Source organism: Lobosporangium transversale, assembly GCF_002105155.1.
Source record: "Lobosporangium transversale strain NRRL 3116 chromosome Unknown BCR41scaffold_16, whole genome shotgun sequence".
Classification (NCBI taxonomy): domain Eukaryota; kingdom Fungi; phylum Mortierellomycota; class Mortierellomycetes; order Mortierellales; family Mortierellaceae; genus Lobosporangium; species Lobosporangium transversale.
In genome coordinates this window covers 626,315-678,965 of record NW_019028994.1, presented here as the reverse complement: position 1 = coordinate 678,965, position 52,651 = coordinate 626,315, and the positions used below count along the sequence as shown (strand labels likewise).

At 41.8% G+C, this 52,651-nt stretch overlaps 12 protein-coding genes across 12 annotated transcripts; 8 read left to right on the top strand and 4 right to left on the bottom strand.

The window, feature by feature from the left end:
- Nucleotides 1-2,826: 2,826 nt before the first annotated feature.
- Nucleotides 2,827-6,562, top strand: BCR41DRAFT_395860 (hypothetical protein; the record flags this gene model as incomplete). Its single annotated transcript, XM_022028759.1, has 3 exons — nucleotides 2,827-3,194; nucleotides 3,869-4,851; nucleotides 5,016-6,562. 3 exons carry the CDS (start codon nucleotides 2,827-2,829, stop codon nucleotides 6,560-6,562), a joined length of 2,898 nt encoding a protein of 965 aa, XP_021881967.1.
- A 462-nt stretch (nucleotides 6,563-7,024) lies between these two features.
- On the top strand, nucleotides 7,025-11,630 carry BCR41DRAFT_322048 (hypothetical protein). The gene is made up of 11 exons (XM_022021458.1): nucleotides 7,025-7,174; nucleotides 7,405-7,507; nucleotides 7,628-7,776; nucleotides 7,951-8,073; nucleotides 8,201-8,413; nucleotides 8,574-9,002; nucleotides 9,123-9,785; nucleotides 9,900-10,313; nucleotides 10,432-10,619; nucleotides 10,726-11,240; nucleotides 11,407-11,630. Exons 1-11 carry the CDS (start codon nucleotides 7,106-7,108, stop codon nucleotides 11,616-11,618), a joined length of 3,078 nt encoding a protein of 1,025 aa, XP_021881966.1. The 5' UTR covers nucleotides 7,025-7,105; the 3' UTR covers nucleotides 11,619-11,630.
- A 6,071-nt stretch (nucleotides 11,631-17,701) lies between these two features.
- Nucleotides 17,702-19,081, top strand: BCR41DRAFT_50925 (hypothetical protein). The gene is made up of 3 exons (XM_022030885.1): nucleotides 17,702-18,256; nucleotides 18,349-18,691; nucleotides 18,968-19,081. Exons 1-2 carry the CDS (start codon nucleotides 17,891-17,893, stop codon nucleotides 18,652-18,654), a joined length of 672 nt encoding a protein of 223 aa, XP_021881965.1. The 5' UTR covers nucleotides 17,702-17,890; the 3' UTR covers nucleotides 18,655-18,691; nucleotides 18,968-19,081.
- On the top strand, nucleotides 18,391-19,600 carry BCR41DRAFT_50901 (hypothetical protein). The gene is made up of 3 exons (XM_022030884.1): nucleotides 18,391-18,876; nucleotides 18,968-19,413; nucleotides 19,529-19,600. The coding sequence occupies exons 1-3, from the start codon at nucleotides 18,794-18,796 to the stop codon at nucleotides 19,534-19,536; spliced, it is 537 nt and encodes a 178-aa protein (XP_021881964.1). The 5' UTR covers nucleotides 18,391-18,793; the 3' UTR covers nucleotides 19,537-19,600.
- A 5,555-nt stretch (nucleotides 19,601-25,155) lies between these two features.
- BCR41DRAFT_386188 (hypothetical protein) lies at nucleotides 25,156-28,195 on the top strand. The gene is made up of 5 exons (XM_022027768.1): nucleotides 25,156-25,657; nucleotides 25,832-26,024; nucleotides 26,174-26,559; nucleotides 26,701-26,752; nucleotides 26,889-28,195. Exons 1-5 carry the CDS (start codon nucleotides 25,355-25,357, stop codon nucleotides 28,178-28,180), a joined length of 2,226 nt encoding a protein of 741 aa, XP_021881963.1. The 5' UTR covers nucleotides 25,156-25,354; the 3' UTR covers nucleotides 28,181-28,195.
- A 309-nt stretch (nucleotides 28,196-28,504) lies between these two features.
- Nucleotides 28,505-30,849, bottom strand: BCR41DRAFT_335948 (pyruvate kinase). The gene is made up of 6 exons (XM_022022013.1): nucleotides 30,607-30,849; nucleotides 30,364-30,431; nucleotides 29,624-30,211; nucleotides 29,337-29,516; nucleotides 28,763-29,216; nucleotides 28,505-28,645 (listed from the first exon to the last, which is right to left on the bottom strand). Exons 1-6 carry the CDS (start codon nucleotides 30,716-30,718, stop codon nucleotides 28,509-28,511), a joined length of 1,539 nt encoding a protein of 512 aa, XP_021881962.1. The 5' UTR covers nucleotides 30,719-30,849; the 3' UTR covers nucleotides 28,505-28,508.
- Nucleotides 30,850-33,019: 2,170 nt separating this feature from the next.
- Nucleotides 33,020-36,151, bottom strand: BCR41DRAFT_377629 (adaptin N terminal region-domain-containing protein; the record flags this gene model as incomplete). Its single annotated transcript, XM_022027115.1, has 9 exons — nucleotides 33,020-33,049; nucleotides 33,094-33,495; nucleotides 33,598-33,866; nucleotides 34,068-34,562; nucleotides 34,677-34,911; nucleotides 35,057-35,196; nucleotides 35,302-35,539; nucleotides 35,676-35,837; nucleotides 35,981-36,151. 9 exons carry the CDS (start codon nucleotides 36,149-36,151, stop codon nucleotides 33,020-33,022), a joined length of 2,142 nt encoding a protein of 713 aa, XP_021881961.1.
- Nucleotides 36,152-36,866: 715 nt separating this feature from the next.
- BCR41DRAFT_352748 (hypothetical protein) lies at nucleotides 36,867-37,327 on the top strand. The gene has a single exon (XM_022024008.1). It carries the CDS (start codon nucleotides 36,871-36,873, stop codon nucleotides 37,318-37,320), a length of 450 nt encoding a protein of 149 aa, XP_021881960.1. The 5' UTR covers nucleotides 36,867-36,870; the 3' UTR covers nucleotides 37,321-37,327.
- Nucleotides 37,328-38,159: 832 nt separating this feature from the next.
- On the top strand, nucleotides 38,160-40,950 carry BCR41DRAFT_335942 (isocitrate dehydrogenase [NADP] cytoplasmic-like protein). Its single transcript, XM_022022012.1, has 7 exons — nucleotides 38,160-38,312; nucleotides 38,455-38,477; nucleotides 38,668-38,712; nucleotides 38,827-38,905; nucleotides 39,594-39,715; nucleotides 39,876-40,145; nucleotides 40,266-40,950. Exons 1-7 carry the CDS (start codon nucleotides 38,288-38,290, stop codon nucleotides 40,935-40,937), a joined length of 1,236 nt encoding a protein of 411 aa, XP_021881959.1. The 5' UTR covers nucleotides 38,160-38,287; the 3' UTR covers nucleotides 40,938-40,950.
- Nucleotides 40,951-41,320: 370 nt separating this feature from the next.
- Nucleotides 41,321-43,874, bottom strand: BCR41DRAFT_352745 (Cupredoxin). Its single transcript, XM_022024007.1, has 3 exons — nucleotides 43,264-43,874; nucleotides 42,536-42,883; nucleotides 41,321-42,379 (listed from the first exon to the last, which is right to left on the bottom strand). The coding sequence occupies exons 1-3, from the start codon at nucleotides 43,686-43,688 to the stop codon at nucleotides 41,386-41,388; spliced, it is 1,767 nt and encodes a 588-aa protein (XP_021881958.1). The 5' UTR covers nucleotides 43,689-43,874; the 3' UTR covers nucleotides 41,321-41,385.
- Nucleotides 43,875-45,390: 1,516 nt separating this feature from the next.
- On the top strand, nucleotides 45,391-46,874 carry BCR41DRAFT_305087 (ammonium transporter AmtB-like domain-containing protein; the record flags this gene model as incomplete). The annotated part of the gene is made up of 2 exons (XM_022020777.1): nucleotides 45,391-45,579; nucleotides 45,690-46,874. The coding sequence occupies 2 exons, from the start codon at nucleotides 45,391-45,393 to the stop codon at nucleotides 46,872-46,874; spliced, it is 1,374 nt and encodes a 457-aa protein (XP_021881957.1).
- Nucleotides 46,875-47,095: 221 nt separating this feature from the next.
- On the bottom strand, nucleotides 47,096-49,281 carry BCR41DRAFT_352741 (HAD hydrolase). The gene is made up of 9 exons (XM_022024006.1): nucleotides 49,078-49,281; nucleotides 48,943-48,992; nucleotides 48,746-48,836; nucleotides 48,419-48,643; nucleotides 48,206-48,314; nucleotides 47,964-48,049; nucleotides 47,733-47,807; nucleotides 47,450-47,582; nucleotides 47,096-47,321 (listed from the first exon to the last, which is right to left on the bottom strand). The coding sequence occupies exons 1-9, from the start codon at nucleotides 49,243-49,245 to the stop codon at nucleotides 47,122-47,124; spliced, it is 1,137 nt and encodes a 378-aa protein (XP_021881956.1). The 5' UTR covers nucleotides 49,246-49,281; the 3' UTR covers nucleotides 47,096-47,121.
- Between the last annotated feature and the right edge of the window lie 3,370 nt (nucleotides 49,282-52,651).

The window sequence follows — 52,651 nt, the reverse complement described above, 5'->3', positions numbered from 1 at the left end:
GCGTCTTTTATTCTTTTCTTTTTCTTTTTTTTCTTTTCCCTAACCTATGCTAACCTATGGACCTATGGGGTTCTAGATTGCTTTCGAGTGCATATCGGTATTTAAAGAAAGCAAATGACTGACAAGGCCGAACTGGACCACATTTTAATTTTTCATTTCATTTAATTACAAACAAAACATCATTCCATGAGCACGGGCCATTTCTGTGGCACGTGATGTCATACTTTTTTTTTTGTGAAAATTTGTTTCATCTTTCACTTCTTTCCCTTGTGATAGGAAGGGATAGGAGAGAAAGAAAAAGAGGGGAATGGTCATCTATTATCAGACTATAGGAAATAAACATCATTGCTGGCATAGCATAGCATAGCATGGCATGGCATGGTAGACTCACTAGCACCATGAGTAATCCTCCTGTTTAATTGACATTCCACTGACTGAGGGAAAGTAAAAGAAAAAGAAGAGTGGAGTGGAGGGAGCAATTGGGAAATATAACCTTCTTTTTCCTTTTTAATTCCTTTGAAAACGACATTGTGAATGCATGAAATGCAAAAAGCATAAAAAAGAAAGAAAGAGAGGTTAGAGTTTTGCTGTTGCTGTTTCCGATGCTTCATGATGCAGAATGCAGTTGGGTTGATGGGAACATGAATGTGAATCAGGTAGTGGGTAATTTCTTGCACTGATCAAATCAAATCAAATCAAATCATGTCTAATGTCAATGTGGTGTGTTCATGACGCTTTTTTTTTTGATTGTCTTTTTTCTCACTTTTCTTCCTCTTCAATTTCTGATACATGCTCAGACAATTACAACGCTCTCACTCTTTTACTCTGCAGTCTGTCTGCATTCTCTACTCTCTTTATTCTCTTCTCTCTCTTACTCTCTACTCTCATTCACTCTCTTTACTTGCTCTTTACTCTCACTCTCACTCTCTCACTCTCTCACTCTCACTGTCATTACCTGCTCAGGTTTCATCTTTTACCCGTTTTGCTCCTTTTACCCGTTTTGTTCGTTCTCTCTCTTTCTCTCTTTCTTTATCTTCTCTTTATCTCACACAATCAACACAATCAACTGGATTGTATCTGACGTTGACTGACGTTAGTTGACACACTAACACCCTATCTCTCTCTCTCTCTCTCTCTCTCCACCAGTCAACTTTAATAACTTTGTAACGACAACGACAACGACAACGACAACGACAACGACAACGACAACAACAACGACAACAACAACAAAGTTTGCATTCACATTTGTATTACGCTTCCATTCATTCTCTCATTCGGCTACACCTCTCTCTCTTTTGTTCATTACTTACATTTTACCGAGTGAAGTGAATATATAAGAAAAAGTAAGGATTTAAAAAAAAAAAAAAAAAAAAAAAAGCGGCGGCGTAGTGCATCAAGTGAATGTCGACTTTGCCGATTCATTCCAACTTGCAGTGATCTTTGAAAAAACACATTCTCACCTCTTTACAATTCCTTTTTCCTTTTCTCTCTCTCTCTCTCTCTCTCTTCACTCTGTCTTTTCTCTTTACTTACTCTTCACTTTCACTCCCGCTACAGCCCAGTCTAGTCATAGCCATGATCTGCTGCAGGTAATACAGCCCTCATGAACGCGCTTAATTTTTATACTTCCCCTTTCGATCTTTACACCCTCTGCAACGTTCTATTCCCGTTCACCCGTTTAACTGGATGATTGAAAAAGAAAAAAAAAAGGGAAAGGGAAAAGGGGAGGAAGAATGCACTCAATTGATTGTGAGCACATGTCTATCATTGAGCGGTCATGATGTTATGCACACTGAAATATTAGCTTTGGATGGAATAACATCGTTGTAATTACAGCACACAAATATGTATTTATTTTGTAACGCGCAGTTGTAAAAGGAAAAAAAAAAAAAAGAAATAATAATAATAACAATAATAATAATAACAACAATTATAACAATGATGTGGAGAGTGGTTGTAACGGAGTTTATGTACTTTAGACAGTCGTACGACTGTACCTTGTTTTTTGTTTTAATTGCTTCCAGACCAAGGCATGATTGTTGCAAGGAGACAGAGAACCTTATTGTGATTGGGGGTGAATGAAAGTATTTAAAAAAGATTGTAAAAAAAAAAGTGGTTCGAAGGCTATGCGCGGCAATGTAATTAATATAGATCAATCAAAGTGTATGCGTAGTGCGTAGTGCGTAGTGCATAGTGCGTAGTGTGAAGTGTAAAGTGTGAAGTGTTACAAGAGCGTGAAAAAAGAAGAAAATGGGCTCAAAAGCTATTTCCTCACACTAGCAACTTCCTTTTGTGGCTCTGTGCGGACTGTCTTTCTCTCTCTCTTTTTTTTGGTTTGTGGATGATCAGCCAGAGAGGATGAGCAAATGGTGCTAAATGCTAAATGAAGAAAAGGAAAACTATTAATGCAATTCATCGGATGAGAGGCAATGTGATGAAAAGAAAATTACATCCTTTTTTTCTTTTTTCTTTTCTTTTCTCTTTTCTAGTTTGTCTTCATCTTTTTCTCTTTTTCCTTTTCCTTTTCCTCTCTGGCTCACTCCTTTACTCCTTTATTCAACTCGACCTTGACTCCTCCATTGTCCCTGTCTTTGTCTTGTCTTTTTATCCTCCCTAACTTTTACCTCTCCTTCCTACACTCTCTATCCTTTTCATCCTTTCCCTCTCTCTCTTTCTTTCTCTCTCTCTCTCTCTCTCTCTCTCTCTCTTTTCATCTCTCTGTCTTTTCATCCTTTTACTCTTCTAATTCTTTTTACATTTTTTTTAACCTCTCAACGTCTTCAACATTCTTTCCCCTGACTGTACTCGAGCTATACTAATCAAATCATGACCACTTCCTCTTCTGCCTCTGTTCTTTCCATCACTCCTACTCCTCCTACACCTCGCTCTCGGTCTGCGTCCGTGTCTGCTTCCTCTATTCATGGCCTGTCCCTCAATGCTAACGGATCGGTCCCACCCGTTCCACCTGTGCCCCATCCGAATGCAACGCACTCATCCCTCATCCCCTCCAGATATGTCAAGCATGCTTCGTTAATCAATAACTGTTATCCCGCAAAGTCGGATGAGAAGGGTCCCAAATCAAGTGAGCTCTCCTACTTGGTCTTTTATACCACCTCCAAACCCGTCAAGCTGACTAAAGTCGGTAGCTTCATCGAGAACAAAGTCGTGCGCGACTATCGCAAGAAACGACTCAAGTAAGTGACAAAAAAAATGCGCCAACACTCTATTTTTTTTTATTTTTTTTATTTTAATCATTAATTTAACTTTATGAGCATCAAAAAAGAGGCGATCAAAGATTGTATTGTTCAGACGAATCATACAACATCTGGAGACGGGAAGCTATTTCAGAGGGGGAAAGAACCAAAACAGAATTAGCATTAAATGAGAGCACAACAAAAGTTGGAAGGAAAAAAAAAAAAAAAAAGACAAGAAGGAAATAGAATGATGAGAGTAAAAAAAAAAGTAGAGCTGGATTAGCATGGCATGGTCTGAAAAGGTTCTTTCCCTCTTGTGCATACAACATTCACCAGAGATGCTTGTTGATTTGTTGATTTGTTGGGTCGTACTAGAAAGATCCCTGTTACATTTGATCAGCATGGCTGAGCATCACAAACAGACATGTGCTGTGCTTGAGGAATGGGAACACAACAGCTCAGCATTTGGTTATCCACATGAAGCATCATGTGTGAATGCTGCGTTTTCCTCGACACTTTGACACTTTGACACTTTGCTTTTCAACTCTACAGTCCTTCTACTTTGTGCTGTCATTCGCATGCATTTTGTGTTTTAATTACCAAAATAACACCATATAATCCTCTTTGTCTGTTTTCTTTCATTCTCTTTCTCTCTCTTTCTCTTACCTACTCAGTGATGTCCATTGTTCACTCGAGATTATCAAAGCACTCTTGATCGCAAGCAAGGGTCATCTCAACATCTTCTCCAAAAATATTGTTGCCATCCTTGACACTCTCCTGGTCGACACATCGGACTTTGACATTGTCAGGCATTGCCAGATCGTCTTTTCAGCCTTTTGCGCCGCTCATGATGGCTCCACCCTGGGTGTAGACCAAGACTTCCGAACTCTTTATGAGCGTGTTGTGGCTCGGTTCTCCGATATTGCAACCCTACAGGGCGATGAGAACAACAAGTACCGATTGGTTGGCCTAAAGGCTCTGGAGAGTGTCGTTTCATCTGCTGCACTCCACGCATACGACCACAAGTCTCAGCTCAATCTCGTCCTTCCTTCCATCATCGACTGTCTGATCGACGCTAAGGATGGCATTCAAATCTCGTTGGAGGACTCTTCCTCCGCACCAGCCTCTCCACGCCCATCAACATCAACACGTGCACCGACCCATGTGGAGAAGGACGTTGCAGAGGATGAGGTTACAGCTCACGCACTGCAGTGTCTCCGTGCTCTTTTTAAAACACAAAACGGCGACAATGTCAGACAGGCATTGGAGCCCACCTTCTCTTATCTGGACGAATATGGAGTCTGGTGGCCTTCAAGCATCACTGTTGGAATCATCAAGGCCATCATGAACCCAATCATGCCACAGTTCCGTTATATGGTCGTCAACGAGGTTATTGCACGGATTGATAGTGTCGACTCGACCACCCCGGAGATGTCTCTGCGATTGCAGAAAAAAGTCACATTGATCTCTGCATTGGAGGCTATTCTGTATTCACCCTTGACCCTCGTTGGCATGCCCGTCCTCGAGGTTCTGAATTCACTTTTGACGGCCCTCTCGAAATCCCTTTCTGTTTCAACATCGTTGAGCAAAGAGGGTGAATCCAGCCAGTTGCTTGTTCTTGAGACACTCATTCAGGATGGTCTTACCAGGAGTGTGGGTACGAATTCGTCTCTTTTTGAGAAAGCATTTTTTTTTTTTTTTTTTTTTTTTACTCTTTTCGAATACATTATGTGTGTGTAACATGTCTTAAAATAATTTCCTCTTACATGAACATGATTGCTTACTTTATTAATTTTCTTTTTCTATTTTTATGCATTTTAGGTGGTCTTGCAACCCATATCTATTACAGCAACCAAATCCCTCACATCATTTCCCATATCGTCAGCAAATTGTCCCACAAGATCGGCATCGCTCCCCAGCCAGATACCATCGATGGTGTGCCAACTACAGAATACCGCAAGGCTCAGCTCAAATGCCTTACCTCTGTCATCAAGACAAGCAAAGAGCATGGCCGCCACGAGTCAGGTCTTCATGTTGCCGAGATTTCTTCCGAGCTTTTGACACCCTGCCTTGGTCTCTTGCTTGACGAGAATGTGGGCGTCCGAACTGCTTTCGCACAGGCGCTCATCACCTTCTTGGCGACCGAGGATGAGGGCCACAGCCAAGAGTCATTGCTAGCTACTCCGGCTCCGGCAGTCTCTAGCGATTTGTATTTCCGTGCTGCGACTCATCAGACTTTGCATGCTTACGCACGTCTCCCCACAGCCACCCCGACCGATATGGCTGCTATCTATGGAATCCTTAGAGCCTTGTTTGCACACTTTCAGGATGATGAGTTTATGCGAGTTGTGCCTGTTTTGTTCTCACTTCAGGACTGGAGCTTGCAGGAGGATGCCGAAGACGGATCTGGACATGAGCAGGATCCTACTATATTGGTAGCCCGTAAGCGTGCTATTGCAACCGTCATCGTCATTTACTTGCAAAAGGCTGTGAGCAGCTACGGAATGGCCGAGCCCTTGGAGTATCTGGAAAACATCCAAAAATCCCGGGAGGGCGAGTCTCAGTGGTACCCGATCTATTATGAGAACCAAGAGTCCCTGACGAGAACAATTGGTCACCAGTGGGAAGCACCATCGGAGCCTCTTTCCCCTGTGCTGACACATCCTCTCGCACGGGAGCACCTGATCACTTTGCTCACAACTGTCTCGGATCGATTCCGATCCGGAGCAGACAGATTCAGTTTCGCCTATAACCCTGAAACCCAATCCAACCTACTCTCTGCACAGTCGGCCAAAGAAGGCAACAACTCGATCCTCTTTTCATCTATGAACATCGCTGGAAATCAGAGTCTATTGGGACCCAAAGGTGAAGGCCGAATCCGAGTGTCACGCCTTTTGGAGGACTGGGCTTTACCAAAGATTGTAATGCCACCCTCTACACAAGCCAACGGATTGCTCTCAACAGATGAGTCTGCAGAAGGCTCAGTTCAATCAACACAGATCAGTCGACGCACAAGCTTCTTCAAGGACAATTTGAATGAAGAGGCCAATCAGTCGCACAAGACCATTGGAGTTGAGAATCTCAAGCAGGCATTGTCGGCTGCTCATCAGGCGGCAGACGGGGGTGACACCAACAGCTCGGTTGCCGGAAGTGAATCACATGGACCATCACCCGCATTACAACGCTTCTACATGCACTCTGGCCAGCGTTCGAAGCATCATCAGTCGAGCATCAACGGTGGCTCATCTTTATCGATTTCGTCCAACTTGGCAACATCGCGACCAGAACTTGCAGATCTATTGAATTCGATCCAGGTTACGGTACCTACAAAGGACAGCTCGCTCTCACTGGTGATCCCACCTTACTAGATCCATTGATATGTTTCTTTTTTTTTTTTTTTTTTAGCTTCCCCTCCACTCTTCAGTTAGTCGAATAGTACTCATAATTAACTAGTAATATCTAATTTACGCACAAAAGCTCTGTAATGTATTCAGAAAATCAAGAACTAAAAAAAAAAGAGGAAAAATAAAATACAATTGATGTAATTAAAAAAAGATTTAATAAGTCAAGGACGCCAATGAAAGGAAACAAAGAGAATGAAGAAATGAAAGAGAAAAAAGCATGCCTGGGCTGATCATGTTGAGAGCCGATGTAGAAAGCGTCACAATGATCATGCATTAAATAAAGTTCAGAGCCTGCATTCGACTTCATCTCGTTCACATTTGTTCATTTTACTCATTCATTACATCTTTGTTCACTCATTTCATTCTTTGCCCCCTCAATCTGTCCTTACCTTTTATTCTTTTTTTAAAAAAAAATAATAATCACATATTTTATTTTATTTTGCTTTTTTTTATTTTTATTTTTATTCCTGCTTTTATTTTTATTTTTATTTTTAAATTCTTATTTCCATGTCGCGGAAACTATTTGCCAATTTTTCAAAGTATAGGAACGCCGTTGGAAAGGCAGCTAAACATGAGGTATTTATTATTATTATTATTATTATTGTTATTATTATTTTTTTTTTTAAAAAAAAAAAAAAAAAAAAGATCCATTCTTCTACGCAACTTGCTCTTTACACTTATCCCGTATTATATTTTTTTTTGCAAAGGCAACAGTAGAGTCTCAATCCTCTCTGTCAACCATACTTACTTTTTTTTTTTTTTTTTTTTTTTTTTATTTATTTATTTAAAAAATATTACTTCTAAAGGATGCCTATACTGATCTCAAGCTGTCGACCAATGCCTCAACAGACTCGTGTCAATTAGTAAAGATCAGTCAGTCATGGATTGCATTCAAGCAGCAAAGCGGAGGTAATAAATTAAAAATATTTGTTATTTAATTAATCGTCATGGATTAACGTGCGAGATGCTTAAACGACCTTCTTTTTTTAATTTTAATTTTTTATTTTATTTTTTATTTTTTTTCCTTAGTCGGGTCCGTCGGTATCCTCCCTGTGGGACCCGCAGGACGTGTCGGACAAAATGTCTATTCGCTCAATGCCCATGGATCCAATGTCTCCGACTGGGAATTCAGTCCCTTTGATGCCAACTTGTTGATCACTGGAGCCGAGAATGGCGAGGTATGATTGATTTGATCGTTTGTCTTCAGCAGATAATGCAGACTTGTCCTTGGTGTCAGTAATGTATGATATTTATAGCAAGACAACTTCTTATAACCATCCTACTCTTCTCTCTCTTTTTTTTTTTTTTTTTTCTTTTTCTTTTTGTCTTTTGGTTTTTTCTCTATCCAACAGGTCAAAGTGTGGCAAATTTCATCCAATGATAAAGGTTTGGCTACCTCTCAACTCCTACTTACAATCGTGACAGGAACAGGCAAGGCCATCGAAACAATTGCTCATCACCCTACGGCTCAAGGTGTAAGTCAACTCATCTCACATTTTTAATTGAAGGATCGAAATGCTTGGGTTTATGTTAAAATGTATAGATATAGTTCGTACTAATAGTTTTCTGTATTTTCAAATCCAACAACCTATTTTTCTCTAGATCATTGCCACAGCCTCACAGAGTCTGGTCCAAATCTGGAATATCTCTGGCCATGAGCACGGATCAACACTCTCTACCCCGGCCTATGCCTTAACGCATCCCAACAAGGTCTATAGTCTTTCATGGAAAGCAGATGGAATACAATTGGCTACGACATGTAAAGATACACAAATTAGAGTCTTTAACCCCAGAGAAAACGAGTCTCCTATCCAGGTGAGGATAAGTAAACTACATGGTGCTCTGCTACCCCAAGCTCAGCTTAGTTGTATACTATAAAGGAAAATACTTCATTTCCTTCATGTACACTATTACACATAGCTGAAATAGAAGGAGGGCGCTTTGCTTTGCTTTGCTTTGCTTTGAACTATATTAGACCGGCCAAGGCCCTGTAGGAAGCCGTTCATCGCGTATTGTCTGGATCGGAGAGAAGGATCTGCTTTTTACAGTTGGGTTCAATAACATGAGGGAGAGAGAGATAGCTCTCTGGAAAGCGGATGATCTAAGCAAACCATTGGAACTTAAGCATAAGGATTCTTCAAATGGATTCATACTGCCACTGTATGATGAGGATACATCCATCATGTTCCTTCCTTCAAGGGGCGAGACCATGATTCATTGGGTCGAGATTGCAGACTCTGCTCCATATATGACAGAGGGCACTGGATTTACAGTCCCTGCGCCCGTTGCTGGCGCAGGCCTCGTGCCAAAACAAATCTTGAATGTCATGCAGACAGAAGTTGCTCGTATTTTGGTCGTCAATAACAACAGTCTCTGGCCTGTCAGTGTTAACGTTCCTCGAAGAGTATGTTTGGACATCCCTTGTCTTTTTCTTTTTTTTCTCCTTTTTTCCTAAAAGTCCAAAGGGCCAATGTCTGATAATATCCTTTTTATATATATTTATGTGCTCCATATTTTTCAATAGAGTTATCTAGATTTCCATGCGGATCTTTACCCAGAAACAAAATCCACCACACCGGGACTCGAGGCACCAGAGTGGCTGCAGGGCGAGAACAGAACCGTGCCAAGGGTATCGTTAGACCCAGGGATGGCAGGAAAACCAGCATGGGCGCAGCAAGCTGTCAAATCAATCAGCTCAAATCCAACTTCAGCTTCAGCCTCGACTTCAACTTCAACGCAAGCATCATCGGTACCCTCTCGTTCTCCAGCCCCGACGCCGCCTCAAGCTCTACCTACTTCCTCAAGTACATCTTCTCCAAAGCCGACTGTTTCAGCATCACCAACTACCCCGGAACAGTTGCCTGCGGTGGACAATAAGGCTTCTGAACCTACACCTTCCGAAACACCAGCTGTGAGCAAATCTTCATCAGAAGACGTTCCTCAACCCGCCACTTCAACAGCTAATGTCGTTGAATCACCACCAGCATCAGTACCCAAGAGCTCAACTTCACCATCCTCGTCTGCATCTAACACTACTCATGTTGGATCACCTGCTGCAGTTCGACTTGCTACCCATAAAACATCCAAATTCCGCTTCCTAACATTTAAGCCTTATCATATCAGCCAGCATTTCGAGAGTATTTCAGGGCTGAGTATCAGCGCCATTCCTGAATGCAACCTGATTGAGGTAAGAAGGGGAAAGGAGAAGATTTATCAGACTTTTTTTTTTTTTTAGACACAAATGTCATTTTTGGCGTAATAAACATAATCATGCTAAGCATCTACACTCTACTCGATTTAGGTCAACCCCAAGTTTATGGCACTTCCTCTCCAGGCTACAGGAGGACGCGTTGGGATTTTGAAGACTACAGAGCCAGGACGAGTGACCAAGGTCCCATCCCTTGTCTGCTCTTCAGACTTGCTAAGTTTCAAATTCGACCCGTTCAACCATAACTTGCTTGTGACTGCATCAGATGATGCCAAGATCAAGGGCTGGATCATTCCTGAGGAGGGTCTTGATCATGAGAACGATGTGACGAAGCCAGAGTGGGTTCTCGGGTCCCCAACGATGGATAAAATCTCGTTGATCCAATTCCATCCACAGGCAAAGGATGTACTCCTCTCAGCTTCCATGGATCGCAATGATCCTACTTTGAGATTATGGGATCTGAAAGCTCAAAAGGAGGTGGTGACTATCAAAGGTCATAAGGATGTGGTATGATTCCAAGATAACATCCTAATAAAAAAAAATGCCACTTTGCTGTTTTTTTTTTTTTTTTTTTTTTTTTTTTTTTTAAAGGACTGTACTAAAGTTTGACCTTTTCATTCATTAGATCTTTAGCTGTGCATTTAATCACCAAGGGACCAAGATTGTGTCGGTGTGCAGGGACAAGAAGATCCGTATATGGGATGCATTATCGGGACAATTGCTGCAAGAAGGTCCTGGTCATGATAGTCTTCGAGCCTGCAGAGTTCTTTGGCTTGGAGAGTCTGATTTAGTGGCGAGTGTTGGCTTTGGCAGGTATGGTCTTCTTTCTCTCTCTCTCTTTTTTTTTTTTTTTTTTTCTCTCTCTCTGTCCATTATCCAGCAATTGACATTCTCTAGCCACCAATCCATTCATGAATAGGGGTAGCCAACGTGAAATCCTGTTGTATGATTCTAATGACCTTGCAAGCGGACCAGTCGATAAGAAGGCGATGGACAACTCTCCAGGGGTCTTGGTCCCACATTATGATCCAGATACCTCTCTTCTTGGAATATCCGCTCGCGGCGATCGAGTCATGAAGCACTTTGAGATCCTTGTCGGTATTAAGAAGGAAGATGCCCCGAACAAGAGCTTGTTTGTAGAGGTAGCCAGTCTTGAACAGGGGACATTGCAACAAGATGTAGCTTACTTGCCCAAGAAGTATTGTGACGTCCGAGAGTTGGAACTTGCCAAGATGTATCGTCTGACCTATAATAGCGTGGAGGTCATCCGTGTGTCCGTTCCAAGGAATAAGAAGGAATACTTCCAGGATGACTTGTTCCCAGACACGGATGATGTTGAGAGTGCAAGCATGGAAGCGAAAGACTTCTTTGATGGCGCAGGCTCTGGTATTCAGCGAAAGAAGATATCTTTGTGCCCATCTGATATGGAAACATGTAAGCCGGAAAAAAAAAAAAAAAAAAAACCCCCTTTTTATTATTGTTGCTATTGCTATTGCTGCTGCTGCTGCTGCTGCTGCTGCTGCTGTTGAGGAATAGGAAGGACTGCAGTTTTGTTAATTTACCTATTTTGATTCTTCTTTTATCATAAAATACCATTTAGTATCACATCACATTGCGGCAACACCAGCAACTCCTCAGACAGGTGGAAATTCACTAGACAAGTTTTTGCAGGGTAAACAACAAGCTGCTGAGGATGATAGGAAGAAGAAGGCAATGGAGAGGATGTTTGAGACAGCCAAGGAATCAAAGGCGGATCGAGATACGTTGGTCCCTGATACGGGTATCGTGGCAGAGGAAGAATGGGATGATTGAATAAAAAATTTGCTTGAAAATAAAAATAAAATTAAGAAAAAAAATAAATAAATAAATAAAAAAAAATGAGGAGAGTTAGCTATAGTATCATACCTAGTGCACCTATCAAGCGTTGTTATTACATCGTTAAGGTATACCTCATTCATGCTTATCAGCTGACACCGGCTCTACCGAGATAATCTAATGAATCTTGTCTGTAAGTTGTTAATGCTTTTTTGAAAAACTATCGATTACATGAATGGATCCATCGTTGTTTTTTCTCTTCAAGTACAAGGAGGGCTTGATTGAGAGGCACCGTTACGTGATGAAGTAATACAGACATGAACTTCGCTTGACACTTTGTCTCCATATTGGCGCCCAATATGAAGCATTGATCGAGGATAAACTGGCCGCTTGCACCTTTTTCTTATTTATCTCTTCTCAATCTACTTTTTATTTTATTATTTTCTTATTCGTGTTGAAGAAAATCCAATGGATTCCATCGACACAAAGTTGCATTAAGCAGTGTTTAATATAGAGCAATAAGTTAAAAGTAACAGATATCTCGCCTCGTGTGCGGCTGACAGACACAAGTGTGGCGATCTAATGGCCTTCGTTGAACTCTAGTTTTGTAAGTGTAAGTACTCAACAAAATATGTCAAAGATAATAATGAAATGTTTACAATTTAGTTAAATGGAATGGAAGGTTATCTCCAATAGAAACAACACAACATTGGATGTAGTGTGAACAGTTTCCACAAGTAGAGAAAGCAAATTCCTCACCAAGATGAAAAAATAAATATAAAAAAAAAAAAATTATTGAATATTATGAAGTTGGGTTGAACACAAGCAAACACCTCCAAGACATCAAAAAAGCCCGTACGCATACTGCAAGTGCTTTCTTATTTTCTACGATGGCTAATTACTAAACACCCTTTTGATTTTATTCTTTATTCTAGAAATGCCACCCTGCTTATTTACTTCTTTAGCAGCGAGGTCTACACGAAATAACATGCGCAAATCTACATTCACTGCACATGCTGTATTTGAATCGGTAGTCACTGATCGATTGACTTGCTCCTGTCATTGTTGTCAGCAGCGTTCCTCCTCTCAAAGCTTCTGTCTCCAAAGATATCTCTACTGATGAGACCTGATGATCATCAACTTGGCTGGGGGCTGCTTTGGAATTGTGTCCCATTGGTGATGCTGCCAGAATCTGTTTGGATGCCTCATATATGACCAACGGATGGGATCGCTCTTTTATTGCTCCTTGTTGCATCAGAAGCTTCCTGTTGACTGCGCTCAATCCAACTACACCTTGAATATACATGTTGCTAGCATTGAGAAATGTTTGCTTGGTGCTCCATTTCAGCCGACACTGATATTGATCGCCTTCCTTCACAATCTGCCACATCCGAACAGAGGCATCCTCAGATCCGGTGACCAGAAAGTAGCCTTCTTCAGATGTATTCCATACAAGCGTAGCAACACGTCTAACTTCCGATGGGATTACTAACAAGCACTCGCCTGTCTCTGCATCCCACACTCGCACTGTCCTATCGTCACTGCTTGAGGCAATGTGCTTCCCATCAGCCGAATAGGCCATCTCTCTGATCCTCTTGGTATGCCCTTCAAGAGTATACAAAACAACTCCCGTTTCTATATCCACCACATCGATTTGTTCATTCTCACAGGCACAAGCCATCCGTTGGCTACATGGTGAAGATAGCCCTATACCTCTATAATATTCAGATGTTGTATAACAAAGCTCACCCATTTCTGCGTTCCGTACAAGCAGCTCACTAAGGAAATGGCTGGGTTTAACCACTATTTTTCGACCGTCAGGCGTGTATTTGATAGAATAGCCATCCCTTTTTCCATCCTTCACTTCATAATGAAGGCCACCTGAATGAGCTATCCAGACTCTAAGGGTTCCCCATTCATCATATGAAGCAAGATGGTGGCCATCAGGTGAGAACACTACACGCTCTACAGCTTCACTGTGGCCCTGTAGAGTGTGGATGAGCTCTCCTGTTTGTGTGTTCCATATAGTCACACCTCCATTGCGATGACCAAAGGCAATTCGATGGTCAATAGGTGAGAAATCAAGGGTATAAACCTCATTGTATTGTCTGTCCTGCAGCTCCAAGGTATGGGCAACTTGGCCTGTTCGAGCATCCCAAAGGTAGACACGTGAAGAATGATGACAAGAAGCAAGCAACCGACCATCAGGTGAATACTTGATATCTTCTATGTATCCATTGGGAATTTGTAAAACATGGATGGACTGTCCTGTCCTTGCATCCCATATGCGCACTGTTTCATCACGACTACAGGAAGCTATTTGCTGTCCATCCGGTGAGCTCCTGACGTCATAGATCGACGCTGAATGGCCATGCGAATCATGATTAGATTGCTGTGACTGAGTATCCCAGAGGCGTAGGTGTAAAACAATTCTAAGACATCAGCCGTGATCGCCTTCTCTTCCTGCTCCGAGAATACAATATGTTTCTTGTTGATGTGGACTATGCCAGACAGCAAACTATGCCAGTAACGATATGAATAAAAGAAAAGAAAAGAACGTGTTATTATCATGATTGAAAAATGCTCGTCAAGAAAATAATAAGAAAATTGCAGCGTGGAAAACATACGCGATCTCATCTACATGCGTGTGGTCTAAGAGTGTTTATTTATTTCCTCAAATAATAGTGATTTGCCACTGCAAACCATTTTTTCCATTGACCCTTCATAGCCACTTTCTCGTACCATTCCCACGCCTTCTTTCATCGCCTTTGCCACTCCTTCCTCCTTATCCTTAAACCGTTTATTGGACAAATTTGTCCAATAACCTTATTTTTTTTCTACTTTACTTGTTTTTCTCGCTTTTTCATTAAGCCACCTCCCCCCAACACCCGGGTAAAAGTGAAAGAGCGCAAAAAATTACATAGACCGGTGTACTCAGATCAACTCGCAAATTAAGTGAATTCCAAACTTCATTTACCAATGAATGCTCCATCACAAATGACATTGAGTGTGGCCCGTGCTTATGAGGAAATGGAGGACAATGTCTTCGACATTACTTTGTCTTTTCCACGCCGCTGCAGAATACAAAACGAAGATATTGAAGAAGAGGAAGAAGACTTGGAGGATACCCCGACGCTCCAAGAAAAGACCTTAATATTCTAAAGGTCGTTGATGATTACAATTACCACATGGGAGAGGTCGATATTGCAGATCAACTGAGGTCCTATTATAACACCCAACAACCCTCACGACGCAACTGGCTGCCCCTCTTTTTCTGGTTGTTGGACACCTCAATCGTCAACTCCTATATTATTAGCCTAAAAACAGGCTCCACTCGCACACACTGGGAGTTCCGACGCAAGCTTGTCTAGGGTATCATCAATTCTGTTCATGAGAACACCAAAACTCGAAGCTCAAGTGTCAAGAAGACACAGCGTCAAAGAGTAACTAAACACTTCAAGTTACCTGAGTGCCGCTTTGAGAGTGATGGTCATTGGCAGGAATTGAGAGATGAAGAGCGTGCAATATGTGTATGGTGCTCCTGGGTCGCACGCCAAGAAGCAAAAGATAGTGGAGCCCCATCGCACGGGACGAACAAAACCCAAACATGGTGTGAAAAGTGCAACGTCCCTCTTTGTTTTAACAGCAATCGAAACTGATTTAAAGCCTTTCACACTCAAAAATAAAGTTCAACTTAAAAATTTTTCATGTTTTTACATAGGTTTAGTAGTCCAAAATAATTGGACAAATTTGTCCTACAAACCTTACGGTTTAAGGGATACCCTATTCTCTTTGTTTTTAGTATCAACGCTTTCTTCTTTTCTTCCCTCATCATCTCTCTTTCTGTTTTCTACCTATTCAATGCTTCGCAATATGCCAGACAATCTCTTCACTCTGTTTTGCCTTGTTGATGGGGAGTCAATCTCCAACGCGTTTTCTGTCGAGATTGAGCCTTCGATGCCCTCAAGAATGCCCTCAAGGCCAAGAAGGCCAACCGATTCCAAGATGTTGATGCTGATGAGCTCACCGTTTGGGGCGTTTCTCACCCTGTAATAGCGGCCAACAAGCATATTCCCGTTCTCTTAAGCGCGATTGATGCCCCAACAGAGCTTGATCCCACCGACGACATTTCTGATGTCTTTGATGAGAAGCCGCCCAAGAAAACAATCCACATCATTGTCCAGCGCCCTCCTCCACAAGGTAATGAGACGCGTCTTTTTCTTCGCGTTTGTTGATTGATCTTCGCCTGCATGAGCTTATTCAGATTAACTTTATTTTCTGTCTCTCTCTCCCCCTTATTTTGCTTTTAGTGGCGCAGGCACCAGGACCTTCTCGCTCATTAACTCCTGTTCCTGGCTACTCATCGGATGTCTCCCGTCCCAGTACACCGCTGTCTGGAATGCATCCATTTCTGTCCATTTGTGTCTGTACTTTTTTTTTTTTTTTTAAAAAACGTCCTAACATTGCCCTCCTCTCATGCACCACAGGTGAACTCCATGCTGACATCAAAACAATCACGGACAAGTTCTTTGCACCAGGATCGGATGTAGTCAAGTTCCTCGATGCGTTTGTTAAGGGCGAAGGACAGCTTCCAACCACAAACGGAACTATTCAAGGGCTGCCTAGAGCATGGCGTCGCGGTCTTGGAAAAGCCTCTCCTGAACGTCCGAGCTTACTCTTCATGGACTTGCCTGATCCTTCCATACTGATTCGACATCAAGGAATCTTACGGCTGGATCCATTCTCGAGCTTGTCAAAGAGAATAACCGATACAATATTCCTATCTTTGGGGTCTCTGGTAAGCAACATGGTAAATGGAGCTATTAGATATCAGCATAGGTCTCTGAAGCATGACATTAATTGTTCCCAACAACCTCTATTCCGTAGGCTGTGGTAAGACTCGCGCTGTGATCGAGCTCCTTTCTCAGCATTGGGGGTTCTACTTCAATGCTGATGACGACTGGGGCAGCGGCGATATGATGACACTTTTCAACACTGTGCGCAATCGTCTGAAGGAAGTCGAGGCAAGCTCTGCTATGGTGGATCTTGAGCTTAATAACCTCTTTGCGCGGAAGACGACACTCTTATTATTTCTATCTCGCCTTCTCATCTTCAAATACTGTATTCGGGCTCCTGGCAGCAGTGAAACATTCAACAGTGCACGGTGGGCTCTGCTGCAAGTATGTCCACATGTTTTGTTCAAGGACATGTTTAATGAGCTTTACATCAAAGTTGTTCAACTTCGAAATCACAGCATTCTCGACCTCTCTGATTATGTCCGCAATGTATATGAGGACACAAAGGACCGACTTATTCAGCGCGGATGTCTACCGAAGATCAAGGATGGTACCAGGCTTCTCGTCATCAACGATGAGGCACAGTTCCTTGGTGATCAGTTCATTGGTTCTTTCCAGTCAATGTCCTCCGAGGTTTCTCCGCGTCCAGTTCTCTCCCCAATTCTGCACGCCTTCCGAGACATTGGCCATGAGCAGCTCACGCTTGTTACATGTGGGACTGGACTCAGCATTGCAACACTTTTCTGGGTTCAGAGCTCTGGTTCTGGACTGAAGGACAACTCCACCGCTTTTGATTACATGGAGTTTCCTGGATGGAAATGCAAGGAGTCGATCAAGTCGTACATTTCGCGGGCGGAAAAGTGTCTGCCAGACGAAAAATCAAGGCTGGCTTTATCTGAATACCTTCCTCAGGACGCGGTGGACATGTTGTTCGAAAAGTTTGCAGGCCGATTTCGTCCAGCCATAACAGCAATTGGTATGTTAACGTGAGATGGCCACGAAGAAAGAAGATTTGATAAGATGATCTCGAGTTGATGCACAAATGCTTACAACTTTTGGCTTTAATGTTTCTTCCTTTATAGAGAGAATTATTGAATGCAATGACCCTGGTTCATGGAAGATGACTATCCAGGATGCAGAGGGCAGACTGGTGTCATGGGCGAATCGACACATCAAAGGCAACATTTGTTACGAGATCTCGCGCCTTTCAGACAAGTACAACAGATACAAGGATAAGCTCGTGGAGTCTATCGACAGCATGCTTGGACTCCTAATGTACCAGCGTTGCATGTTTGGAAATCATGACCTTATCCTCAAAGAGGTAGACCCTTCTTTGGTCGAACATGCGTTTGGCCGGATCAAGATTATTCGAGGTCGGGCCGTTACCGTTATTGACGAGCCCTTCGTTTCCAAGGCTGTTGAGAATTATTTCGCAGCCATTGATCCCTACTTTGCAAGAGAGGTTCAAAACGTATGATCAAGGCGACACCTATTGAGCAAGGATGTGTGTTTGAGCGGTTTATGATGAAGGTTTTCAGTGAGACGTTCAACAGAGGACCTCTAGCAGAGTGGCCGCATAGCCCCAAAATTTCTAAGATGTGTCCGGCTCTTGTCGGCAACGTGGAGATTGTTGGCTGGAAAGAGCCTGGACTCGAGCAAGGTACGACACATGCGATGATGTCGATGGGGGAGTTTATGGACGCTCATGTCAACAACAATTCAAAACGCAACAGCGTGCCTGTTGCGCCATTTTTCTTCCCCAAGCCGAAGCCATCGGGACCAGACCTCGTTTTTTTCATCCGTGTTGACAATGAAAGAATTTTTCCAGTCTTTGTCCAGGTGAGTACTTCAAGGCAAAATCTTTTGGTATTTGAACAAATCTCTTTCGCACATTCTTCTTATCTCAACCGTCTTCATCTTTATTGTTTTAGATGAAGCTGCATCAGGGGTCGTCGAATTTCTCAGAGGCTGATTGGAACGATGCACTCAGTACGGTCTCGGCTCCCAAGATTGAATGTCACGCTGAGAACTTTCGCGAGTACTGCCCTGAAAATGTCTACATCAACATGATCATTGCTTATCCTACAAAGTGGACAGACAAACTGCCAGCATCCTCAGAGCTTCCAAAGGATGCTAGCGGTGTGCAACAAGTGGTGATCAATATTAGCGATGACAACTTTGGTAACGTCTTCCCCAAGGAGCATGTAGAGTTTATTGATCGACTCAAGAATGCATGAAAACGTTCGGCTGATGACAGCGACAGCAATGGTGAAGGTGAGTGCTCCAAGAAGCTGAGGAGTTAAAGACTCTCTTTCTGTAGTGGACTTGAATAAAGGTGTTTGTACTAGGCTTCAATAGGGAAAGCTGTTTCTATTCATGCAAAGAAAGCGAATGGTTAAATTCCTTTCCGTCATCTTTTTGTCTCTACACTTCTCTCCTCGAGGCGAAAGGTTTGCAAAGCAAGTAATACAATAAAATATATTAATGAAGCATGCCTTCCAATATTCTTTCTACTTGTGCTATAACAACGGTCTGATTGATTTTTCTTAGCTGCTTGTTCGCTTTATCTGCGAGGCCCCTCAATTCTCGGTCGACTTTGACACTCACTGGCCGGGTTTCCTTCTCTTCCATGACGTCGACAAGGCGCTGCAAATTATTGCGAATGCCACGATCGCTTTCTGTATCATCGCTATCGTCACCCTTATCTCGCCTAACCATCGCAAGACGCTCTTCAACCTCAGATCTCAAGAGCTCTCCACAATTATTGAACAATTTCTTGAAGACAAATGCTGCAACTTTAAGCCCTGACCATCCATGCGTCGACGCCTTGAATGTCCAAAGGTCCGCCAAGGTCACTGGTTTGGCGTTAAACATAAGAAAGCGCGGGTGGACTGCTGCATGTTTGCCATATGTGATAATGTCGTCAAAGTTGGTCCGTGTCTGGCGTACAACGTTGTTGCGCATGTCCTTTCCAGCACCCTTCTTGAACCACAAGCGTGAGTTGCAATGAGAACGAAAGAAGGAATTGTGTGGGCCTACAATTACCTTTCCAGTCGTAAGCACCACTGCTAACGTCGAGAGAGCGTTCCAAAGCACGCTCCCTATCATCAGTTGATTAGTGTCACCAAACTTCTGATTGACGATCTTGAATGGCTTAGTATCCGGAAATGCGACGTCTGTGCACCATATAGACACATATAGCGTATACGATGATTTAGAATACTACTCACGTGGCATAGACGATATCTTATACGTGTAGTCCTAATACATCGATTAGTCGCTTCTTGCCTCGCTCGAGCCACTGCTCAACAAACTGATCGTACAGTGTGACACGTTTGATCTTGGTGTTGGTGCTTCCTTGATCTGGAACTACTATTCGTGGGAGTACTTCTAGTGACATCGATAGCATGAATGGGTTCTTTACGAGGTCTTGTAGACTAGGGACCTGGCTGAATGCACGCCGGTAGTCACCCACATGCCACAGTGGATCCATGGCATCGACATATTGCTTGATATAGTCATCGATCTGAGCCTCAGAGAATGGCATGATCACAGCCTCTTCAAACAATCCAGCATCTGCTTGATGATTGCGGTCCATAGGTTGGAACCGATCTCGATAGTCCAATCCAAGGTACTCGCTGCGGCAGCTGATCACCATCTGAGCCATCCACTCTCCAGACTTATTCAGTTGGTTGGAGACATACAGATTGGTGGTCTGCATGCCCTCATCATATCCATCACAAATCAAAACAAATGACCGACTCTTCTTCAGCTCTTTGATTTCGGGCTCCGTGAAATCGTAGTGTCGCAGTTGCTTTGCAACTAGATCCTTCTCTGGCTTGTCGATGGCTGGGAGATTGATAAACAGCGGAATCCGACCATATCTATTTTGATATGTCTCCCAGAGTGTACGCTCCAGAGTGCGATTGAATGTGGACTTGCCTGCTCCTGAATCTCCTTGGACAAGTAGCACTTTCTGATCGCTATCCAGGAACTCTTTTACCTTGTCCATCAGCAAGAATAGCTTGTCATCGCTTGCTTGAGGACTTGCTTTAGCATGCTGTTTGATGTAGAACCCTTGGTTGTTTCCAATCTCCATCCGCTGTCTCTTTAGTCGCCGTAGACTGTCCTCAACACCAGGTCTATTCTGTGCAAGGTCAAGCAAATGTGAAGATGTAGATGGAGAGTGTGTGATGATGAAATGATGCTGGGTTATTGGCCCTTGTAGACATTTCCTATATAGCTCTTGTCTCTTGAGGTCTCCATATTTCTCTAGTTCATTCAAGAGAGTGTCTGCAGCTGGAAAGAGAAGGATAGGGATATGTGTATGGAGTGAGTAGATAAATCACCATTTACTGAGCACTGCCAACATCCAAACATATCCACAGAAAAAGAGGGAGCAATATGTACCTTTTAGACCATCTGGTGATAATGAGGATAGTTCCCTAAGGATACTTATGATCCACTGCTTGATATGTGCATGGTTATCCCACTCTTGGTCACTCTTGTATATCTCTCCTAGGAGTGTGATGGCATCCTGTCGAGTATCCATGGTCCACTGTGTATCAGCTGCAATCTGTCCTAGTCTCTGACATAGTCCCCATTGGAATGCTGCATCATTTCGACAGGATGCTTCACACACAAGAGTCTTGAACTGGGTGAACTCGCCTCTCTGGAGCAGTGCATCAGCTCCACGCAGTGCTGGATACCATGCTGACTTGTGACTAAAGCTAAGTCCTCCTTCCATACACTGTTTGAATGTCGATCCACTCTCACAGAGTGAGTTGTATTTTCATATATTCCTAAGCTCATGTAAATAGCTTCTGTCACAGAAGGAAGCTTTTTCTGGATACTGCTTATCTCATCCATGAAGGCACTCAGATCTAAGTCTTTGGTTGCACTCACTACTCCAAACACTCCTCGGATCACTGCTGATGTCCGTCGAAGCATGGCTTGCATTGTTGATTCATCATTTGGAATATACTGCAAGGCTTGGAAGGCATAAGCTGCTTGGTAGAATAGTTGAGGATCTGAACTGTCTTTTAGTCCTTGGAGGAATGCAGCAAGTGGTTCATGGAGTTGTTCTTGCTTCAGACCTTTGACTTGGTTGTTGACCATGGCATCGAGGACATGTGAAACCGTAACAGACAGGCAATAGAGATGGTCTCCAGATTGACTATGCGTGCCTCGTAAGCGATAATTGAGGGTGTTGAGGATTGTGACAAGGTCATCGGAGTCAAGGTGTCCAGGAGGAGCACACTGCATCAGTTGAGCCAATCCTTGTAACAGATGAGTATCCAGCATAATGTTCTGGCTGATTCCATTGATCAAAGCCATGAGTAGTGTTCTGAATTGTGCTTGATCAAGGACTGGGGAGAGAGCCACAACTTCAGCTACAGATGCCTCGGCTTTGATGTCATCGCTGATGAACAACTCAATCACATCTGAAGCCAGTTTACACAGTCGTTCATGTTCATCTTGATCGTTCAATATGGCCTGTCGCCACTCCTTCTCGTGATCATTGAGACCATTTGTTTGGATAGGAGTAAGTGATAACAGAGATAGACAATATACAAGCTGGTGGATGTCATTCAGCTGAGTACCAGCATCTGGTAAGCTGTACTTGATGGCTGTTGGAGGCTCATTGTGATTGAATATGTCCTTTGAAATAGCTGCAATGGTCTGTGCTGGTGCTGTTTTCACCATTCTGTTTGATATGCTGCTATTGGTTCCACTACTTTCTTGTTTGGTGCCGTTGTTGCTATTACCACCCTTGTTATTGTCACTAGCATTCTTGCCATGGTTACTGCTTTCTTGGATGTATCCCCATTTCTCAGCTTTCTTGCTGCGCCCTTGAGCAACATCCAAATGACCTAGCTGTTCAAATAAGCGTGCAAGCTCATGGTAGGCTGAGGCAATACCTTGGCGCAATTCCATATCTTCACCCGAAGCTGCAGAGGTTGAAGGCATTGAGGCAAGGGACCTCCTTGCAGACTTCTGGACTCGAGACAATACAGAATCAGCATCGAGACACAGCTCCATCACTATGTCGTTATCGTCGTCTATAATGTGAGTACCCTGCATGTAGAAATCGAAGAGTCTCAGAGCCTGCGCTGGCGTGAGTACACTTCGTGAAGGAGTATTCATGGAGTCAAACATGGTTTATCGGTTCTTTTTCTCCTCTGGGTTGTAGTCTATTAACTTTGGATATAGAAAATGGGGTTTAATTCACAATACTTTTTGTTGGTATGTGAATCAATGTTTTTTGTAGGTTCCAGAGGTGAATGTGTGTCCCTTACTCCAAAGATTCGACCATGGGTAAAAAAAAAGTGACATTGTAAGGAAGAGGAAAGGGGAAAAAAGAAGAAAAGTAAGCATGGATGCATACATGTACAGTACATTCAGGATCGATATGCTCTGTTCCCCCCTTTAAGAGATATCCTTAACAACTCTTCCAGCGTCTCTCTGACGCTCGGAACTTTTTATTTGTCATTATCGTTTCATACCGTTGCTTCACTGCAGGTTCAAACACCTTTTGGATCCTTTTTTACTTTTACATCTTATGCACTATAACCAGTAAAAAGAGTGTGTGCATGTTATATTTTTTTTATTTATTCTTTTTTTTTTTCCCTTCAGCAGTCTGCTCGCTTGTAACTCTTTTCGAGAAGGGGATGAAGGGCTTCTAGAAAGAGAATAATCTATATGCATGATTATGGATGGGTTGCCAGGACAATAGACTGAAATGAGATCAATAATGTCTAGGAAGAGTACATACACAAACCTTGCACTTGGTCAATGAAATATTACTCTGTTAACATTGTCGGAACTAGGTTTTTTCTACAGATTAATTAACTATATTACTATAGTGTAGTTTGACCGCTCATCAACTCGAGCTACGTTGACGTGTCCTCTTTGACTGAGTCATTCACCATTTAGGCTTTTTTTTAATTCGATAGTTCTAAAACTACCACAAGTATAGGGTATACCGATATTAGCAATTGTTAAAGCATGAAAGGTTTATTAACTAACTGCTTTTTTTTTTTTTTTTTTTTTTTTTTTTTACAGCTTGAAAACTAATACTCGGAAAAGGCCTGTAAGATGTGTTTGTAGTTGTAGAATCTTTTTTTACTAATGTTTTTTACTAAACTCTTGAACCAATAGAGCAGTGAGAATTTCAACCTACTAGTTTCGTTGGCAAAGTAAGAAGGGGGGCGAGGGGGGGTAGAAATGGGATAGGAATAAACCTGAGCTGACGGTCTAGTGGTAAATAGCTTATTAGCATTAGACGGATTTTTTTTTTTTTATTTTTTATTTTTATTTTTTTTTAGCTGTCATGGCCATAAGCTAAGGCATACATATTCTACTGAGCCACCTTTCATTTAGACAGCAGACAATACCACTCAGAAGTAACAGGCGGATTGTCTGCTTTACAAGTATTTCGTTCAGATCATTGTTTGTGGCGTATGAGGGTTAGGTTTGGGGATACATGCAAAAGCCTAGTGAAGGCCCTGTACTTGAGCCCTTGCAGAGTTGTTGTTACGCCACGTTCCTCTTATCGAGTGGGAAAGATCAAAAAGGATGGGACAAGGAAGCTGGGGCCAATTGAATGAATCCGTTCTATAAACTGTTATAATATGCTGGACCTGAGGTAACACTGAATTGCCCAGCATGCTGAGACAGGGACAGGCTATGAACCAGATACACAGATACTGAGCCGATATTTGAATAGCAAATGTACTGTACATGTATACTATATTCATTACGATCAAACCAACGGTTTCAGTATTGGAAGGTAAATGGCGTATCAAAAAAGGTGGGCTGTTAGGCTCAACTCTAAAACAGTCCTTCAGTAATCCATGTACACATGGTAAATGCCCTCGCCCTCGCCCCCATCACCATCCCATCAGTCTATATACATGTATATTCTTTTTCTTTCCTTTTTCTTTTTTTTTTTTCCTTTTTCTTTTTTTTCCCTTTAATAAATAGTAGGACCCCATCTTGATAGGCGCCATCTTGATAGGATAATTGATGATATAGATATAGTTATTGTCTTGCACAGTAAAGTCTATGATAAATGATCTTCTTTGACTGATTAAATAAGGAGACTTTTTTTTTTTTTTTGCTATTGAAGATTGGACAATTCTCAGCATTGTGTTTTCTTCTCAATTGAGAGCCCATTACACGTTGCACGAGGGGCAAGTGTTGCAAATGATTTAGGGCCATTTGAACAGCGCCACGCCATGCATCCCGTTAATCATTTCCAAACATCAAACTGTGGAACCAACCATTCCATGCATTGAAAAGGTTCACAAAAAAGAAAGAGTAGGACTGCGGAGCAAAAAAGATGTTGTGATATATACTTTATGAGCCAGGTTGGATCCTTGAAATATGGAATAATGTCAAAAAAAAAAAAAAGAAAGGAAAAAAGGGAAGGAATGTATACGGGATATAATATGCACAGACATAGCCTATTGTGCTTTTAGCGGCTTTGTCAAATAGCAGTTTGGTCCATCTTCTTTGCAATGCGAGGCGAAAGTTTTAGACCCACTAGACTATCCCTTTTATGTTCTCGTTACTCATTACTGCACATGGTGGATGTATTTTAATTTTTTTTTTTTTTTTTTTTCTTTGTTTCGTAAGGCTAAAAATAGTCCCAAATTTGGACAAGACTCAAATTAAAATGTCCCAAAAGCCAAAGCAATAGGCGAGTTTACTACAGCCCTCATCTTACCGGAACCCTATTCTCAATGGGAGATCAAATCAAACCATACAAGCACAAACGCAGGCACAGGGTTTTTTTCTTCTTTTTCTTTTTTCTTTCTTTCTTTCTTTCTTGTTGTCTTTTAACTCATCCTTCCTTCCTTTCTCTTCGTCCCATCCTCATCCTCACTCTCACCCCTCCCCACCTTTCTCCTCCCCCCATCATATAATGAAAAAATGACGGCCCAATTCAGTTTCAACAACAGCTGGTCCACCTCTATGACCCGTACCTCTCGCAAGAAACTCTGGGCAATCTTTTGTGCACTCTGTGTCTTCTTCAGCTTATCTCTTTTCCATCTCCACAGTCCATTCTTCAGACAAAGTTCGTCAACAGCCGACAGCGTCTCTAACAAATGCACGGTCCCAGATGAACAACTTGCGGCCAAAAAGAAACTTGTTGGCAAGAATTGGATCGTAGTAACCACCATTAACCCACCAACAGATGCCATGAATCTTTTATGCAATCTCAAGGAGTGGAACGTGAGTAAAAAAAAAAAAAAAAAAAAAAAAAAAAAAAGAAAGAAAGAAAGAAAAAGAGGGCTGATGAGACGTTGCTTATGCATATTAAATAAAAGAGAGACAGGGGTCTTTTTTTTTTTTGATTTTCTTACAAAACACTAAAATACCCAAAAACCACTGTCATTTGTTGTGTAGGTGGTCGTTGTGGCAGATACGAAATCACCCAAAGAATGGGAATGCGGTTCCTGTGTGTACCTGACAGTCGAAGACCAACAATGTCTAAAATTCGGTATTACAGAGGTGATTCCCTACAGAGCATACACTCGCAAGAACATTGGCTATCTCTGGGCTATTCAACAAGGTGCCACTACAATTTTTGATACTGATGGTAAGGAGAACAATAACAATGATAATAACAAAAATAATGCACTTTGAGAGGTACAACAACGCACATTGACTGAGTTGTAAAAAAAATAAAATAAATAAATTAAGATTTAAACCTCTAAAATACATTCTTATTTATTCTTATCATCCTAGACGACAATCTTCCAAATACCAACATCACATTCGAATCACCCACTGAGAGTGTCATCACCTATCGCACGGACAAACCTGAAGAGAGAAGCGTCAATGTCTATTCACATTTCGGCAGACCCGATGTTTGGCCACGGGGCTTCCCTTTGAATGAAATTGACATTGAACGACCTGTATCATATCTTCCATCCTATGCTTCCCTCCCTGAGAAGGAGAGGAAATTGGTGGGACCCCCTGTGATGATTCAACAAGGCTTGGCTGATTTGGACCCTGATGTTGATGCCATCTTCCGTTTGACTCAAGGACAGGAGTTGAAGAAGATCAAGTTCTGTAAAAAATCACCCTCCATTCGGTTGTCCCCAGGATCGTTCTGTCCCTTTAATTCCCAGGTAAAAAAAAAAAAAAAAAAAAAAAAAAAATCCGGCACAAGCACTGCAATTCACTATCATAATCATAATCAAACAATCAGATAATCAAACAATTACAATCAAACAATCGTCGTTAAAACGTTCATCTTTCTTTCTATTTAGAACACTTTGTTCAGTTACGATGCATTCTGGGGATTGTTACTGCCAATCACAGGTATGAGAAAGAAGCATTCATAAAAGACTAATTTTTTTTTTTTTTTTTTTTTTTTTTATTCTTTTTACGGTACACAATATAATATGCTCATTGATTAAGGATGTCTTTTTTTTATCTTTTTCTTTTTTGATTCCAGTCTCCTTCCGAGTTTGTGATATCTGGCGCGGCTATTGGGTCCAACGGTTACTTTGGGACATTAATGGCTCCTTGGGCTTCACCAAGCCCACGGTTGATCAGATTCGAAACGCTCACAACTATCTGGCTGATTATGAGGACGAACTCCAACTCTATTCAGAGGCCTCAAAGCTCGTCGAATTCCTCGCCAACTGGTCATCTCCCTCCACCAACCTCGGAACTCGTATTGTTGACCTCATGAAAGCCATGGCAAAGGAGAAATTCATTGGAGAGGGAGATGTGGATCTTTCAGAACGATGGGTCAGAGATCTTCAAAACGTAGGATATAACTTCCCGGATGTGACCCTTTACAACCGTCAGGCTGTCCGGAATTCTATCACTGCCATCCAAAAGCCCATTGTTTCAACCGATTCTCATCGACTTTCTTTTGAGGCCCTTAATCAATGTAAAGCAGACACAACAGATCCGTCCATGGCCAAGATTCAAATCGTCAAGGACAAACCGCGAACAGTGGATATTTTCAATGACGTACTTCTGGTCGTCAACTTTAACTGGCCGCTCTACGATGCAATTGAGCCGTATCTCTCGATCTACAAGCCTCACTTCCCTAATATTGTCATGTATGGTCCAGACGTCCCTGAACATCTCCAAGGAGTCGTCAGGTCTGTTTCACATAATGAAGGAAACATTGGATATAAATCTCTGGTGATGGCGATGGAGGAATTCCCCAATTACTCGGGCTATCTTTATACAAACGATGATACCCTTCTAAACGTCCATCAGCTTGCCACATATGATCTGGACAAAGTATGGAAGCATGTCCCCATCTTGTCAGAAGATCTTCGTGACCGATCCAAACCACCACCATACTCCTGGCACTGGGAGAGGCCAGGAACAACCGACATGTGGAATGATCCTACCTCTTTTACGGATATTCAGAGAGAGCGGATAGCTAAGTTCACTGGAATCCCTGGACCAGCCGATATCAGAGCCTTCTGTGATGCAGTCTATGTTCCTGGAAGGATTTCCTTGGAGGTCAAGGATGTCCTTACGCGCTTCCTTAAGCATGATGTCTTTTTGGAGCTTGGAGTAGGGTTGGCGCTCATTGCTGTAGAGCCAACAGAGAATTGGGTGGACTGGAAGGAGTCTTATCTGTGGTATGGAGGTGAGCGAGAGCTATGGCGTGATTACATGCAGCCTGGCGTGGGTATTGTACACCCTGTCAAGCTCTTGAAAGATCGAAAGGCTCGTGACGATATCATCACTTGGATGGAATCTGTTGAAGTAGTGTAAAAAAAAAAAAAAAAAAAAAAAAACTCTTTCGAATAAGGGGCAGAAGAATATCAGTGCCTTCTTCCCCAAGCACCTTTTAATCATTGACATTGTAAATGTTTTCTGAACCATATATTACTTATACACATATACACTATATACTTTTATAAAATCTTGTTTTCCTCATAGAATCAATTAAGCACTCTTACACCATTAATAAAAAGAAAAAAAATAAGAAAGTAAAAAATAGAGAAAAAAATACTAATAAAAAAAAAAAAAAACAAAAGCAATAATGTTTTATTACCTATCTTTTTTTTTTTTTTTTTTTTTTTATATATAAATAATCTATCTATTCGGCATGGAGGACACGAAGAGTGTTTGTGTTGCCAAGACCTCCCTTCCAACCTTGGATCATGACTATCACGTCACCCTTCTTTAGAAGGCCGTCCTCTATAGCCTTCCTCATGCCGTACTTGAGACGAGCATCTGTCATTGAAAGAAAAAGGTATGAGAATTCCAAGACTTGTGAGAACCGCTTATTGACTTTTGAAATAAAAAAATAAAAAAATAAAAAAAATAAAAAATAAAAAATAAAAAACTTACCGACATCCTCCTGCCAATCAGCACCTCGTTTGATTTCATAAAAGTATGGGTAGCAGCCTCGGTGAAGATGAACCTGTCTGGCGGTGGATGCATAGCGTGTCAAGACAATGATCGGGCACTTTGGCCTGTATTTGCTTACCAATCGGGCGGTCGTACCACTCGTTGTCAAGACAATAATGGCTCCTGCTGCTTGTTCCTGTGCTGCAGACACTGCAGATGAAGCCACAGTCTCGGTCGTCTCAGTAGGACGGGGGGTCAAGTCTCGGATCTCATTGAACAAGGGAGGATAGCAGATAGCGGACTCTGCTAAGAGACATGTTTCATGCATCGTACGGACAGCTTCAAGAGGATAGGATCCTTTGGCAGTCTCTCCTGATAACATTACACAATCCGCTCCATCTAAAATCGCATTTGCAACGTCAGACACTTCTGCACGAGTAGGTCTAGGATTGTACTTTTTTTTTTTTTTTTTTTTTTTTAAAAAAAAAAAGAAAAAGAAAAAGTCAGGCCAAGGATTTTTTTTAAAAAAAAAACTTGAAGCAGGCCTTTAACATTCTTGTATTAAACAACTTACGGTCATGGATTCAAGCATCTGTGTGGCACAGATGACAGGCTTGCCTGCAATGCTACACTTTGCAATCATCATCTTCTGGGCCAAAAAGACAGTCGAGCAAGGAATCTCAATACCCAAGTCACCACGGGCCACCATCACTCCATCAGTCTCTGCCAAAATGCTATCAAAGTTTTGGACGCCCTTTTTTTTTTTTTAAAGAGTCCATTGCGTTATTAATCATGTCCTTCCTACTCCTCCTCATCTTCATCATCAATGCCTTCTTCTTCTTCTTCTTTCTTTAATTTTACCTGATGGTTCTCAATCTTCGAGATGATCTTGATATGTTTTCCAGCATCACCAAGGACACGACGAATCTCTCGTACATCCTCACCACTTCGAATAAACGAAGCAAAGATCATGTCCACATCATGCTCAATACCGAACTGTAAATCCTTTTTATCCTTTTCTGAAAGGGCAGGCAAGTCCACATTGGTCTTGGGCAGGTTCACTCCCTTTCTGGAGGAAAGTTTCCCATTGTTTAAAGCCACGACCTTGATATCGGTCTCTGATAAGATCTCGAGGACCTTGAAGGACATGACTCCATCATCAATAAAGATCACCTTCCCGGGTGACATCACCTTGGGAAGGTTCTTGTAATCGATATAGAGGACCTGGTCGTTACCGGATTCTGCATATTCATCCTTTGTGCTGAAAATCATTTCATGCCCTGCCACAAACGGTACATCGCTTCCATCACCACCCATCACACCCGTACGGATCTCGGGTCCCTTGGTATCAAGAGCAATAGCGACTGGTTTGCCTGGAGTTTCGGCACAGCTCTTGCGGGTATTATCGATGACTGACTTGTGGTACTCGTATGAACCATGACTGAAGTTCTTGAAGGAGGGGAGCGGAAGATTCCAATCCAACGTTTAAAAAAAAGTAAATTATATGCATAGACCACATGTAGACATTCAAACCTCAAAAGCAAAAAGAAAACCTAATTGATGATTAAAAAAAAAAAAAAAAAAAAAAAGAGGGTCCATACCATGCGCACGATGTTCATGCCCTCCTTTCGCAATGCTGTGATCATTTCGACCGAGTTTGTCTTTGGGCCTAGGGGAATAAGATAAAAAAAAGAAAGCAAAAAATAAAAGTATTTGTCAACAAGGATGGTTCTTTTCTTTTTCTTTTTCTTTTTTCTTTTATTTTTTGTCTAATTGATAACATCTTTTTAAATAATGCGATGTCAGCAATCAAATAACGGAATTGTAAGAAAGAATAAAAGTACCGATGGTGCAGATGATAGAGGACCGACGAACGCCCGTGGGTTCTGTGTCAATTGACAACCCTGAAACCCACTCCAGGTTGTTCTTGATTGCTTCGTCGCTGAAGTAGACCATGGTTGTTGAACAAAAAGAAAAAAAAAAGAAACCTCAAATATGTGAATAAGAAACCAAAGGAGAAAGAGACCAAGTGGAGGAAAAGGAAGAACGAATGAAGAAAAGGAATGAAGCGAATGCCGAAAGAAAAGAAAAAAAAAAAAAAAAAGAATAGATAAGAAATACAAGAGATTCTTTTTTTTTTTTTTTCCCACAGAAGAGCACTGATCATTTTTTTCTTTTTTGCTTATCATGTTCAGCCCTCAGTTTCAAAGATGCTAAAAAGATCTTTGATTTCAGTATCAAGACTCGGACTAAGACTAAGGACTGAGGACTAAGGACTAAAGGAGAAAATTCCCCGCATGCGGGAAAAAAGATTTTTTATTCCCCCTCTTCCTCCACATTCCTCTCTCTCCTCCCGACAAATACATAGCGTAAACTACATTTGCTCAAGACGCGTCTAGTATGTCTCCTCTGCAAGTAGTTCCTGTACAAGACCATCCACAAACAATTGGTCTGTACACTTCATCTCTACCTCAACCGTCCTTGATCCCTCTTCTGCTCCTGCTTCTCCTTCCTCTCCCACCTTCTCTCCACCCTCCTTCCGGACCTTGATCAACCCCGCAACCTGGTACCCTTGCCAACTCCGTCCGAAAAAGCTGGCAGCTCCATCTACTACCTCAACCACATGTGTATGTGTCACATCCCTCGTGATCTTCTCTACCGCATCCCAGAACTGTGAATCTTGACCATTCGTGCTCTGTGCTAATTGTACTGTCGCTGATCCTGTTGCCGAGAATGACTCCAGTTGCTCCGTCAATACCTTTGAAAACTCTGCTCCAGTCAATCTAGGGATTGCCAACATAAAAGTCGATGGAGGCACATCAAAGCTAAATTCAATCGACTCTCCATGTCCATTGACCTCATAGAACAGTGTACCCATCACTTTGAGCTCATAGCGGATGCGGCCCAACACCACTAGTTCGAGTGACAGCTCTGCTTTGCTCTGGGGATCAACCAAAGACGAAATCATAACACTCTCTTGATCCGCATACGTTCCTCCAAGACGTACATCAAACGAATCCGCAAACACTACACGCGCTGATGTTATAGATTCTGTCAAGTTGCGGTTATGCATCTGAAAGTGAACAGAGATCATCGGGTCAGACGTAGTGTCGCTTCCTGGTGCAGTCGGTGACTCTAAACTTGTTTGCGAGAGCGCAATACCGTATGTCTACAGTTAAGGGAAAAAAAAAAAAAAAAAAAAAAATGTATGGCCATTAGAACAAATAAAAGTACTCCTTATTTATAAAATTCTGCAACGACTTGTTGCTTTGAGAACTTACTAAAGCAATGTTGTCATTCAAAACCAACTCCAAACCGGAGCGCTCTGGGAACGAAACAATTGCGGGTTCCTTTGTCGACTTCTTTGCAGTACCGCTTTTCTTGGTCTTCGTTTCGCTCGATTTGCTGCCCTCTTTTGCTTTTGTTTTCTCCTTTTCCTTCTCTTTCTTGGGCTTGTTTTTCGTCGGCGTTGATACAACCTCCGGAACCACATTAGGAATTTGAGCTTTCGTTTTGACACGTTCAGGTTCCGGTGATATGCGCTGAATGGCTGGCGTTTCCAATTCTATCAATTGCTGCTCTCCCTGTTCCTTCGATTTCTTCGTGCCCTTCTTCTTCTTCTTCATAGTCTCTTTATCTTCCGCCGCCTTGGGCTCCTTCTTGGATGATTTGGATTTCTTGGCTTCCTTCTTGTCCTTCTTGTCCTTCTTCATTTGCAAAGCCTCCATACGACGCCGCTGTGCGAGTTCATCTTCCATTCGTCGAACCTCTTCCGGCTTCATATATGGTTTTGCCCGAGGTAAATCCTCATCTTCACCCACAGGAATGGAGAGATCTACTGAATGAAGTGCAGATTGGTCATAATCCAGAATACCCTTTTGACCTCCATGAAGCCTAGTCGCAGCCTTGTCCGCGTCATCTTCACTCGCAGAAAGCATTGCATCCTCCGGCATTTCCTCCGTTGCAAACTCCACTGGCTGAGGAGGTGGAGAAGGTGATCTCTCCCTTCGCTTGGATTTCTTCTTGGATTTTTTGCCAAGAACAATCGGCTTCTCAAACCCTGCCATGCTAAGTTGAACTATAGGGATCGAATCAACATCCAAATCATCCTGAGCTTTCTGTTGACTTCTTGAAGAATCATCACTGCCACCAATATAATATGGATCATGCTTCAGCCGTTCTCTTCTTTCAGCCTTGCGCTATTGAGCGATTGATACGATTTTTTTTTTTTTTTTTTTTTTTTCCATTAATTAATAATTAAGATTCAACATCTTCACGCTCCATTATCTTGATTTTTTTTTTTTTCTCCCTCGTCTTAGAACTCTCTTTACCTTAGCTCTGGCTTCAGCACTTTCCTTGGAGTCCTCCTGATCCTGGTTCTTCTTACCCTTCTTCTTTCTGTTACCAGGAGTCGCTCCTTGGCCACTCCATCCATATCCGTACGAAGAACTGGCTTCATTCAAGAAATCATCGTCTGAGGATTCTGATACAGGTTCTGGAGCAGGTTCATGGATCCAGGCTTCCAAATCAAGTCCTTCAGGGACAGGAACCTTCCTTTGAGCTTTAGGTGCAACAGGGTTGAGCTCAAGATTAAAGAAAAGAGGATAGAGTGAGCCAAGGATAGCGGGGGGTTTGGGCATTGTCGGTGCAAAAGAAACTGAATTCTCAACCTTGAGTGGTGTTCGCGGCGCATGTTCAGAGATGATTTCCAAAATCACAGACACGTTGGAGGCCTATTCAACATTCAAGGAAAGTAAATAAATAACCATGAGATCTGCTATTATTGACTATAATAATAATTAAATAAATAAATAAATAAAAAGACGATCACTTACTCTCTCTTGAACCTCCAGATCAGGACTACGACTGAACATGTCTTTAACAGCCTTGCGAAGCGAGTCGATAGTTTCGATTAATTGTTGTCGGGCTTCCTCATTCCATGAGTATTGAAGGCTATTCATCCAGTAACCAAAGATCTTCAGTATACTCTGTAGATAGGTCGCTTGAATAGGTGGTTCAAGCTTACAAGTCGACTTTTGAGTCAAGAGCTCCAATGCTGTCTCTGGAGAATCAAGCAGAGCGCAATACTCGCCCGTCAACCATGCTGCAGCCAACAAGACCATTGAATTTGAGCTTTCAACGTTATCAGGCTCTGTTAGCCTGGTATCCGCAAGCAAGCGCATCTATATTTGAAGAAAAAAAAAAAAAAAGGTCAAATAGTGTACATTTGCTAGGAATTTTTTTTTCTCCTATGCTTGAAATTTCATCAAGTAGCCTTAAGAAAAAAGGAAAACGAAGTGTATACGAACCATTAATCGCACAGTATACGGCCGCACGCTCTTGACACGAACTCCGACATCCATGAACTGTTGCATCAACAAATTACCAACATTCACTCCAGCAACATTGGTCAAATCCGAGAGCACTGCCAGATACCATTCAAAGTTGCTCACGTTCGCATACGAGTTTTGAGAACAGATAAGCACGATCCTGCGTACGATATCAGCACGATAGGAAGGATCCATCAATGCACTCATAGCACTGCCATTGTTATTAGCATTGTTGATGGCAGAGATCTCCTGGCTGTGATCATTCGCTGGGAGCAAGTGATTAATCAGACGTTTGACAATCTCGGTCAAATTTTTCTTGTTGGCCATTCCCACAATCAAATCCAATGTCCTCATGCGGATAGAAATATCTGGGTCATCAATGCATTTCAAAATAATATCCTTGTGTTCTCCAACAAGATGAGGGTGTGTAGGGAGGATCTTGGTCAATGCCAATAGTCCGATATATTTCACTATTAATAATTAATAATTGATTGATAAAATTAGGGATAAATTAAAAAATCATCCTGAGATTGAAAATAAAAATAACTATAAAAATATAAATAAAAATAAAAATAAACGCTTACAATTTTGATCCGGATCCTCTAGGAACGTTCGTAACTTGCTGACACAGGTGGCCGCCAAGGTATTGGCGCTTTCAACATTACTTCCAGATCCGCTTGTGACTAACATACCACCTGCAATGACTGTATGAATGCACTCGTATAATAAGGACATGGCGGGTGTTGTCTGAATAAGAGTCGTAATGGGTGGTAAAAGCTTTTTTGTCAAACGAGGTTCATAGGGTGTCAATGCTGCAAACTAAGTTCCACGCGGATATTTTGAAAAATGTATTAATTAGCATTTCGATATTACATTGCAAGGAATCATCTTTATGTGAAATTCACATATCAATAAAGTAATTAAAAAAAAAAAATTAAAAAAAAAAAATAAAGATATTACGTACTAGTTTGATGATCTTGATAAGCATCCAATTGTTTGAGGATGTCGTTAGTAGCTTGAAGAGCTGTGGAGCCAGCGAAAGATAATTCTTGGGATTGCGACGCGCCAGTTCACATATTACGTTGACAGCAGCAGATACGACAGCTGAAAGATGCGCATGTATATATAACACATGTGTTAGTCAGTATTCATCTATAGAGCCAATGAGAATAATCCCATTTGAAGAACCGCACTTTGCCTTTCACTTACATGGATCAGGGTCATCCAAACGATCCTTCATACGCGAGAAACTCAAGCGCAAACCTTCTGGATATTTCAAAAAGACTTTGTAAAGTACTAGCAAGACTTTTTTACGGATGATCGGGCGAGAATGGTTGAGCATAGAGACAAGGTCCGCACAAAGGTCGCGTGCCAAGTCTGGGGTAAGGATATGTGATAATCCATTGATAGCCACTCCTACTTCGCATGGGTTAGAGGAAGCAAGATCCTACGGAATGATAAAGACATACAAAAAGAATGACGCTATAGTTTGCGGTTTGGTATTCCCGAAAAGTGCATATTGCTGCTCAGAGCTGAGGCGGAGTAATGATAAAACAAGGATTTTTTATTTTTGCGCGACTTACCTTTTTGATGAGATTGGTCGTAAGCATGAGCACATCTGTTTCCTGGGTAAATGATTGAACCGCTCCAAGATATCCTATGCTCTTGTATAGGAACTTTGGTGATGACATGACCTCAACCACATGAAAGGATGCCCAAGACATGTCGTATCCCATCATTTGAAGCTGTGAATAAAGAATAGTCGTTTAAACAAAAACATGTTATTTGCTGATGAACAAGTGCGCAAAGAGATAGATGATAATGAAATGATGCAGCTTTTTTTTTTTTTTTTTTTTTTTTTTTTTCTTCCTAGTGCCCAAGTCTTTACATAGGTAAGTTTGGCAATGGCTTGCGCCTTGAGGTCTGGGTCATTGCGTCGTAACTCGAGTCGAATGTCAGCAATCTCCTTTGCAATATAAGCCTGTTCGTTTTTCTTGTTCTGGCGAATTCCTCGAATGAGGTCTGTCAGCGTATGAGCGAACAATCCGTTGATGTTCATGGCGAGAATTTTGGTGTGACGTATCCGACTAGAGCGCCTGCATAAAAAAGTCCCAATGATCCTGCTAGAGTACTTGAACTGGGAATTGAGGGTTTGCCTTGATGGAGGAAACAGAGCCTCGTAATTCAGTTTCATGCAGCGCAAAAAGGTGAGCACGTGCCAGTAGTCTATGATAATGCAGGTGCAATTGAAAATAAAAAATGAAAATGAATCTCAGACAAACCATGTCAAAGCCCTGTTTATTGAGGATATTGAACCCTTTTTGGGAGTAGGAATTCCAGCATACAGGGGTGCAAGCTTTCGAGACTGAACTCCGGCACCCACGATCAACCCCGATATTCCGGTGCCTTGTGCTTGTGGTACGAACCCTATCTACGCCTCATGACTTCAGCTTCAAGCCCTTTCAGAGGCAGCTCGACAAAGGTTTCCACACTTTGCGCCTCTTCCCTAGAGCCTTCTTCCTTTTCCTGGATCTAGACAATGGTCCATACATGTCGATAGCTTTCTAGCACAATCTCGATCAAAACTTGCATTGTATAGAACACCGGGAGGGAAAAGGGATCAACACTCCTCAACACGTATAAAAAGGACCACGAAAAGTCTTCGATTTCCTCATCAACAAATCCTACAATCCACTTGAACTTGCACCAACAAGCAAAAAAAAAAAAACAATAACAACAATCCTTTACCAATCAATCCTCTATAACAATCATCTCATCATGCCTTCCATTCAAGTTTTGACCCTTGCCTTGCTCGGACTCGCTGCTTCTGCCCATGCTCTCTGCAAGCCTGCTGTCGGTATCCGCGCGATGACCAACAACAACTGCCACCCGGTCTTCTGTACTCCTCAAGGAAACTGCAGCTACCAGCCCTGCCACTTTATTACAATCTACCACAACGACGGATCGTCGACTGGAGGATTCGAGATTGGAGGCCCTGTCCAGTTCAGTGAAGGCAAGAGGGACCAGATCTATGAGTGGGGTTTCTTTGGAAGCAAGGATGCAAAGGGCATGAGTGTCTACGCTAACGGCTGCGGTGGCAGTGGAGGCAACGGTGGTTTGGGAGGAATGGGCTGTGATGGCAATGCTGTCAAGAGAACCAACCGTTCATTGCCTGGAGTCAGCAGAGTGTACTATGACTGTGGAAAGGTCCCAGCTGTCCCCAAGTAGAGCATTAGCATTAATTATTTTATTTTTTTACATTAATACCAATATTGGAAATAGAAAGTTTTATTAAATACCACAACTCCCTTTGTCTAAAAGAAGGCTTATTAACATTGAGATCCGGATATCTACGTCTGCTTTAAATGTATTACCTATTTAATCTACCTTTTTCATTATTTCCAATCATTATCATGGTCACCCGATCATCCTTTTTTTTAAAAAAAAAAAGCGTGGAAACACGGGGAGGCGAAGATAATTCTGCCACAGACACGCATTCCTATTGGCTCGAGCTTAAACTAGTTGCTTGGTAGGTTGATGTTAGTTGAGAACGAGTTGGCTAAATGATAAAACACCCGTTACTATTTGAACCCTTGTTTAAAGCAATGTACTATACAATATTCATATAGCCCATCGTCTTTGGATTGCACATATTTCGTTATAACACTTTTTTTTTTTTTTTTTTTTTTTTCCCACGTAGGATGCACAACAGATTGTGGAGGCAAAAAGAAAAGATGAGGATCTGTGCATGGCTTGTACGATGTTCATGTAAACTGTACACATGCACAGGCAAGCAGCATGAGAAAAAGCAGGAATGACGAATGAGGGTAAAAAAAACAAAGTAAGCCCTGTAACAAGATTGAACACAAGAAGAAAGTCCAACTGAACATGTAACATGTACATGTACATGCTAGTCTCATAAAGAAAAGCCCAAGGAATACGTGTAACACACAATACAAATTTATGGCAAAAAGCAACTTTTGGGTAATGTCTGTGCCGACATACACAGCGCGGGGGGGAGCATTCACCCGTTTTTTTTTTTTATTGATTAGAAACCCCACTTTTTTCTTTTCTCTTTCTTCTCTTTCCTCTTTCTCTTTCTAGTCTGTTCTTCTTCTTCCTTTCTTCTTTATCCATCAGTCTTCATCCAAACTCCTTTTCTTTACCCTAGTTTTTACATTACAGTCAAAGCAACATGACCAACGCCAACAAGATCAACGGTTCGTAACAACATAACTAACCTCGTCAATCAACTATTCTTTTATATTCTTTGTCTTGTTCCTATATTGATATAACGCTTATTCTGACCCGGTTTCTACTTGTATCATTATGTTATTATTATCGCGAATGATCCTACAATAGGAGGAACCGTCGTCGAGATGCAGGTATATTAAGCCGACCCTTATTTTTTAATTCTTTCTTTCCTGATATCTTTGCGCTTTCTTTAAATCTATTCCAGTCAAAGTCAAAGTCAAAGTCGAAGGAAAAGAAGAAAAAAAAAAAAAGAATTCTGTTACTCATTACACTTTGTTCATGACTCTCATTCTGCATTGCAATGATTCCATTGTCTTTTAGGGTGATGAGATGACTCGCATCATCTGGGACGGCATTCGTGACAAGGTATGTTTATCCCGAAAAAGAAAAAGAAAAAAATCGCGACTTAATTGCCTAATTGTTTCGTGCAAGTGTCTTTTAAAATGATTCTAATACACATTTATATGATTGCTTGGATAGTTGATTCTCCCATATGTTGACCTTGACATCAAGTTCTTTGATCTTGGCATGGAGTACCGTGATCAGACTGACGATCAAGGTGAGTCTCTTTCTCTCTCCCTCTCTCTTTTTCTCTCTCTCAATTCTTGACTATTTCACTTTATTGATTTTACTGATCCGAGGAAGTGTATTTATAAAACTTGAGATGGTCGTATTCTTCAATTTTTTTTATTTGCTGGAACCGACGTTCGCTTTGATCAACAAACAAAAAAAAAAAAAAAAAAAAAAAAAAAGAGGACAGACAACAACAGCAACAATGGTTTAATATGATACTATGAAGAGAGCAGTAGCCAAAGAAAGGAAAAAAAAAAATGATCTGACAATGTGCGATGGGTCAGTCGGCTCCTAAAGTGATAATTATTTTCAAATGTCTAAATATAAAACATGAATTATATACGAATACTTTTAATGATGGGAAGAGCGGGGGATGTGGGGGCTGATGAGACTCTGAAGGAAATGGCACCATCAGATAACGATCGATATGGGACATGTTCGACTTTATTATTATATCTGACACAACATCTATAACATTCAAATAACGATGATTTCGTGGGGGAGAAGAGTAGAATGAAAGTGAACCCCGACAGAAGTGTCGTGATTTGTGACTTGCAATTTTATTTAATCGTGGGGAATAATTTACTTTTTTTCTCACATTATAATTGCACACAAACCAATCCATTTGATTATGACGTACTAACCTAATTGCTCTTATTTTTACTTTTTAAAAGTCACCATTGATGCCGCTGAGGCTATCAAAAAGTACAAGGTCGGCATCAAGTGCGCCACTATCACCCCAGATGAGGCCCGTGTTGAGGAGTTCAAGCTCAAGAAGATGTGGAAATCACCCAACGTAAGCATTTATACACACCTTTTTTTTTTTTTTTTTTTTTTTTTTTTTTTAAATTCAATATTTGACAGAGACTAGTCAGGAAGAAAAACACGAGGAATCATTTCCTAATCAACAATTGTTATTATTGTTTTCTTTTCTTTTTCTGCTGGTTAATCTCCAGGGTACCATCCGCAATATCTTGGGAGGCACTGTTTTCCGTGAGCCCATTCTTTGCAAGAACATCCCTCGCTTGGTCCCTGGCTGGACAAAGCCCATCATCTTGGGACGTCATGCCTTCGGTGATCAGTACAAGGCCACAGACATCGTTGTCGATGGCCCCGGTCGCTTGGAGTTGGTCTTCACCCCCGCAGATGGCTCGGAGAAGAAGAACTTGGTCGTCTATGACTTTGAGGGACCCGGTGTTGCCATGGGAATGTACAACCATGATGAGGTAAAGTATCTCTTCCATCCAAATTCTTTCACCTCTTCGAATTGATCCGTTAAAGAAAGATAATTTAATGACCCTTGGGACATTCCCTCTTTTTATTACCATTATCATTCCCCTAATTAGTCCATCATCGGATTCGCTCACTCATGCTTCAAGGTCGCTATTGAAAAGTCATACCCCTTGTACATGTCGACCAAGAACACAATCTTGAAGAAGTACGATGGTCGCTTCAAGGATATCTTCCAAGAGATCTACGAGCGTGATTACAAGGAGCAGTTCGAGGCCAAGAAGATTTGGTATGAGCATCGTTTGATCGATGATATGGTCGCTCAGATGTTAAAGTCCTCTGGAGGCTTCGTCTGGGCCTGCAAAAACTATGATGGTGATGTCCAATCTGATATCGTTGCTCAGGGCTATGGTTCCCTTGGTCTGATGACCTCAGTCCTCTTGACCCCCGATGGTCAGTGCTGTGAGGCCGAGGCCGCTCACGGAACTGTTACCCGTCATTACCGTGAGCACCAAAAGGGTCGGGAGACCTCCACAAACCCCATTGCCTCCATCTTTGCCTGGACCCGTGGTCTGGAGTTCCGTGCCAAGATCGATAACAACGAGGCCTTGAAGGAGTTTGCTCATCAGTTGGAGGCTGTCTGCATCGAGACCATCGAGGCTGGTGACATGACCAAGGACTTGGCCCTGATCATCCATGGCAAGGACATGAAGCGTGAGCACTACTTGAATACTTTTGAATTCTTGGATCGTTTGGCTGAAAACTTGCAAAAGAAGCGTAGCGCTTAAAAGAAAAAAAAGGAAAAAAAAAAAAGAAAAAAAAAAGTAAGAAAGGAAAAAAAAAAAAAAAAGATCTGTCTCTTTACATTCTTTGACAGTTTTTTTTGCTTTTTTCTTTAATTCTTTTTTATTTTTTATTCTTTTTTTTTTTTTTTTTTATTATCCCCTTTCCTCATTCATTCCCTCATTTGTATTATCTTCAATAATAATAAAAAGCCAAAAAAAAAAAAAAAAAAAAAAAAAAAAGTGAAGTGAACCTAAAAGTACATCGTTTTTTTATAAATAGCATAAAAAAGCAAAGAAGACGTGTCTAATCTAATGTAAAAAAAAAACTGTTACAATCTTGATGAATTAGTCAAAAAGATAAATAAATAAATAAAAAAAAAAAAAAAGGTGAGGGATGGAGTAAAGAAGTATGGATATTAATTAATATGCTAGTCGGATTCAGTGAAGAGACCTATGAGGGAGGGGCCAGTGGTTTAGGAACAAATCCAGTATGAGCCTTGAATCCCAGTGGTGGTCCAGCCTCACAGAGTTTGTTCACATGTTTTGGAATGCCCATGGCACGCAGTTCATCCGGTAGCTCAACAAACTGCATCACCAACCCTGTGGTGACATGCCACTCAATGTGACAGTGTAAAGACCATACGCCGGGGTTGTCGGCCCTGAACCGGATGACGGTGAATCCATTTTTGGGTACAGTAGCTGTGTCTCTCCTGAGTGGATTGATGGCATTGATGGGTGTCTTCCCTTCCTCATAAAATCCCACTCCTTGAGCGATCACCTGGAATGTATGTCCATGAAGATGAAACGGATGCTCACCACCAAGCGAATTATCCAAGATGATTTGCACAACTGCTCCTCTTCGTTCAATCTTCATCACATGTTGATTGACCTCATAGACTACGCCCGGATCCAGATTCTGGTTAATGGTTGGATTCCATGCATTTCCTGAATAGGTAATATCGTTCATATAACCCCGAACAATATTATCTGTTGCATTCTTTTTGAATGAGATTCGGACCAAAAAACTGTTTGTGATGGGCTCCAGAATCGGCTCAGGCTTCAGAGGATGAAGATTATTCAAATCCAAATCTTGACAAGCCTCCGAAAATGCCGGATTGACAACGGGTTCCTGTCCTTCTCCAAGATTAGGTGGTGGGTTGAATCGACCAACAGAAGTGGGTTCCGCAGTGCCAGCTCCTTGATATCGAATTTCGCCCAAGATGATTGGATCAAGATTGGTGGAAGTCTTGGGTAAACAATCTATGCCCATCTCTGCACGCATCCAATAGTTTTGGACATCTTGGTTGGCAGTAACAATGACTGAGTAGCGCTGACCTGTGTTGATCGGTAAACTGTCTACTGTAATTGGATTTAAATCCGTACCATCTGCCTCAATAACCTGGAGTGTGTGGTTGTCAATTGAGAATAAGTATGGTGCAGCAGCGCTATAAAGAGAAAAGAAAAGAAAAGAAAGAAAGAAAGAAAAAGATTAGCCAATGATGAGAGCTGCGGAAGATGAACAAAAGTGGGCAATAAACACTTTTCTTTTTTTTTTAAAAAAAAAAAAAAAAAAAAAAAAAAAAAAAAGCAAAAGGACATACCCTGCATTAATGATGCGGAGTCGGTATCGTCTATTGGGTACAAAGTGAATGACTGTGCGCTCTCCCTTGGTACAAGGAAGATCAGAAGGCTGAATATTGGCACAATTGAAGGTATGTTTCCCATTGATGAGGCCATTATTTGGCACGGGTTCCTGACCATGACTCTCTGGCGAAAGATACTGTGTCAGCAATGCACCCGTAGGTTGGTGATACCAGTCTGAAAGAATGACTGTTCGTTCTTCATCGTATGCATTCAAGAACGGGTTTGTCTCGGGTGGGTCTCGGATAATGAGGGCACCAATCAGTCCGTCAATATATTGGTTTTCAAAATGGGCGTGCCACCAATGTCTATTATTGGACGTTGTAGCATACGCCCATTCAAACAAAAGTGGGAATAAAAAATAAAAATTTTTTAGTTCCGTGTGAGAAAGAGCAGTAAGCAAATGAAAAGAGAGATGCTTTTGTTTTGCTTTTGACAGATTTGTCAATCCCGTTCAAAGGTACATTAAAGGAAAAAGAAGAGAAAAAGATATATAGCAAAGACAAAGAGTTATAGAGATTCTTTTATCCTCTCATCTAATCTCTCAAACTGTATAAAGCAAAAGAGAGGAGAGAGAAAGATGAAGATTGAGATCTGTCCATTTGTTCAATAAGAAAATTAAAGAAAATAAAATAAAAATAAAAAAAATAAAAAAAAAATAAAAAAAAAAAAAGTGATATGGACATACGTTCCAACAACATTGTCTGTGCCAAAAGCATAAGTGAAATTGGTACCAGGGGGGATGGGACACTGGTTCATACCGGGCACACCGTCGTACCAAGGGTCACCGCGCATGGTCAGACCATGCCAATGGAATGAAGTCGGGACATCCATCGCATTCTCAACTACCACAGTCACATAGTCGCCTCGGTTGACCTCGATTTTAGGCCCTGGGAACTTGTCGTTAACGAGGATGACGGGACGAGTGACACCGTCCGGAGCAAATGTGGTAGTAGTGACCTTCCAGAAAAAGATACGGTTGCGGGGTGTTGAGGTGAAAGCAGGAGGTGCTGCATGGACTAGAGTCATCAAGTTGACAAGGAAGAGTAGCAACCATGCACAGGACATTCTTTTCCTTGTGCGCCTGGTATCATTATTATTCCTAGGCTTCATTATGATGCAAGTGGAGATGCTATATAAATATGGTATGTGGGTATTTGTCTATGTGTGTGTGTGTGATGAAAGGAAGGGAGGAAAGGAAAGGGTCAATAACGATTCGATTCAATCTGAATCCATTGATAATCAGTCCAGAGAAGCGATGAAGTGGGGTTGTTGGGCTGGTTTGGAAAGGAATGGCTGATTCATTTTAGTGTGGCAGGAACCAAAAAAAGAGCATTTGTGGCTTATAAACTCCGCCCCCCTCGCTGAGTCACGTGGATATAGGTAGAAGCAACAATGCTACGACAATTAGGAATAAGACTAAGGGTTAGTTACATTATAAATAGACTAAAAAGTATACAGAGAATACGTCGTACTTCGGCATATTACTCCTATTAGTTGGTAATCTATTAAAGATGGAATCAAGGAGTATGGAGTGCCATCGTTATGGACTCTTCAGATGTGCACGTGAGTTATAGTACCAAAAGGAAGTTGCCGCCAATTCTGAAACCAAATCTGTCTTGCTGTCTTGGACAAACAAAGTTGAATCTCGGGAAAGAAGGGGATGTGCGGTCCGTGCAAGCCTACTTCATTGACAATGAACAAAGTTTTTACTGGTGCCGTCTTGTCCAGAAACGCGTGTTTATAATATTTACTGGCTTTTGAAAAATATCCACATGGAAGTCATGGAAGGAAGCTTGATGCATAAACAAACGACATAGGCAAAACGCCCAAGTCAGTTAGGGTCTCTCATGTGTGCAAGTCAAAATGGATTGGTCGCATTCTGCTGTTTGTAGCACATGAATAGATAGACATTTTTAAAACATGGCTGTTAAACTACACAATAAATATAAAAAAAATAGCTAGCTAATATACTTGTTCATGTACTTTGTAATAACGATTTCAGCCTGTAGAGCTTACTGCAGTATATGAGTAGTCAGATAGGTTTTTATCATGCACAATGTATTGAAAAAAGCCAAAAGACGATTAGATTATGCTTTGCTTTAGATCGGCTAAACAGCTGTGCAAAAGCATCCCGTTCGCTTCTCTATCTCTGATACACCGTTTTTTTTTTTTTTTTTTTTTTTTTTTTGCATTCAGTTTTATTTTGTTTGGTTACTTTGTCTGCATGGCATGGGTAGACCCAAAGGGCTTTTGGCCACATGTAAACAAACAACTAATAGCAACACATAGCCTGCGAGATGATTACAAAGGCTAGAATCTCTATGATTGCTTTCTTTCATCTGCATTTTTTTTTTCTCTCTTTTTATTCCACTTATTGATATGAACAGCTTTTGTTTATCGTTCTAGTCTCGGCTTTTATTTTTTGATTGTTTAAACCTTGGCCTCTGTCTCTTGTTCTTAACGCACTCCAATAAACAAAGAGTTTGTAACAGCAGCATAATATATGCGTATCCAAGTGATATACACGTCTTTTTTTTATTTATTTTTGTAAACATCGCATAGGACAACAATATAAAGAATGGATCCATCCAACATCACTCTTTCATTTCTCACTTTTTCCTTCCTTCCTTCTTTTGTTTGATGCTATAACTCTTCTTGCTCGTCGAACATTCATTTAGTACCAATATCACTATTACTTGGTCCCATATCCTTTATCCATTACCGCCTTTTCCCCCTTTTTTTTGTGTCATAAACAAAACAATAAAGCAAATTAAAATAAAAGCAAATGAATACATCAGATCCTGCTACCCCTATGCCTGCCCCAGCCGCTATCGGCTCAGAGTTCAATGCCGGTGATATCGCATGGACATTGACTTCAACAGCTCTAGTCTGGCTCATGATCCCTGGCATTGGTTACTTCTACTCGGGCATGGCTCGATCCAAGAATGCACTCTCGTTGATCATGCTGTCTTGCTGCTCTGTCGCAGTAGTTTCATTTCAGGTTTGTTCATTAAATCGAAAAAAATAAAGAAATAAAAAATAAAAAAGACTCCTTATTCCTAAAAGCATTTTTTTTTTTTTTTCTCCGTAATCATCTATTTCATCGTTTAGTGGTTCTTATTTGGCTATTCACTTGCATTCAGTAAATCTGGCTCCAAGTTCATTGGGAATTTCGAGAATGCATTTTTCCGTGGTGTACTCGGTGCGCCTTCAGTCGGTAGTGCCAAGATCCCAGACCTGGTCTTCATGATCTTCCAATCCATGTTCGCAGCTCTTACACCAGCCCTGGCCATTGGAGCTGCTGCAGAACGCGGACGAATTGTTCCGACCCTTGTCTTCATCTTTCTTTGGACTACATTTGTCTATGATTTTATCGCATGCTGGACCTGGTCAAGTAACGGATGGTCATTTGTGATGGGAGGCCTTGATTTCGCAGGTGGCACTCCCGTTCACATATCTTCCGGTGCAGCCGCATTGGCCTATGCGTTCGTCTTGGGCAGGCGTATAGGAGATCGGAAAGATTTTAGGCCCCATAGTATGAGCAATGTGGTCATTGGAACGTGCTTCATTTGGTTTGGTTGGTTCGGTTTCAACGGCGGCTCCGCATTGTCTGCTAATTTGAGGGCTGCTATGGCCTGTGTCGTGACCAACCTGTCTGCCTCTACTGCGGGTTTGACTTGGGTCCTTATGGACTATCATCATGATCGCAAGCTATCCGTCTTGGGATTCTGCTCTGGTGCTGTTGCGGGCTTAGTTTCGATCACACCCGCCTCAGGATACGTCTCTCCAGGCTCAAGTGTCGCTATTGGGTTCCTGGGCGCTGTGGCCTGCAACCTGGCAGTCCGTTTGAAGCATTACCTCAAGTACGACGATGCGTTCGATGTTTTTGCGGTCCATGGAGTTGGTGGTATTGTTGGGAATATTTTGACTGGAGTCTTTGCACAGGCCTCGATCGCAGCATTAGATGGCGTGACTGTGATCAATGGTGGATGGTTGGATCAGAATTGGATCCAAGTTGCCTACCAGCTCGTGGACTCTGCTGCAGGCTTGGGTTGGTCCTTTTGTGTGACCTATTTGATCTTAATTATCATGAACAAGGTCCCTGGCCTGAACCTGAGAGCGCACTCTGATCATGAACACAGAGGTCTGGACTTGGCCGAGCTAGGTGAAGCATGTTATGATCATTTGAACGAAAAGGCAGTCAACCCCAATGTTGAAGTGGGCAATGCTCAGGGCGGTGTCCTTACTTCTGAGGGCCTTGGACAGGAGATTAAAGCCGAAAGTTCTCATCCTTAGGGAGGAGAAAAGGGAGCCCTCTCAAAATGCGAATCAAGCAAGCAGCATACTTATTAAGATGACAAACATGGCCATATCCATGGTCGAAAGGATAATCACTTTGCATTATTTTCTATTTCCTACTCTGTTATAGTAAATGAGCTCTGTATCTCCAACCAATCTTAATCTTCATCAGTGCAAAGTAGTAAAATTTCTACCATCGATTTTATAATAAAAGGGTACGACATAATATCCAGGCCAATACTGTTTATTGTTTCTGTGTCTTCATCTTTTCCTTCTCAATAATCCAACGGACAGCATCCTCGACATGGTCAACAACTACTGTAGCAGGATGGATATGATGGTTTTCATTGTTCTTGGGTTTAAATATCCCGGTCTTGACCAATACCGAGTTCCAACCATATGCATTTGCTCCTGCAATATCTGAAGACGGATTGTCACCCACAACTGTCAAATAGAGATAGTTTGAAGGTTTGAATAGTAATATAAATAACAGTTTAGATATCATTAATAATATTTAAAAAAAAAAAAACACACGCACATAAACAAAGCATGGACTATAGCGATGTACCAACCATAGACAGTCCTTTTGGTATTGTCCCCATCAGCCAAGGGCGAAATCTTGTCCAAAACCGACTCTGCATACTCGTAGGTGCTCTTCATTGGCTTTCCAAAAGTTGTATATTCGAGTTCCTGACCTGTCAAATGCTTATTCCATCCAAGCATTCAATTTTGCAAAAAAAAAAAAAAAAAAAAAAAAATAAAGATTTTTAAATTCTATTCTGGAATGTGAAAAAAGAGAAAGGGCCGTTGTTACGACCACAGACAATTTGCGTGAGCTGTAAAGTTCATTCATACTTTGTAGATTTTCTCAAGACAAAGCTTGAAAGTCCCTTGGCCGAAACGGGGGACTGGAAAATCGGTACTCCAGACCTTTAAAAAGAAAAAACATCTCAATTGAGCCAGGTGAATGACACAGAAACATTTTTACAAATATGTATAGATAATAATGTGCCATCATCTAGCAAGATTCAATGTAATGAATTATCATCAAACAAACTCAGGAAGTTGCATCATTTGACAACATACCACATCTGGATTCGAAAAGTAGATTGGAGTACTTTGCTTCGATGAGTGTAACTCATCTGGATCTTTTATAGTTCCTAATTTTCCGCCTTTGGACAGTGTTCATAAAGAATGTAGGGAATGGAGGAGAAGGAGGGAAGGTGTTGATGAGAGTCAAGTTTTTTTTTTTTTTTTTTTTTTTTTTTTTTAAAGGATAGTAGCTACGCTATTGATGAAATAACGCATACAAATGTACACTTTTTTACCTTTGGAAACAAGCACATCCAAACAAATCTGAAGATCTCGACCCCAATTCAAAGAATCGTGGAACACCATGACTACATCGATTGGTTTTTCAAGTTTTCGTATGTACTCCTAAGCATTTTTTTAAGGCTTAATCTCTTCTATCGAACTAGGATTTGCAAATGAAAAAAAAAAAAAAAAAAAAAAAAGCTTTGGTATCCTTGAGGTAAACTTACTTCTTCAAGTGAGGTAGGCCGTGTATGATGGGTTGAAAGAGGGAAGACTGAGGGATGAGCGTTGTGGATTTCCTCTGGTGTCACAACATTCTTAAATCCATAGTCCTCTGCAACGTGTTTACATGATAAACCCTTGCCACCGACGACCAAGACATTGGCGTCCTTGTACTTTGGGACAAGCGCACGCATGGGTGAATGAGAAACTATTAATTGTTCATAATTGACCTAATAAAAATATTTGTAAAAAAAAATGTTGTGTTTTGATACCTATGCGGTAATCTTATTGAAGTGACACCATTGAAAGAAAAAAAAAAGACTTGATCTTACAGGGACACCTAACTTCTTGGAAAGCTCCTCTGCCTTTTGAACCTCTCGCACGCCACCTCCATTCGTGAGGAAGATATAGGACACCTTATTCCTAACAATTTTTTTTTTTTTTTTTTAAAAAAAAAGGCATTATTACGACTGGATTAGATACATCCTTCCTCTGTGTATGATCTATTTCAGTTTTTATAGGTGCATACTTCCAAAGTAACTCTAGTGCGTGTCGCGTCTGTGGGAGAACTTGTTTTCCCTAGATGGAATCCGAATGCATAGATCAATTTATCGTTTATTTGGTTTGAGCACTTCCTCTATTCCTACAGGGAGAGCACACACACCTTGACCAGCACACCATCAATGTCAAAGACAATACTATATGGGGCCGAAATAGCGCCAGATTTATTGATATGGGTATGCAGTCTCTGAAGATGGGTCAAGCGCTGAAAGCACAAGGAAGCGTGAAGAGAAGGTTGAGGGAGCCTGAACTTGGACAGGTAGCAGATCATTGTCAGAATTATTAAAAAAAGGTAATGAAATGAAATGGCAATTCTTTTGTTCATCCTCATTTCATTTCTCTTTGTATTGCCATATTGCAATTGGCCATGTTACCCTTAAGGAGGACCATGATTTCATTGGGAGAAGCTTACTGGGATACAAAGACCTTTACGTCCATTATCCGAGCTGGCAAGCCTCTGCTGTCCTTCTACACCCATCCTCATGTCCTATCATATCGAAAAAGGAAGCCGAGGATAAGCCTAGGGCATCATACGCTTTCTATTAATTTAGTTTAGTTCTTGAGTATCAATAAAAACTGATTACGCGCAGGAGAGGGTTACCAGCAGGGAAAGGAAATCATTCCGCTTTATTCTTCTCAATAGCATTCTGCTTAATGATCTAATTATCCCCGACGACTGCATAGGATAATATGCTCAAAGCTACACTCGCTGCACATGCTGTATTTGAACTGGTAGTCTTTGATTGATCTACTTGGTACTGTCACTGTTGTCGATGGTTCTCCCCCTTTCAAAGCCTCTGTCTCGAGGGATGTTTCTGCAGATGGGCCTTGGTTATGGCAAAGTTGATTAGAGTTTGCTTTGGGTTTGGACGCCATTGATGATGCCGCCACAGTCTGTTTGAACGCCTCATGTACAGCCTTAAGAGAGGATTGCTCACCCATAGCTCCATGTTGCATTAGGAGCTTTCTGTTGACTTCACTCAACCCGTCCACATCTTGAATACATGTGTTGCTCGCATTAAGAACCATTTGTCTGGTGCTCCACTTTAGGCGGTATTGGTACCGTTCATTCTCCAGTATAATTTGCCACATCCGAATGGAACCATCCTCACACCCTGTAACCAGCCAGTAACCTTCTTCAGAAACACTCCATACAAGTGATATAACATATGCACCCACGAATGGAATCACAAGCAAGCACTGGCCCAGCTCTGAATCCCACATTCGCACTGTCATGTCACTACTGCATGAAGCAATGTACCTTCCATCAAGCGAATAAGCCAGATCATAGATACATCCAGTGTGTCCTTCAAGTGTATGCAATGCTGCTCCTGATTCGGTCTCCACCACACTAATCGGTCCCTTTGAGCTCCCAACAGCCATCTGTTGACCACATGGTGGAAATGTCGGGATCGTTGGAAACCCCATAAGCATTATATCATACCAGGGTTCACCCGTGTCTGCATCCCGTACTCGCAAAATGTCAGCATTAGAGCCGTAATAATACATTATCTTTCGGCTGTCAGGCATATATAGGAGGAAAGGGCTATAATGCTCCTCATCCGTCACTTCAAACTGGAGGTCCCCTGATTGAGATGCCCATACTCTGATATTACCGCCATCATCATACGAAGCAATCTGGTGGCCACTGGGCGAGAATACTAAATAATCCACACATGTATCACTGCCCTTTAGGGTACGGATGTGCTCTCCTGTTTGCGTGTTCCATACAGTCACGTCTCCATTGCGCTGGCCACAGGCAATTTGGTGACCAAGGGGTGAGAACCCCAAGGCATTAGCTTGTTCACCTTGTAACCCCAAGGTCTGAGCGACTTGACCTGTTCGAGTATCCCAAAGACAGACTTGTGAAGAATCAACAGTGCAAAAAGTAAGCAGTCGACCATCAGGTGAATACTTGAGTTCGCGTGCGTATTCATCTCTTTGTAACACATGGATGAGTCGTCCAGTCCGTGCCTCCCACATACGCACTGCTCCATCGTTGCTACTTGAGGCTATCTGCTGCCTATCTGGCGAGCTTCTAACGCTGGTAGCCCATTTCGGATGGCTTTGTGGGCCATGATTAGTTTGTTGTGGTCGAGTATCCCAAAGGCGTATTGTCCCATCGTCACTAAAGGACGCAATCTGATGGTTGATTGGTGAATACGCCACGCAGTTTATAATACCAGAGTGGCCATAGAAGGTATTCATGAGCTGTCCCGACCTCGTGTCCCAAAGCTGTACTGTGTTGTCTTGACCGCAAGTGGCTATTCGTTCTCCATTCGGTGAATACTTCAAGTCTGTGAGTTCAGCAGAATGCCCTTCAAGAGTATGGATGACTTTCCCTGTTTGCATATCCCATTGATATGCCGTCATATAGGCGAACGAAGCAGCAAATTTTCCGTTAGGTGAATATTGAACGCCTTTGACATAACTGGTATGTTCCAAGGTAAACTTCTTTTGATCAGATCCTATACTCCATACATCCAGGCAACGGTCATATGTCCAATGAGATTTGAATTCCTGGCCATTTGGCGAATACACAATTTGCTCAATTCCATACCCATGGTTCTCTAGTATCAGAACCTGGTGCCCTGATATCGCATCCCAGAGCCTTAGTGTTTTGTCAAGGCCTCCAGTCGCAATTTGGAGCCCATTAGGTGAATATGCTACACTTAATACGCTACTAGTATGGCCCTCTAATATGTATTTGAGAACACCTGATTGAGCGTCCCACACTCGCACTGACGTATCACCGCTTGCTGAGGCAAGGTAATTTCCATTTGGGGAGTATACTGCACAGTATACTACATCCGTGTGACCCACTAACCTGTGAACCAATGCTCCCGATGTTATATCCAAAACCAGAATGTCCCCTTTATAATGACCCCAGGTAGCGATATGTTGACTGTTTGGCGAGTACAAGAGGTTATAGACCCCATCATCCTTCAGAGTCCAAAGTTTCTCCCATGTTGATGTGTCATATATAATGATTGAATAATCATCTGCTCCATTTCCGACAACTGCAGCGAGCGCCTTGCCATCAGGGGAATATGATCCTGCCTGCACCTTCTCTTTAGCTACAAGAAGCGGCCATTCTCCAAACTGTATACCTGCCATCTTTGCTCCACTAAGGTCTGCTTCACGAAGCCAACAGTTCCGTAGATTAACTTTTCTTAGGTCTGCTCCTTGCAGCTGAGCATACTCGAAGATTCCAGGGCTGAGGTCTGCTCCTGGGATCCGGATACCCCGCAAGTCTGCCTCGATGAATGATTCGCCTGCTCGAACCAAAATTGTCATCGCATTGGCTGCTGCTACTCGCCATTTGTTATCACTCTTTGAGAGTTCCACATATGTATACAGCTGCTGTTTGAACACCGGTTCAAGGCGGACACGGTCCTCTAGGAACTGAATGATAGATGGCTCATCCACAAAGCTTCTCCATACTAAAGGTGACGCCTCATCAATCTTGACTACATCGACTCCCTGCTCGTCTTCATTGATGCCCATGTCTTCGAAACTGAACACCGAGCTAATGCTCTGCCGACGGGAAGCTGAAGCCGCCACCTTTGCCTCTTCCTTCTTTGCGGAAGCACTCATCGCTTTCTTTGGTTCAAATATTGCTCGTACCAGGCTATATTCCAGAATTGACCGATGGATAAACCGATGCTGATTGCCTG

Bases quoted from the DNA above. Each gene is read 5' to 3' on its own strand.
- BCR41DRAFT_322048 (XM_022021458.1), top strand. From the start codon at position 7,106: ATGTCGCGGAAACTATTTGCCAATTTTTCAAAGTATAGGAACGCCGTT. The intron at 7,175-7,404 runs GTATTTATTATT...TTACTTCTAAAG, and splicing joins GAAAGGCAGCTAAACATGAG to GATGCCTATACTGATCTCAA. The intron at 7,777-7,950 runs GTATGATTGATT...TCTATCCAACAG, and splicing joins CTGGAGCCGAGAATGGCGAG to GTCAAAGTGTGGCAAATTTC.
- BCR41DRAFT_50925 (XM_022030885.1), top strand. From the start codon at position 17,891: ATGATCAAGGCGACACCTATTGAGCAAGGATGTGTGTTTGAGCGGTTT. The intron at 18,257-18,348 runs GTGAGTACTTCA...TTATTGTTTTAG, and splicing joins TTTTTCCAGTCTTTGTCCAG to ATGAAGCTGCATCAGGGGTC.
- BCR41DRAFT_50901 (XM_022030884.1), top strand. From the start codon at position 18,794: ATGCAAAGAAAGCGAATGGTTAAATTCCTTTCCGTCATCTTTTTGTCT. The intron at 18,877-18,967 runs GCAAGTAATACA...GATTTTTCTTAG, and splicing joins CGAGGCGAAAGGTTTGCAAA to CTGCTTGTTCGCTTTATCTG.
- BCR41DRAFT_386188 (XM_022027768.1), top strand. From the start codon at position 25,355: ATGACGGCCCAATTCAGTTTCAACAACAGCTGGTCCACCTCTATGACC. The intron at 25,658-25,831 runs GTGAGTAAAAAA...TTTGTTGTGTAG, and splicing joins GCAATCTCAAGGAGTGGAAC to GTGGTCGTTGTGGCAGATAC. The intron at 26,025-26,173 runs GTAAGGAGAACA...TTATCATCCTAG, and splicing joins TACAATTTTTGATACTGATG to ACGACAATCTTCCAAATACC.
- BCR41DRAFT_335948 (XM_022022013.1), bottom strand. From the start codon at position 30,718: ATGGTCTACTTCAGCGACGAAGCAATCAAGAACAACCTGGAGTGGGTT. The intron at 30,212-30,363 runs GTATGGACCCTC...CCCTCCTTCAAG, and splicing joins GCATGAACATCGTGCGCATG to AACTTCAGTCATGGTTCATA. The intron at 29,217-29,336 runs GTAAGTTGTTTA...AAAAAAAAAAAG, and splicing joins AGATGCTTGAATCCATGACC to TACAATCCTAGACCTACTCG.
- BCR41DRAFT_352748 (XM_022024008.1), top strand. From the start codon at position 36,871: ATGCCTTCCATTCAAGTTTTGACCCTTGCCTTGCTCGGACTCGCTGCT.
- BCR41DRAFT_335942 (XM_022022012.1), top strand. From the start codon at position 38,288: ATGACCAACGCCAACAAGATCAACG. The intron at 38,313-38,454 runs GTTCGTAACAAC...ATCCTACAATAG, and splicing joins CAACGCCAACAAGATCAACG to GAGGAACCGTCGTCGAGATG. The intron at 38,478-38,667 runs GTATATTAAGCC...ATTGTCTTTTAG, and splicing joins GAACCGTCGTCGAGATGCAG to GGTGATGAGATGACTCGCAT.
- BCR41DRAFT_352745 (XM_022024007.1), bottom strand. From the start codon at position 43,688: ATGAAGCCTAGGAATAATAATGATACCAGGCGCACAAGGAAAAGAATG. The intron at 42,884-43,263 runs GTATGTCCATAT...GTCCAATAATAG, and splicing joins ACAGACAATGTTGTTGGAAC to ACATTGGTGGCACGCCCATT. The intron at 42,380-42,535 runs GTATGTCCTTTT...TTCTCTTTATAG, and splicing joins CTCCGCATCATTAATGCAGG to CGCTGCTGCACCATACTTAT.
- BCR41DRAFT_352741 (XM_022024006.1), bottom strand. From the start codon at position 49,245: ATGATCTGCTACCTGTCCAAGTTCAGGCTCCCTCAACCTTCTCTTCAC. The intron at 48,644-48,745 runs GTAAGATCAAGT...TATTTTTATTAG, and splicing joins CCAAGAAGTTAGGTGTCCCT to GTCAATTATGAACAATTAAT. The intron at 47,808-47,963 runs GTATGTTGTCAA...TTCTTTTTAAAG, and splicing joins ACTTTTCGAATCCAGATGTG to GTCTGGAGTACCGATTTTCC.